Source organism: Panthera uncia (genome assembly GCF_023721935.1).
Source record: "Panthera uncia isolate 11264 chromosome C1 unlocalized genomic scaffold, Puncia_PCG_1.0 HiC_scaffold_3, whole genome shotgun sequence".
Classification (NCBI taxonomy): Eukaryota; Metazoa; Chordata; class Mammalia; order Carnivora; family Felidae; genus Panthera; species Panthera uncia.
Genome location: NW_026057584.1, coordinates 57,248,767 through 57,320,855, shown reverse-complemented (window position 1 = coordinate 57,320,855; position 72,089 = coordinate 57,248,767). Strand labels below are relative to the sequence as shown.

General features: G+C 42.6%; 1 long non-coding RNA gene across 1 annotated transcript; it reads right to left on the bottom strand.

Annotated features, from left to right (window-relative positions):
- Positions 1–32,046: 32,046 nt before the first annotated feature.
- On the bottom strand, positions 32,047–49,924 carry LOC125911838 (uncharacterized). Its single transcript, XR_007454479.1, has 2 exons — positions 49,816–49,924; positions 32,047–32,381 (listed from the first exon to the last, which is right to left on the bottom strand). It is a non-coding gene; the product is annotated as an uncharacterized LOC125911838 (long non-coding RNA).
- Between the last annotated feature and the right edge of the window lie 22,165 nt (positions 49,925–72,089).

Sequence of the window (72,089 nt, the reverse complement as noted above, 5' to 3'; positions counted from 1 at the left end):
CCCACCTCATCTCCTCGCCTCTTTATCCAAGGTTGAAGAATAAATGAGCAATTGAAACACATGAGACCTCCAGAAGAAATCGGCTAAATATGTATGCAAAAACGAGGGCCCGCTTTGTGTTGTTGCTAAGACATATATTATGGTCTCTCTCTCTCCTAGGTCGGGATGGTGCAGGAAAGCCTTTGCCTTATTTGCTTTTATTGCAGTGAATGTGGGTTGTAATTGTCACATCAGTGCTAGGAAGTGAGAGCTCAGGGCAGACCGGCAAGCAAAATGAAACTTCAAAATAATTTCCAGGGTAGGGGGAGAGGGAGAAAGGGGAGGCGGGATGGAGAAGGAAAACCTGGGAAATGAAAAAAAACCCCTCAAAACTATATAATGCTTTCCATGTTATCTGTGTTCTCAAGCAGAATTCCAGATATTTTTCCATTGTTTTTTTTATTACTCTTTCACATAAGAGAGAGGAGGGAAGACTGACAGCCAGAGAGGAAATGAGCTAATACAGATGTGCCCCACAGATGTGTGGATGAATGAGAGAGAGTGGTCTGAAAATGTAAATGTCTTCTGTTGGATCCAGGACCGCATGCCTGGGGAATCAGTGACATTTGTTTATTTCTCTCCCTAACTAGGAGCTTGCATGCCAACAGGGCATGCATGGAGACCATTTGACTTTATGTAATTCAGTCTGCGATCCCTGATTGGAGGATTCAAAGTTGTGTGAAAAGGTGGCGCAGAGGGGAGTGGAGGTGAGAATACAGAGAGTGAGTTTTCTGGGAGTCACCGGCGTGGGGTGGCGGTACTGAAAAATGATCCGATGAGCGAATCAAAAGAGTGCCAACCCGAACAGGGAGGTGTCGAATTTAACTTGCCCTTAGCCTGGGTTTTTGGTCTTTTGTTTGGTACACTAGCGATTTACGATACAATTTTGTCTTTTAAAATTAGGTAAATTGGTACTCACCAGAGTCTCAATGTAATTATGCTTTTCAAACTTTCTGAAGCTGAAGAACTCTTTTATGTGGGTCTTCTTCCTGGAATGCAAACACTGGATAAGATCTAATAGCTCAGGAGCAGGCAGGAATGAATCGCGTCCTAGGAACTCATTTGTCTTAGAAGAACCCCCCCCCCCCCCCCCCCCAGTGATTCCTCTGCAAGTCACTGTTTTTTCTGAGTTTCAAATACACAGATATATTAACCCTGCCTTAATAAAGGCAGGCCCTTTCAATTATTCAATTATTCAGCCAACAAATATTTATTGAGTGTTTACTATGTACTTCTTACCAAGCCAGGTACAGAAGAAACAAGGTAAAATAAGACAAGCATGGTCTCTGCTCACTGTTGGGAAATCTAATACATGCAAAGAAATAAAACAACAACAACAACAACAACCAACAACAACAACAACCCAACAAAATCAAACACAAATATATTGATCAAGAGCACTGAAGGCAAAGAATAATTAGCATTACTCAAGTAATTTATGACCCTAATGGACATTGAGCCCACATGCCGCAAGCCTGAAGTCATTCAGTTAATGGTGTCTTTCTGAGCTCTCATTCTGTAGAAAACACTGTGTCAGATACTGTGAATAATTGTCAAGAATGTCCAAGATATTCAGCTCTCAAACGTTATAATGTTATCTTTCTCCCCCAAGAACCCAAGATGGAACATATACGGCAGAAGATTTGTAATCAATTAAAGAGATGTAATATACGTAACATATACAGAGACCTCATTTCCTCATTTTATATTATACATGTTTTGCCGCACTGTTGGTTGTAAGGCGTATCATTTGAAATGCACGATTTAAAGGAATCCTGCTGTGATGCCTTTTTTCTAAGAGGAGGAGAATCTTTTTAGTGTGGATACATTCCTGTAACTACTTTGTTCTCCAAGTCTGAATTTTGGTCAGTGGGGTTTCCTGAATAGGACTGAATGGACAGATGTGTGTGCAGACGTGTATCAAGTCTCTTAGTGAGTCCGAGTAACCAAACAGGCAGGCAATGCAAATTGACCCTGTCAGGGAGTTTTTTAGGCAGAACCGACTCTGCAGCCGGTGGTCAGCGAGGGTCACTTTCTCCTGGACTTTGCATATTCCCCATGCTACCAACAAGCCCCACACCAAGGACAAGTCATTCTGAGTTAGCGGCAGGGAGTAAGCAGGAATGGAGAGAAGGAAATCAATATCATCATCAGTGTTGTTTAACATTTCTTTGTTAAGCTTTGCAGCCTAACAAATATTTTACAACTCTTTTGTTCCCTAGTCTGGTTAACCAAGAAACAAATCCGGAAGGCGAGGAGCTCTGTTCTCAAGCTTCTGGGAGGGAACTTACTGTTCTCCTTAACCAATTAAAGGCCATTAAAATCATGTGGTTTTCCCATAAGGCTCTAATTTAAATAGATAGAAGCCAGGATGTTCCTACTGGAGGCACTCCTTATTTCTTTCATTTATGTAGGGATGGCACAAATATCATCCCCGTGGGGAGAGATACAGCTGGATGGAAGAATGGTGTGTGTTGAAATGGAAAAGAAGGTTGTTTGCAAGGCGGGAGCCTCCTCTGCCCCGTGGCCTTTCCCCACTGCCTCTTTCCATCCAGGGCAGCACTCAGTAGGGCCAAGAGTCAGTCGTCTGACGGGCTGGTGGCCCCCAGTCATTCTTCCTAGTATATATAATATGAATGGACAGAAGGGTTTCTCATGGGACACTGGTCTCCAAAGAAGCAAACACAGCTTGTTTAATAGATAGGTATAGCTTAGCGGTAAATTGCAAAAAAGCATAAAATTAATCTTTCTTAAGGCAGAGCCCCTGAAGTTAAACAGATAGGGCAGCTACCGTGTACCTCGGTAAACTGAGACCCAGTTTCAGATCTTCGTAAAAGTGCCTACATGACTTTTGGATGAACCTCTTCTGAAGACGGTTCAGAAGCTTGCATTTAATTCTCGATGTGTAAATCTGTCTTAACAGTTCCCTGGGAAAGGGCTGTCAGTGTTTCTCTGGTGGCGGCCCTCAGACTCTTCTCCAGTTCGGGTTTGCCAGGAGAGGAGGGCATACGAGGAGTCTCAGGCTCTAGAAACCAAACCCCACTCTCCCCGCGTTTGTTAGGATTCGATGCTTCTGCTGACGACCAGCCAGGCTAATTTGAGAGTTATTGTGGGCAGGAACCGAAGAAATTACCAAGCCCTAGTTCCACAGTAAAATGAGTCAAGGAGAGGAAAGAAAGGCAACTGTATAGTAAATTACAGCAAGCAGCGTATAGTTTTTGAGGCCTGACACACTGTTTGAATATCTGCTTTGCCATTTAACTTTGTGACTCTGGGTAAACCTCTTTAACCTCCTGGAGCCTTATTTTCATGGGATTGCTGTGAAATTTTATTGAAACACGCATATATAAAGCGCTGAAAGCAGGAGCGGGCACAAGAGTCGCTGTTCTAGACATACTGATTTCCCCATCCTTTTACTTTCTTTTCGGTTTTCTGCCGAATTCAGACACTCATGCTGTTTTAACCTTTTAACCTAAAATGTCTACCGACAAGACAGAACTCTAATTAGCGAGGGGAAAATAAGACCAAAGCTGAGGCGATCACGTTCAATGTTATTTGGGTACAGGGTGTGCTACAGTAAGTCCATGGGGTTCGTGCATTCTCCATTTGCTTCTTGCCCAGGTGTAGAAAACGAAATTATCATTTGGAAGCATTAATGGATAATGGAAAACACCGTTGTCGTTGCAAAGCTTCTCTCGCAGTAAGTCCTGTCAACGTGTAGGAGTTTTACTTCACAACACGACCACGCTTAACACGCGCTAATCGTGAAAAACCACCAATACCCCTATGATTGAAAGCATTGTACATTCTTTATTTCCAAATCGATTTGAGCCAAGCTAAATCCTAGACCCACAGTGTGAAACAAAAATAATGTGTGGCAAGCAACAGTTTTTCCTAAGCTCCAATAACTCAAATATTTTCATTAAAATACACAGCACCCTAGACTCACTTGATGCCTGGAAAGTGCATTTATTTTTTCCTCTTTATTTTTAAACAAAGCAAGGAGCTCAAAACATCAGAAATAATGAAAGCAGCATATTTTTATTGCTCTGTTCTTACAAGAACTGATTTTTAATGAAATTTAGTTTAAAACAAAAAAATCTCGTTCCCTTGTTGAACCTTTTTGCGTGGCGCATTCCAGCCTGGGGCTATCTTTTATTGGCCAAGTTATAAACCCCAGAAAAGGGGTTTTATAGTGGAAATGCTGACAGAACCCGCATAGTGCTACTGGGTGCCTCTCTAATTAGTCTGAAATCCTGAAAGCTGAATTCCATAATATGTGGCCTGTACTGTAGCAAGATTACAGTGTGGGCCAAACCCCCAAGCTTAACTGGGCGTTTCATGCACAATCAGGGCTTCGTATAGACGACGGTGGAGCCTTTTACAGTTGTAAAATGCCAGTACTTGTAAGCAAGAGGAATCTTTATTGGTCCTCTTACTGATTTAAATGTTAAATAGGGCTGTTTGGATATTTTTTTGATGATGGAGGAGTCCCCCGCATGCCTTCCGTACTTTGCAGACAGTGAGGTTCTAACTAGGCCCGGACAGTCGAATTTCTAGGGATTCGTTGTAGCGCTTATTTAAACGTCTTCCATAAAGCCAACTTTGACTTGTGTTCAAGCGTTTGGGGCCAGTGTTGACAGGGAAACATCAGGCCGGGGCCCTCAGGTGAGTAAACAACAGAACACATGAAGCTTTACACGCACCTACAGGTCTCCCATTTTGGCTTGCCGCCCTCTCTCCCTTGCCCCCACCCTGACTTGCCTCGTCTGGGCCCCCCGTTTGCCTGGAACGATGACAGGCGCTCCCACTCTCTGGGTACAGGTCTGATGAACCTATTTCTCCTGCAGCTGCAGAACCTAGCGGAAAGATTCCCTCAGCTATGGTGCTCTGGCCTGGCCTGACGCTGGGGAGGCTTTCCCCGTGAAGGAAAAACAAAAGCATCAGCTTCAGTCGACAAGGGAGGGGACGTTAGACAGGCCACAGCTTGTGAAATAGGCCTCCCCCTTCCTCAAGCGGGACCTTGATTTCCCTCTTATTTCTCCTTCATCTTTCGGTTGGTTGGGTTCCTTCCACCGTGGATTTCAGTTTCCTGACGTGCTCTGCCATGTTCAAGAGGTTAGGGGACACACACTGAATAAGGCCCCTCAGCTCTCAGTGATTGTCCGAGGGGTGCAAGTAAGAGACTTTGATGACAAAGGAAAGGGCTGTGATAGCAAAATGTCTGAAAGACTAGAGGTTCTCAGAAGTAACATCCTGAACTGCCACCCAGGTGCCTTTTGGCTCAAGGCTTTAGCTGTGAGGCATAGCGCCGGTCACATGGAAAACTTAGAGAACATTTATTGAGACTGTGACAACCGGACTGTCTTTCTCCTAGTACTCCATCCCTTGGCACAGTATTTTTGATCCAGAAATCACTCCTTAGCAATTTTCAGGGCGTATAGTATAAGAAGACAGCAAATATCTGTGATAGAAATGACCTCCTTAAAGTGACCATAAAAGCAATAGCAAACACTTTTTTTTCTTTTTTGTCCTTTTTTTGGTTAGGTGAGGTGCATGGGGATGTTAGTATGTTTACACTCAGCTAACACAGTTTCAATATGATTTTAAAAATCAATTATGTATTAATTATAAATATATAACTAAATTACGTAATACTTGCATACATATATAAATCGGACGTGTCATAGGAGAAAAACATTTCAGAGAAAAGTCATAAATTTGATCAGCAAAAAATGACGTTGGCCTTTTTCTCTCCTTTTTTCCTTCTGTGAGAGAGTGACTTCCAGTATGACCCAACGATTAGTCTTCTTAAGATTTCCATGAATATAATTTGGCAAACTATTCATCTTGGATTTCTCCAGGTCCATTGTGATGACAAATATTTTGCTAATTGTTACACCATGGGTTAAACCATGTCTACTGCTTTGGGGTTGAGAAAATACATGATCATTCTGCCTGCAGTCCAGCAAGCTGGTCACAAAGTAGATGATCACCTCCTGGGGTGTGGGGATGTTGGAATGTTGTGTGGAGGGGAGAGAGAGAAAGAACCTCAAAGCAAGCCCTTGAGATTATTTATGCAACCATATTTGCCCGATTGAAAAGGCATTCTAATAAAGAAAACCTTGAGATAAATGACAGAGGACCAGTCACCTGTCTAGGATTCAGCCGATTAGACGTACGGCAAAGTGCTGAGGCTCCCGGAAAGACACTGGAGCATGGGCACACCAGTGGACTCATTCTCCGGGAGCAAACTGCAGGTGGAAACAGTTTACTGAAAAAGAGGGCAGACAAAACTTGACAGGCTGATTTTCTTAAAGTTTGCATGAAAGATAAAAATCAAAAATAGTCAAGGCACATTTGAAAAAGATTAGAAGGGAGAATTCATCCTAGAAGGCATCAAAGCTTCTTACAGAGTTACAGTAATTAAGACATTGGGGTATTGATTAAAAGACAGACAAATAGGCCAATGAAACAGAACAGAAAGCCCCAAAATAGACATATGGGCATTTAGCAGTTGGCAGAGATAGAATGAGATTTCAGTGGCATGACAATTTAAAAAACGTTGCTTGGACAAATAGATATATAAGAGAAATGTAAATTTCTTATCTCATACTATATACAAAAATACATGTAAGATGTGTGATAAGGAAAAAAAAATTAAACTTTTTGGATTAAATGTGGAAAATATCTATGTAAAATGGGATAGAGAAGGATTTGTTAAATAAAAAGTATAAACCATGATGGAGGAGATTGATGAATTAGACTACATTAACTGTAAACTTAGAAATGAGCTGTGGAATAGATATTTGCAATACATTTAACTGATATAAGATTTGACTATGTATGTGTGTGTGTGTGTGTGTGTGTGTGTGTACATGTATAAGCATTTATTTTAAGTGCTGGCCCTGTAAATCAGCCAACCCTCTGGAGAGAATCTGGCAATATCTACAACAGTTAAAGTCAAGCATATTCTGTAGCCCAGCAATTCCTCGTCTAACTTAATACAGTAAAGAACTTTTGTTTGTGTATACAGGGAGTCACGTGTAAGACTATTCAGCACATTATGACGTGGCAAAGAATTGGAAACAAGATAAATGTCTATCAGTTATACATGAAATAGAAAAATAAATTGTAAAATCATTAAATGGAATAACATTGCATAGTGGTTAAAATGAATGAATTAGATAGCTCTGCATGTATATCTATGGGTACATCTCAAAAACATATGGTTGATTAAAAAAGAAATTTGCGAAGAATATGTACAATATATACACACTTTGAAACTATTAATAACAATTGGAAAAATTCACTAGGTATTTCTATTTATGGGTGTGTGTGTGTGTATATATATATATATATATATATATATATATATATTAGTATAATGATAAAGTTATGAGGGCTGTATTACATCTTTCACATAGTGGTTTCCTCTAGGCAGCAAACAGGGAGAATAGTTAAATCTATATAGCTTTATAAGTTTTATAAGATTTTCTATTTGTATTTTGAATCTTATCCTCTTAATATTTTCATTTTATGTATAAGTTACATAACGTACACTGTTATTCATGTAGTAAAACACAAATATTCTTAATATTTAGGTAATCATGTTATGCAGTCATATGCAATAATCTCACACAAAATGTTTTCGAAGTACCTCTTCCAATTACATGGAAACAACTCTCTATACTAGTAAATCATTTTCTTCCATATCATTTATTTAACTACTACCCTTTTTTGTTAGATTTTTTTGTGATATTTTAAATAACGTGTTTCTTTCTGATGATAAAAATAATACATATTCACTATAGAAAATACAAAAACTAGAAAGACATTTTAAATTGCTCATCATCCCATCACTCAAAGAAAATCAAGACTAATATGTTTGTGTGTGTTCTCCCATTCTTGTGTGTTTGTACATTTGGAGTATACAAACTATAATTCTAACTTTGGAAATACTGTTAAAAACTAGCATGTACAGTTTTGCCTTTTTTTTTAAACTTAGCAGTTTATCATCAGCATTTCTCCATATCATTAAGTATTCTTTAAAAACTTAACATTTAATGGTTGTACAGTTTCCATCAAGTAGATTGACCATAAGTTGTTTAACCAGGCCTATACTGTTGGGCACTGATGATATTTCCAATTGGTTACTATCATAAATAGCACTGTAATAAACATTCTCATATAGAAATTGTGGTGAGCCTTGGTGATTATGTCCTCATAATAGAATTTGGGTCCAAGGATAAGAATTTTTTTAAGGCTCTAAATACACATTGCCAAATTGTTTCCCAGAAAGAATCAGACGATGTTTTTACCCTTACACATAAATGATACGGGGATATATAAAAGACATTAAAAGTTTTATTCTCATATAATCTGTGGGCGTATATTAATTCATGGAATGAATGTGTCCCTGTATTTGATAGCAGAATCTATGCTAGTGATTTAATTTGCCTTGAAATCCATGAATAAAAGTAGATGTTATAAGAATAAAATGTTTTCTTAATTGATACATTGGTTATCTAACATGATAAATGTCCTTTTAAGGCACACTGGAAACTAAAAGAGAAAAAAGTGACCGTTACTTTTGTGGGTAAAAAAAATGAATAAATCTGGAAATGCTATAAATTTATATGTAAATTATTAAGGGTGCCTCAAAAAATAGAAAATATACTTGGAAGAGGAAAAGATTCAATGCTTTTTAAATAATATGTACCATAATTGGAGCTTATTTATAAAACATTTTCATTATTAAAACCAAAACATATGGTTGTTTTTCATGAGAGTTGGCAAGTGTTTTTATTGCTTTATAAAAAATTATTGAATTATGCTCTATAAATCTAATCGGCATATAGATTTTTAATGGTATATATTCTCTTTCATTAACTTAGAGCTGTTTTCCATAAATACCAAATACTGGTTAAAGCTCAGACTGAGGGCGTACAAGGTTAAATCTAGGTGTTTAAAATTTAGATAAATCAAATTTTGAAATATAATTTTAGAACATGTTCTAGATCCTTTAGGATTTTTATGGCAGGCTAATTTGGGTGATTTCTAAAGGAATGCTTTATTCCAACTTCCACTTTGAATATAAATACCCACAGAAAAACAAAGACTTGGGGATGTTAAGTAGTTTTTAATTTCAGAAGTCAATAAAGGTCAGAGCTCTCTGGCCACAAAAATGAGTTGTTTCCTGTGTTCATTCTTTTTAACATCCACACAGACGTAAAATCTCGCAGATATTTTTTGCCAGTCTCAACCCAAGAAGGAAGAATCTCATGGACATAAAGACAAAAACTGTCACGACTGCCCCTTAGAACGTGAAAACGAACCAAAGTGAAATGGTTAAATTTTGTTCAAGTTTGGAATTCAGTTCCCAAACTGAATTCAACTCAGGAGGTGCAGTCTATGAAAATAGTCTTTGTCTGTGTGTGTCACTTTCTGCCTTTCCGGAATGGGTTCTGAACTCCTCCACAGATCAATGCAGCCACCCACTGGGTGACTGAGGCATGGGGGCTCATAGGCAGGAGGGGAGGGATTAGACAGTGGATGGGGAGGGAAGCATGGTTCTTCTCCTTGGAGCTCCTAATCCCAGCTGCCAGGTCCTATCAGTGTGTGTCACAAATGTTCCAGGGGTAAAATAAGGATATTGTAATTACTGAGTTTAAATCATGATGACTTTTACGGTTGAGAGAGAGAGAGAGAGAGAGAGAGAGAGAGAGAGAAGTTAAAAGAACACATTTTATCGGTCTCTGTGTTGCTTTAGAACTGGGAAGTTAGGTTATTTTCAGTTGCAGTCGTTCTTGAAACAGAAAAGCTGTATTGGTTTGCGTATATGGTCAATTGTCTAAAAGAACAGACTGTGGGGTTAACCAAATATAAGAACTAAATTTCATTGTTCATTATAGACGCCAACAAGTTGTTCCTAGACATTTTATTCTATTGTAGTACATTCACTGTACCTCTGTGTGCACATGTGGAAACTAATTTAAATATGCATATTTAGTGGCAATAAAATATGCCCTTTATGCATATGTGTAAAAGTATTAGACTATATGCTTCCATGCTTTCCCTTTGGTTCCTTATTGTCTGTGAAATTAGACAATATTTGTTCTCTACGCATAAAACTCATTGTCAGTATCTACAGTTTCTAAATGCTCATTTTCTTCTTTAAAAGTTACCATAATATCTAAAACATATATGGAGTTTTAAAAATGCTATGTCGAAAATTACAACGGGGAAGTTCCTTTTTGTGGAAAACAACAACAACAACAAGTTTTAGGCAGACCCAAAAATGAATTCTTAGCTGTTGAATCCAAACTCCCAATATACCAAACAATAGTAAGAGTAGGTGGAGAAGTCCAGATTTCTTTTTTTCCAGAAACAAACTATAATTTGGTTTCTTTAGGATGATGATTAACTCATTAATCAGTATATACTGATTGCTTATAATGTGCCCAATATGTACAAGTAAGACAAAGGGCTATGAGCCACGGTTTTGTGCATAAAAGGAGTGCTAATTGATTGGGGGACCTTAGAGACCAGGGGAAAATGAGACCAAAAGATGACAGCCTTCTTTCGAATCCGATAATGCCATAGGGACTTGTTCAGCTAATGATGTCTTCTCAGGCCACTTGGGCCCATTGTATTGATCATTAAGTGAACTAGCTCAAACAGTTAGGCATGCAGAAGACACAGCTAATACGTCCTCAACAGAGTCGCTGTGACTTGAGTGCTAGCAAGGAGTGGGGAGGCAATAGCCCGATGGTCAAGGGCTTTGGCACTGGAGTTAGACTAGAAACAAGTCCACGCGCTTCACTGCTGTCCTAGCCATATACCTTGGGTAAGTGACCTAAACACCCTGAACCACAGATTCCCCATCTGTAAGTTGAGGTGTCTCCCTCATAGTGTTGCCGTAAGGACTAGAGGAGAGGTGCATGAGAACGCCTAGGACGTAAATATCACATTTCCCTGAGTCTAAGATCTTATTGGTTGGACAATGCACCCTTGGGGGAATAGCAGCTTTGGAGACAAAAGAAGCAACATTAAGTACAGACATGAAAATGAAACCTGCAAATAGCATACACTTTCGTACTTCCCTCTTATTCATACTCTTAAGTTTACAACTTAGCTCTCTCCATATTGAGATAAAAAGCCTCTTAAATCGCTTTTGCTAATCACTAGTTTTGTGTATATAGCAAGACAGTGACACGTGGCTTTCTAGAGTTGACACTTGTGACCTTGATCTTGTTAGCACCTTTAGGACTAAAAATACAATTTTTGATGGCTATGGAAGAAAACCATGTTTTCACCTGCATGTCCTGTTTGGTTAAACATGCAGCGTTTTCTGCTTAGCTAAAAGAAGTTTTAAGTAGCTTTTCTTGAAAGTCAGATGGAATCTCCTGACAGATTGGTATCTGGTGCTTGAGACACCCTTAGGATACTTGAATGGGCCACAGCAGCCTCTCTTAGTTTTGGTCATTCTTAAAGGCAACTGTTAGATTTGGCAAGTTTGATCCCCTCTAGTCATATTGCCAAGCACAAGACAAGCATTCTTCTGTGTCCCCAATAACTTTTACTGCATCACAATGTCATCTCTTAAAAAGATATTTTCAGGACAGTTCAAGACGTTTGAATACAGTTCATCCACTTGTGATGCTATCAATGTAAATCACTTAATTGAGATGATAATCAGGTAACCAAATACTTCCTAAGCAAGCCTGATTGCACACACACCCCTGCAAGGAAACTACTTGCCCAGAAGCCAGGAGTTTTCTTCTGACATCAACTATAAGATTCCCCCCTCCTCCCCCAAAATGCTAAAATGTTCCTCTTAAAGGGAAGGAAGTGGGTAGAGATCAGGCAGAGAAGGAAAAGGCCTTCTAGGAAGAAGAGGCAGCATATACAAAAACAGAGAAGGGGATGTTGGAACAGTTCAACATGGGGGGAGCATAGGATGTTGCTGGGAAATCACAATGGATCAGAAGCTCGAACACATTTGTTAAGACAGTGGCTTGCCACTCATGGTAATTTGGGATGCAGAAGTCTGAGAATCCATAAAAAGTTTCCCAGCAAAAAAGTGACACGGGAAGCAGTTATGGTCCTTGTCAAAGTCATGGTCACAGATGGGGACTCTGGGCCAGAGAGCCTCAGATAGCTTGTCCCCATGGCCAAGAAGCTACCAAGGCTATTGTGACAAGTCTCTGTCTCCTCCCACTCATCTATGATTAAGTTTGGCAGGGAAGATTTAGAAATAGGCCAAGTAACTCAGAATCAGAGAACGAAAAGTAAGCCAGTAGGCCTTAGGCGAGGGATAAAGAAACATTTAGAGAGGTAGAATTGCAGCATTTAAGACAGTATTAAAGCATTTAGGTGTTAAATTTTCTCCTATTCCTTGTCACTGTCAGGTAGTATAAGTGTAGTTAACTAAAACATCTTGCACTGTAAAAAAACACCTAGATGAAGATTCACATGGAGCACAGATATGCCCTTCCTCAGATCTCACCCTTGGTGTAAGCAAAATGGTGGCACTCATGCTAACCTAGTCCAGCCACCCCAGTCCAGTATGGTGTGCTTGGTGCAGCCACAGAGCCTGGCTAGAAGGAGACATGTCCACTGAACTTGCCTTGTGGTTGTAACCTTGTTTCAATGGTATAAACGTCTTACCTTCCAACATTCCCAACATTCCAATTCCAGTTCTCATCACAGAAGAGAATTTGTAGCCTGATATGTACAGTTACATGCCATGTGAGGAGTTAACCTATAGAATCCGGGCAGGTCTCAGTGATGAGCAAAGTTTTAAAACCCAAGATGGAAAAGAAAAGAACATTAACGCAACTGGTTTTCAAGATGACACTGGCTTTGCTCACTTATCCAAGGAACCCTGGATTCCATGTCAGGAACATTTTCTGTTCCCCGCCGGAGACAATGACTTTGGAATGAAGACGTTTTTTGTATATGTGAATTCATAAGGTCACCCAGAGTACCAATAAGAACAAATACATTTACAGCATGCTGGGATTTTCCCTGAATTTTACAACCTTTGGATATAGCAGAGCTCTATCTTAGTGTAGTGTTGGGTCAGAAAACATATTTAATATTTAAGCAAATACATAAGTGTAATGAAGCATTGACATACATATCTTCTGAAATTTATTCATAACATGAAACCACGATGACTTCTATTTTCACTCTTTGCTAAGCCATCTGTTCTTTATTCTAGAAATATAAACCAGTGACACAATCATAAATATAGAGGCTTTATGGAGACGGAGACCTCAAAGCCAAGAAACGAAAGGGGGTAACACCTCTTCAACATTGCTGAAGAAGCAATGATGAAATTGTGATTTGCTATTTGAAGCGGAGACAATGGAATGACAAACAAAAGAGGTTAAAGAATAAAACAAGAGACTGTAGAACACCAGAATCTTCACAAAAAAACACGTTCAGCGCATATAGATATAGCCATATAGTTCCTGAAGGCATCATATTAGAGAATGTTTATGGAAGTGCTCAGAAACAATAAAGCATTATACTAATATGTGATTATTTATATCACTATTACAGTTTAAAATAAGAAAGAGAAAATATTTCGTAGCTGATGTGCTGTGTATGAGGCATGTTCCACTCACATGTCACTTAGGATCTAACTTAGACTGATCCTTCAGTGCTCCACGGAACCTTTTCAATCTTCTTATTTGTTTTCATGGTTTATGGATTTCTAATTATTACGACTTCTATCATCTATCCCTGAGAAAGACAAAGGCCTAAAATTCCGACGTGACATGAGGCGCATTTTCAAGATGAAAAAAGAAAAAGCAACAGGAATATAGGAGAGAAAAACAGTGCTGGGAACAGAAAACTAAAATTCAGAGTAATTTATCCTTCAATGAATTCAATCAGCACATTTCTATTGGGCTACACGTCAGACATTGTTAGGACCTAGGAATCCAGAAATGAAAAGACAGGAAGTTAAATGTTTACTGTTGTCTTGAGTTCCTTGAAGGAAAGGGATACTTATGTGAAGCGGATAGAATTGACTACGACCACCTTCGAGTAACTTGAGTAATATGTTTTCTGGTAGAAGGGATTCTTACAGCTTCATGAGTGACTTCGAGATAGCCAGAGGTAATGTTGTCACACGAGACGTGATACGTTGGGTCACCGGTCAAATGGTTGATCAGGTGTCAGTAGCAGTACGTAGGTATAATTTTATAGGCTTTTTTCTCCATCATGTCAAAAAATACACAGTATTGAGAAATGCACAGCATCATTTATTTTGAAAAATGGACAACTCCTACCCTAGTCAATGAACTGAAGGAGTGGCATCAGGAATTTAATGGTGGCTTACTGGAGGACGAGGTGATATGACAGAAGTCATTCATTTATGAGAGTCACAGAACAAATGGGGAGTGGAAAGCTGTTGTCACTGGTCTAGGGTTGTGAAACATACTTAATACAGCCAAGCTGCGTTGATAACAGTTAAGGAACACTCACCTGGAAATTGATTTATAAATTTGGGAAAGAAGATTTTACTCAGCCAAGTTGTGAATATCAAATGTTGTCAAATTCCTGTCTGGGTAGCTGAGTTTCAGAAAGGCAACTATAAGGGGCAAAGAGCCTTGTATAGAGGGAGTACATGGTCGTCTAGGAGATGGTTGATGGATTGGCATCCACAATGACATAGAATGGCATTCATTACCTTGCTGGATTTACGTGGCCCAGAGGCTGATTCTCAGTTTCACAAGTATAAAAACTTGATTTTTACTGGCACACCAAGAATGGATTTAATCTCTCAGGACTAAGCTCATGGTAACCAAGCTCATGAGACTGATGTATAAAACCACAACTTCTAATTTTCCATCTAATTGATGGTGGAAATGTATTTGTTCTTGGGATGAATCTATTCCAAGTCTGGAAAAAAGACTTAGTTTTTCCCTCTAGGCAATCACATTGTAGTCAGAGGGTGACTTGGTAAATGTTGAATCAAACCAAAGAATGTTCAAAGAGTTAAAAGTTCAATTATGTCAGATTAACATACCTTGATGCATAAACTCACAACAGAAATGGCCTTGCCCAAAAGTTCTGAGAATCCAAAGTCCTTGGACTGATGTTCTCCTGCCATGGCCAGTGCCATTTAATTGCTATTTCTGAGATATTTCATTTTCTTTGCTTCCACTGTTTACCAAACTTCTCTGATTGACGAACAGTCAGGTGGTGGAGAGTTGCAAGAGAATCAGATATTATGTTCTAGAGGAACAACTTACTGTGCCCTGGAAAACACCTGAAGAACTATTATGTCAGTTGGAAATGACTTTGTTAGCACTACCCAATTCCCTTGAGTCACTCTGCCCCCATAGGTCATGCAGCAACCGGCGAATGGATTAGATAGTGGCGATCGGGAATTGATATCAAGACCTGTACTGGTGTTAATGAAGAACCCTGACTGTGTGCCCGATGCGATCATGCCTTAGGCTCCAGTTAGAAAAAGAAAGGAAAGAAGAGGAAAGGAAGGGAAGGGAAGAAAACTTAAAGCACAAGCTGAAATTGCGAGGGGAAAAGATCATGTAATAAACAGAGAGTCTGTAACCGTTAATTAAAGGTCAGGAGTCTCAGCAGGAAAAGTGTCTTCCAAAGGGATGTTCTTTCAGTTTTGGCCAAGCGTCTCTTCAACTCTTTCCTTAGCCTGCTCCACCTCTGCCCAGGAGTCCAAAACCCCAAACCTGGTGGTAAATATTGGGCCTCCTCCATGCGACTCACTGTACTAACTGAAAGCGGATTTGTGAAAATGGCTTTCTGCAACGAGAACGATGAACAGTGAGGAAGAATGCAAGGTGAAGGTGCTGTCTTTTTGAAAAGGCTTTTAGGCTAAACCGCTAAGAGTTCCAGGAAGGAAGTTTTCCTTTTGGAAAGTCCTCCTTCGTGCGTGTTCACCCTGAAGCCCTTAAATACGTCTTCCAGGCACCACAAAGATGTTAGCTAGCAAATTACACCTAATGAATGCTGGCACAGCAGCACAGCATCGGAAGAATTGACTCCAGGAATCCGAGAGTGAGCCAAATTAGCCCGAATGCTAAGCAGGCCCTATTGTTATTATGTCTATGAAGCACTGGGGTTTGAAATTTCCCTTCCAGACGTATATTTTATGGCAGGATCTCCCCAACAGAGCCCAGCTTTGTTCTTTCTTGAACTGTCTTTCTTCCAAAGCACGAATACGGGCAATGCTGCCCCAGAGAATGACACCGACAGTCGAGCAAATAGAGGTGACGGAATTGAAGCTGGAGGTCAGGAGGAATTACTGAATGAATGTGTATGGCCAGGCAGTGATTTACTCTTAATTGTATATAATCTCATTGTGATAGGAGGTGGGAGAGGGAGGAAAATACTCATATGCATTTATTATTTGTTAATCTTCTTTCTTCCCTCCTCCTTCCCTCCCTTGCTTCCCTCCCTCCCTCCTTCCTTCCTTCCTTCCTTCCTTCCTTCCTTCCTTTCCTCCCTCCCTCCCTCCCTCCCTCTCTTTCTTACTTTGGTACTGGACAGGATCTTGTAGAAGTATTAAACTCAATTTCAAGTCCTCAGTAAAAATAAGTTGTGGAAAATTCAAAGAAAGTTTATAAGAGACTTGTTGAAAAAGTGTCTTCCTAGGCGTATAGAAGGCCTCTGCTTTCCAAATTCTCTGCTGGCATCAGCAAAGCCCGTATTCTCTGAGAGCAAGTTTTGAGTCATTTGCAACTCTGTTTTCTTTAGCCCCTAATTTTAGTTCCATCTCTAGTTCCTACTGAAACCCCCATGTCTTTGATTTGGCCCTGTCTGTTCACTTTCCCCATCCTAATTATCCCGTCTAGAAATTACAGTGGTAATCGGGTTGGTCGTGGTAACTTCCTCTGGTCTGTAGATCATCTCTGCTCACCCCAACCTCAACCTTAAACATCATTTTTAATACAGAATTTTCTAAGATAGCTCTTCTTTGTGTCTTTGGTAAATTAAGTATTTACTATTTCACCATCTTCAAAATTAATTAATAGGTAGTATTTCTAGTCAACACAGATGTTCTTCGGGCCCCAAATAAGATGCACTTCTGGAATGGGGAGGTAAGATCATGAGGAATCCTGATAAACAGAACGAAGAAGTCACATAACAAAATGTGTTTAGCGGCCTTTGGAAATCATCCTGAAGCAACTCACCTTGCAAGGAGAATTGCAAGTATATTACTGATGAGACTGGAGTATCTCCCCCAAATACCCCAATCTAAAATAGAATAAAGATAAAATAAGGTACAAGCGTATAGTATAACATGAAAAAACACAGTGACAGATTGGTAACTTGGAAGACAGGCATTGAATGAGAAGGTGGTAAGTGACTGTCCCAGATGCTCTGATTATATATGGCTGGTACATGTGCTTGGTCTGACACATTCTCATCTAGAGCCTAGGATAGGGTAATGTTTTACCACAGGGTAGAAATAGCCCTCGAGGACATTCAGTTCCCTTTGCTTTCATCCTGAGTATGCCACGTGACTTTATGACTAACAAAGTCATAAGAGACTCATTATGAACTGGGAACCAATTTATTGATTTTTTTGGTTGGAGCTACACGGCTGTTGACCCCGGGGCAGGGGAAACACCTACATTGTGCACGGGCCACTTGCACTCAAAGGGTTAGGGTGAGGGTTAAGGTTAGCACTAGCATGAATGGAGCACGTGTAGACTCATCAACCTTAGATTAAATAAGAAAATTACATTTAAGAACCTGAAACTAAAAATGCTAACCTCAAGACAAACTCTTTGCTCAAGAAGATCACATACCTCTAAGTCAAGCAATCTTTCTGTACAAAATCCTTAAGGACCCCCCCCGATGCTGGTTCTGAACATACACGTTCATAAAAATGACCTGAGGAGCTAATTAAAAATGCAGACTCTTGGCCCCACCTCTAAGGATTCTGGGATTCACTTTACTTTGAGAGACACCGCTTGACAGAAATCCTGAACTCTAGCTACAACTGTTTGGTATTTTTCGGTCTACAAATCACTCACTTCTGAGGACATAGCTTTGGATGCGGCTGTATGTGAACTTGCCCTACCTTAGGAGTGGCAGATGTGTGGCAGGAATACGGCAGCCCTCTCCTGGGCTCCGTGGCAGACACCCTCTTAGTTTATTCCAACGCTTTTTCCTACCGAGTCCTGGTATAGTCTTGGAATCCTTCGCAATACCTGTTCCCAGAGACTACAACCAATTGGTAGGATTTGGCATGGAGTCAAATGAATTTTCTTTCCTTGTTCTCCATCAGTGAATCTCAGACCTGGATGCTCTGAGAAAGAAACCTCATGTTCTAACCTCGGCACGCTACAGATGCATGGCATACTGCCTGACACAGAGTAGGTGATGGGTATTTCTTCCCTCTGTCTTCACATGTTAGGGGAGGCTCATGATCTCCCGATCCTTGTCCTTCAACTGGGTAGATATCTTAGTAAGACACTATGAATTCCTTCTAGTGTCCCTCTATCTGTGTGGTCATCCCCAGGGTGACCGAGAAGAGGGCCCTTTAATCAATCACCCATTCTGTTTGAGAGGATCGTCTCCAGGCCAGCAAGTTACCTTTGTTTAGGGAACATAGTCACCGCAGACTTTAAACCTATTAATAGGATATGCAAGGTAATGTCAGAACGGGAACTTAACTAAGGGCCGGGGCTCTGAAAAAGCCCACAGTCCTCAGCTATGGATCTTCCACCCAGCTTTCTCTTTGAACCCTGGGAAAGTTCCTTGGTGGGTACATGTTCTCCCTTTCATACCGATAATCCACTAGGAGAGAGGATGATTTAGAACCACTGGTAGAGGATGATTTGGTTTTTCAGTATAGAGACCGTCTGCGATTGGAAATGTTAGAATTTAATAAATAATTTAAATCGCAAGCATGTTATTATTTTAGAAAAGCACAACTTCATGAAGGCCAGTGAGATTTTTTAAAGCTATTCATATAGCAGGAAGCTGGAATTTGCTAAATAAACCACACACCTCATTTCACGTGTCAGACAACATTTGCAAATGTGGCAGAAAGTGGCTCATGCCTGATGGCTTTAGGGGTTCTGATTAATTGGTGGATGTGCATTATGGTGGAAATATTGCAAATGTCCTGCTGCTGTGGTGTTGGTTATGCCCTTGACCTTATGCGTCTCCTTCCCCTCTGTCTGCAGTGAGTTTCGCTCTGCGTCTCCACTGTCTGCTGTATCTGTGTCTTAATGGATCAAGCGATTTGTAGGACTTTGGGATGTCTCGCCAGTCACTCAAGTGCCTGACACAGTGCTGGGACACAAAAGGTAAACGTGGCAAATATTTCATGAATTATTCACTGATTTTTAGAGGCTTTCATGGCTTAAGAGCTAAACAGTGGCCTCATACATCCAAGCCAGAGTGACAGAGATTTCATGATGACTTATGATCAAAAGGCAACATTTTCCATCCATTGGTATGACATACTTTTATATACATAACACACACGCGCGCCCCAACGTTATTTTCATGTAGCCAAGTAAAAATAAAATTTCCTCTAAAAAGACCAGATAGAGGCTGTGTTCTCAGCGGTTTTGTATACCATCTACAAATACTTTATACGCACAATGGCCAGAATTCCACTCGGGAGTAGGAGTATTCTTTCCTAGCTCAGTTGGGTCTGATTGGGTTCATTTATTTTGGAAGTTCACCTGGCCAATCTTTTTCTTAAAAAACAAAAACATCAAACGATCCACCAAGATAATTTATTAGAATCTCATCAATTCTTAGTCCTTCTGACACGAGGTCTCATCTGTTCTCAGCCTCACGATGAATTTAAGAGAAATTGAAAATGAGTGGAATATGTGTGTCATTCAAAAACGTGTAGGATCAATGAATCTTGATGTTCTAGAACTGCTGGTGACCCCAGCAGTCGGCTAATCCAACTCCCTCATTTCGTAAATGGGGGAACTGAAGATCACTTTAAGAAAACTATCGGATGCCCCAAAGCTCGTTGGTGTCACAGTCTGAACTACAGGATCTCTTCACCCTCAGTCCCTTAACATAATTGGAAATAAATACTAGAATTTATTATTTGTCATCATTATTGGTTAAATGTTTCCACATCCTTAGGAAGCAGAGGTGAAACCAAAGTGGCTCTCCCAAACTTAGTGGATTCAACCTGGGAATTTCTTGATTCCCAGAATTTTTAAAACCTCAGTTCAATGAGATCGTGTGCAAAGCATCCAGGACAACATTTGGCAAATAATAGGTGCTCAATAAAGATTTGTTTTACTCCTCTTTCTGCCTCAGATCCAGTTCAGACATTTGGCATCTATTCTTTTCAGTAGTTGTACATTTAAAACATTGTTTTTGGAACTGTAGCTATAGCCCTTCTTCCCCTCTGCTATTGTTTTGAAGACCGTTTGTATTAGACAAAAACAGGTAGGGGGTGGAAGATGAAGGTCTTAGACTATAAGGTTTTGAGCAAGATTCTCTGAGACCCTGTGGCACAGGGCGTTAGTGGCTCTTGTAGTTGAGAGACTGGGTTATAATTTGTGTTGAAGCTACATGGGTTTTCAGCAGCAGGTTTTGTACATAACAGGGAGTTTCTGGATCTTGTTAGCTCAGGGCAAAAAGTCATGCTTTGGAGCAGTTACCCCAGCAGGAGGAGAAAAGATGATGGTTGGTAATTACATCAGTTTTGCACTGTTGAGCAGATGTTCTTGCAGATAGATTTTGGCTGGCATTTTCAGACTATCACTGGTGATTCTCATGATAGTGTCAGAGCTTCTACAAGTGGAGGGGACTGCGGGTCTGTAAAACATTGTGGGAAGGAGGGTGAGGGAACCAGACAGCAGTCTGGAAGTTAAAAAGCAACTCCTAAAAAGGGCTTTAGTGAGATTTACTTGGAGATGATAGTTTTGTGGGCTTGGATAATCAGATCTAATACGTATCTGGTAACTTATTTTGTGGTTTAACTTTGAGAATAATTTAGCAGTCCCTCGGTGTTTTTTTTAAAAAGCAGATTATTATTATTATTTTTTTAAGTTAAGGACAATTTAGAAAACGGATGAGGGAGCTGAACTCTGATTAGGACATAAAATTAATGAGGAAGATCAAAACACGTAGTGGGTCACAGAAAAGAATGGCCCAAGGGTGTTAACAAGAAATGCTTCCCATTTGGCTTTCTAGAAATTCTGGCCAACTTCAGGTCAGGTTGAAATCAACATGGTCAGCAATGAGACACCACTGGATAGCAAAGTGCCCTAAGGAAGAACATGTTTTTCCCCCTGGGCTTAAAAATCTTTTTAAATTTAGGGGTGCCTGGGTGGCTCAGTCAGTTGAGCGTCCGACTTCAGCTCAGGTCATGATCTCATGGTTTCTGAGTTTGAGCCCCGCACCGGGCTCTGTGCTGACGGCTCAGAGCCTGGAGCCTGCCTCTGATTCTGTGTCTCATTCTCTCTGCCCCTCCCCCATTTGTACCGTGTCTGTCTCTCAAAAATCAATAAATCAATAAATCAATAAATCTTTCCAAAGATTTTTATTCTGTTCATTTTTTTTTAATACTGATTTAAGTTCCTTCTCTCTGTGCTTTGGGATATATAAGTACATTCTTAGCACTAGATTTTGAATCTTTGTTCGTTGATGTCATTTTCTCTATATGCAGTGATAAGAATTTTTTTAGCTTACTGACAGGCAACATTAACCGAAAAGATGTACTCTAATGCATCACTAATTACATTGGAATCCATACCATTTCATTTTCCCAGGCCACAGAAAGACTTTAAACACTGCCAATGTGTTGTCATGGGCCCTTCTGGGTAAATGACTCAAATAGGAAGGAAAGACAGAAGGAAGGAAGGGAGGAAGGAAGGAAGGAAGGACGGAAGGACAGAAGGATGGAAGGATGGAAGGAAGGAAGGAAAATATGGCACTAGTGGAGGTGTGGAAAGTAGGTGGATAGGAGGGCCTGGTAAACATTTCTTGTATCCTAGCGCTTATTAGCCACTAGAATGGGTTAATCAATGGATAAATGAAATGACATAATGTTCTAGAAAAGTCATTCCCGAGCACTTGGTTACCTGTTAACAGCATCGTAAAGCCAGTCACCTCTTACACAGAGGTAGTATGTGCCTTTTAGGAAACAGATGCTCTATTGTTTTGCGAAGCAAATATTTAGTCTCAGAATTGATTGGTAACGGCAGAAGGGGAACCACTTTGCCCGCTTCTATGGCTCTCAAGAGAGGAGCCAGCGCTCCTTCCTTCCATTCTTGATTTGCCATCAACTTACATTTGGCTTTTGTGAGTTGTCAGTTGCTTTCATCTTGCTAATCATTCGGTGATGTTTATTTTTCTTCTTTTACAGAATCTCTATTTTGACTTCTGTACAAAATGGGATCAGAGGTAGTAACTGTAATGTAACGGGATGTTTTCAATTAACAAAATATCAGAGGCACATTTTCGCATACTAAACATTCTTCTGCAGTGATATAGAGTGTTCCATTGTAGAGACAAAACATGGTTGCTGGGCATTCAAGTTTTTTTTTCAGTATTTTGCCATAGACTCTGCTGTCATGAGCATTTTTCTTTTTGGCTAAATCTTTGCCGCATCCATGATTCTTTTCTCAAAATAATTTATATAAAAGTAGACTTACTGAGTACAAGGGTGGGATGAACTGTAAATGGCAAACTTCAAGCACAGTGACAAATGGTGGGAGAGATATTTGGGAAATGTCAGGATTTTCTGGTGTTCTCTCCCCTCCCCTCCAAAAGTGCCACCTAGGCCAGAGATAATTCGAGGCAAAATAGTAAAGTGGGAGGTAAAGATTTTTTCTCCCATTGCTTTCAGACTCCTTCTATGTTCTCTTTCCTTTCTTCAAACACCCACTTTCTCCTTTTCCAAAGCAGTGGATTTTAAGTTATAAAATTATGAAACTTATTCTAGGAAAGTCCATTTATGTTCAGATCTAAATGACTGAGATGCCATTACTTACAATTACCTTAGGGATAAAACCTCTGTTTTGGTAAATCAGAAGAATGAACATCCAAGTATGGGGTTGGAACGTCCACTAGAGAGGTTAACAAAAACCCCTTCTGAATGTCTTGGAATCATACCTCACAGGCAGACGTTCACTCCTAGCCAGGAGGCCATGCCTTGTATATGAGATTATGGATCTGTTTAGTGTTTAGCCTTAATGACTATCTCCATGTGTAGGTCATAAGACCTATACTCCACTCATACAGTAAAGGGATCTCACTTAATTCTGGTTACTAAGAGCTTACAGGAGAATTATTCTTGTTAATAATCATGGCGTCTGAAATTGAGCTTTAAAGTCAACCAAGGAGGGCTGTTAATAGGAAAAGGCTACTTGAAGTAAATTTACATAAAATGAAGAATCAAATTTCATAGTATTTGTTGCCAAATATAGGAAACTCTGGCTTAAAAAAGAAACCAAAAATTATCAAAGCAAATGTGTTTTCTCTAATGTCTGACTGCCTTCAGATCGTACTTGCAACTACGTGCCCATTCTAAAAACAAAGGACCAATCGAGAGTTGATTTTTGGTATAATTCTTCTGATGACACAGTGACAACATGACTCAGTGTCTTTTATGGCATGTTTGACCTTTTCAGTGTAAATGTGGAGTCAGTGCATTTACAAAAAATAGTCTAGGGTATCCTCCAATTTTCCACAGGCCTTTTTTCATTCTTGGATACTTAAGTCGTCTTTTGACTGCCTGTTGCGTTGTCAATTCTTAGCTGGTCCAACTTGGCCAAGTCCTCCCTTGTCAGTGGCCTTGCTTTGTGATGTGAGTGGTTCCAGGCTTGTGGTGACAGGGCACTTAGTTTTGACGAAGTCAATTCATTAGCGAATATGTTCATGTTCTGGTGACTTTTGCTTTCCTACTCAACCTTACCACGGTAGGGATTCAGGCAATTAATGCTTGGTTAACAAGCGACACCCTGTTCTCAATTTCTTGTCAGACGTTCAGTGTCAGGATATGTGTGTTAAGAAGCAAAGGGTCATTCATTCCATTCTACAGATACGTACACTGAGGTAAGGGCGACCCCAGGTTCAGTCAGAAAGGTATAATCTGGAATGGTGTAGGTTCTCTCTGAATGTTGTGCTCACCCACAACCCCACTCCACTCCTCTACATTATGAAGCCTTATTTCAAAGTGGTGTTGCTGGCAGGTGGGAATTCGACCATTAAGAAAAATACTGGCTTCGCCCTGGCCTATCCCATAATAAACCGAATGACAGAAAAACAAATGTCACTTATTAGAACATTGAGGTTTACTGTTCAAGTGATTAACTAAGAATCATTTGTATGATTAAATGCTGGAAAATAATTTGCTTTCCCTATGAACCTATAGCTTAGATCTCATTACACAGAAGTGCTGCATATTAGTTGAAGCAAATTAACATTCAAACACTTTCTGGAGTTGCTGCTAATCACAGGCTGTTAATTACTGTCATTACATTAGGCTGCGGCAGAGACTACCCAAAGAATCATTCTCATGATCTCGGTATTTGAAAGTGATCTTCACCAATAAAAACACATGTCAGACATACAGAAATTGCAAATTGCAGAAATTGCTGACGGGGCCGAAAATTCCGCTGACTAGAAGTACCCATGCAGTGATGGATGCATTCTTGACACAGTTTCAGTGTTTGGACTTAGGAAATAATGAGTATCAATGTCCTAGCAAGGGAATATGCAAAGATGAAGGAGCCCTTTTGTATCCTTAATTAAGGAAAGTAGTAGCACAACTTGTTCACAGATAAGTGACTGTACATAATAATCATGTATTTATGTAAGGGACCGCTATGCTATATTACTGTAGTGGCAATTAGATTTTCACAAAGTCGTTTTAATAAAAGGCATACTTACATAATAAATAAACAAAACGGCTCATTTTCATAATAAATAAACAAAACCTCTCTAATTATACACTGGCTTAAAATAAAATGTTCTGCAATGCTAAGTTAAACATATAGACTCCAGCTGCCTGCCACAATGTGCCCCAAATATTTTTCCACCCCGCCGTCTCAGTCGCCCCGGGGAACTCTGCTAAACAGGGAAAGGGTATTTGTGCATTTTGCCTGTTCTGCGCGAGGGAGGAATCCTTTGAGAATTTAGAGGTCGAAGCTTCTGGTATCTGCTGACCTGACTTCCTTTATTGCCCAGAAAGTCTGCTGTCCACCCTGTGGCTGCCAATAATTGGGATCGGCCACGTGCCAGGATGGCAAGAACCCAGGTGACCGCCACACACATGGGCTTTGCGGGCAGTCCTATTCATTAGCAACGCTACATCAAGGAAGCCTAGGCTGCGGGTCTTTGCGGATCCATCTGTAGGGCTCCTGATTCTGGCTTTTCGTTCAACAAATGTGTATCAAACGCCTTCTTTGTAGAAAACATTGTCCCGGGTGTTGTGGGAACACAAAGATGAATCAGAAACGGCTCTTGCCTTTGAAGAACCTAACAGCTTACGAAACAATCATCTTATCAGTGTAAGCCTCTGGTCCCAAGGGGCAGAATGGGAGCTCTTTGGGTGGATCTGGACAATCTGCCTCTGATCCTGTGACTGTGGAACCCCTCAGAGGACTTGGCCTACCACCTGTGAGTGTGGTTTCATCAGGACCAAAGGGATCCGTGTCCCTGAGTTCATAGGTAAGACACCGTCTCCTAAGGACTAATTAAGACACATTCGCGGCTATACATTCCTTCCTTCCTTCCTTCCTTCCTTCCTTCCTTCCTTCCTTCCTTCCAGATTTGTTCCGGGTCTGCTATGGGTGTGTGTCAACTTCTGGGGATTTGAAAATGAACATGATATAAGTGATTCTGCACAGAACTTGCCATCTGGTGGGGAATATAGATAAGTGGACAGGCACTGTCACTTTCGGGTAGAAATACATGGGGCATGCGATGAGAGCACGAAAGAAGCACTCACAGACATGAAGCGGCAGACTGACCGGGATTGAAGAAGAAAAACTACCACTGGACAGTGGGAGTTTTGGCACAGGGGGTGGGGAGGGGGATATTCCAGCACGGTGTGTTGCAGGAGTTCAACGAAGTTCGAAATGACTCCTTTATAGAAGGCAAGGAAATGGGAGCAATGACCCTGATACTGGAGAAGTAAGGCTTGTAAACAATAGGAATGAATTTAAGAATTTAGGATTTATCTCAAGTGTTTCCTAAGGGAAACCACTGATGTTTTAACATAGGGAATGGCATGGTCAAGCTTTAAAAATATCACTTAAGAGGCACCTGGGTGGCTCAGTCGGTTGAGCACCTGACTCTTGATTTCAACTTGGGTCATGATCCCAGGGTCCTGGGATCGAGCCCTATGTCTGGGCTCCATGCTGAGCATGGCGCCTGCTTGAGATTCTCTTTCTCCCTCTGCCCTCTCCCCTGCTCACGTGTGTGCTGTATCTCTCTCCGAAATAAATAAAATGAAAAACAAAGTCAAAAAATCAAAAAAGATAGCACTTTAGATTTGCCCAGAAAATGAATTGGAAAGAGAGTGCAGTTAGGACGTTATCGCAGCATCTACATGGCGTGGCTGAGGTGCTCTGGGATGGGGTGGCGGGAGGTTAGCGACGAGTTTGTTTCGGCTGTTGATTGTGAAGTCTACTTGAAGGACTTCCAGATGGAAACGTCCAGGAAAGAGTTGGCTGTGAAAGCCTGAGGCTCAGGAGAAAGAGCCAGTATGAAGCCTAGTCCTTGCCGGTGTCCTTTGCGTTTCTTTGCTTTTAGTTGCTTGGTTTCCCTACATTTCACCAACAGAGGCGGAGATTAAAGTCAGTGTTTTACTCAACAGTGTTTCTCTCCCAGCATGTGTACTTACCTTTTAATTATCTTGCTTTATGTATTATTAAATATAGGAAATTGTGCTCAGATATCATGAGCTTAATTTACACTGACAAAAGCAAAAGACTTTACAAATTAAAGATGCTATGCTTCCCTTTACTGCCTTTAAAGTTTCCATCTATTAAAAATGAGAAGTGCTTGTGTTCTTTTCTGGAAGAGGTCTCTGTGATCTATCCAACCTTGAGGCAAGTTCTGGACATGGTGTCGAAAGGGAATATGATAATACAGACACAGATCAGCTTTGGGTGGATTTACAATACGCACTCCCTCTCTGACAGGAATAGGAGCATGTTTAGCTGTAAGAAAGCACGAGAAGAGGCTCAGAAACCTAGGCTTGTTTGGGTGTCAGTCTACAGCTGGTCCACCAGTGTTCTTGCCATTTCTTTCTCCATTAAGGTTGGAGTATTCAACTCCATGCCAAACCAGTGATGGGAATTTTTTTTTTTTTTTTTTTTTCCCCAGTGATGGGAATTTTTAGCTTTCCTGGGGAAAGCTGGGAGAGTTAAGCGGGGAGGTGGGGTCACCAAGATCTGCCTGCCAGCAAAATAAGAAGGGGTTACTCCCCTCAGAGCCATCGTAGGAATACGTGGGACTCGAGAAACCACATGGCACGAATAAATTCACCCGTTAACACAGATACTATTTCAAGATTGGAAGCATTGTCTCCCTCTCACCAGCTCACCAAAGAGGAACCGCGATGCCATTTGTCTGCCCATTCAAGAGATCAAGGCTCCCTTGGCTGGACTCCACTTTGTGGTATTTCCCAGAGCGACAGACAGCAACGGCATATGTTCTCATCTGACAGGAGAATCTCAGTCCACCTTATAGTATTGCAGTACTGTCCTCACTCTTTCCCTTGTCACTAACTACCGTCAACACATACGGCGGCCACTGGCCAGAGGTAAGCCAACAACCTGCTGAAGCATCGCCCTGATCAACACAGAGTCATGAGGTATCTCCTTTGGCCACTCTGCGTGTGAGCCTCTTCCCAACCCCAGCATTTTTCCGACCGGAGGTGAACTCTGGCTTAAATGAATATGAAAATCAGCAGTATTCAACTGGACTCAGATGATGGCTGGCTGAAGTCTCTAGGAGTTATCTGTGGGAGACAGAGCTCAGCGATGGGGTCCGTAGAGGTTTGGAGCATGAGGGCGTATGGAAGGGTACCATCCCCAGGATGTGGCATGTTTTTCTAAGCACAAGGACATTCTTTACATAACAATTACCAATATCAGCAAATTTGACATGAAATACAATACTCTAACTTACAGTCTTACAGAAGTTTTGCCAGTTATCTTTTGCCCTACCCTGGGTTCCAATCTAGGATCACCAATTGCCTTTAGTTGCCACTTCTAACCTTGTTTTGTTTTCTTTTGTTTTTTTGTTTTTTTTTTTTCATCTGCCAGCAGTGCCTCAGTCTTCTTTGTCTTTCACAGCCTTGAATTGTTGAAATGTACAGGCCAGCTGCTTTGCACAATGTCCCGGAATTTGGATCTATCTGATGTGCCCTCGTGATGAGATCCAGGTGATGCATTTCGGGCAGGTGTACCACAGGAGTCATGGCGGGCCCTTCCCAGTGAATCATACCAAGAATCACAAGATGCCACTTTCTCCCAGTATCAGTGATGTAAACTTCAGTTCTTTTGTTCAGGTGGTGCCTACCAGGTTTCCCCTTGTAAAACGGCTAATTTTCCCTTTGTAATTCCTACACGGTTTGCAGAGAGTTACTTTGAGACTCTTTAAAAGTCTTGCACTTCGTCATAATTTTACTCATTACTCTTAGCATTTATTGATAATTCTTGCTCAAACCTATTATTACTATGAGGGTTACAAATGGTGATTTTTAACTCAATTCTTCTACATTTATAAGTTTGCATTCTACTGTAAAGATGAGCTTTTCCTTCTGCCTCATTTACTTTTTATTCATTCATTTATTCAAATCAATATGAACTCTAGACTCTCATACATGCCATTATTTATTATTCATTATTTATTTTGATGCTCAAATTGCCCTAGATTTGGCCATTTGGAACCCCTTCAAATTGGCTCCCGTATCTTTTGTGACATGTCTGCATTATATTTCAATCACCCCCAAATTATTCTAGACTTATATGTCTTGTATTTTCTTTATTCCATTTTCCCAAGGCGATCGAATTTGCTTTAGTGGAAAATGTTACTTAGTAAGCAAGACCTGAGCATATATAATATTGTTAAAATAAATAAACAATAAAGAATAATAGAACTAAGCAGTTTTTCTTACCTAAACATGGTGTATTTGTTGGAGGAATTATGGGAAATGATGGCAACAGCCATAAATACCTGCCTCCAGATGGAGTCAGCCGGGCAGTGGGGAGCTTTGGTGTGGATGGAGGGTGAAAAGTTGAAAGTCTGAATGTCTTGTTACCTCTTTATCTTTTGAGGATTCCAAGAAAGAAAAAAAAATTCAGTAATTTCCACACCAACTCTCTTTTCTTCTTTCCTAGCTACTGAAGTTGCTAAACTTACTAAAAGCTAAACTTAGCTTCACAATGGCATAGAAAAGTACGTTCCATACAAATGAGCAACAAACAGAAGAAAATATGCATAAGCCAATATACGTAAGGCAAACCTCTGCATTTATTAATTCCTTTTATATTTGAAGAAACTGAGGTTCATGGAGATTGTATAATTTGCTCGAGACCAGATAGCTAATCTCAGAAGGGGGTTGCACCCCGTTTTGCCAATTTTGAGTTCCCTTATTATGCTGCTTTGCCCAATTTGTCTTTGACATTTAATTAAGTATTATCATACTTAATAATACATGCCCAAGGGCCCTCCAGATTGGAACTGGTTTGGGGAGGGGCTTTATTGTTTAGCTGTTAGCTCTATAGTCTTTAAAATAATAGCAATAACTAATATTTCTAGAAAATTTCCTATATATGTGTGTGTTATCTTATTAAGCCTCCAACAACTCTATGAAATGAATATCATCATCAACATCATCATCATCACCATCGTCATCCCATTTACAACCAAGGGAACCAAGGCTTAATGCAAGTTAAATAACTTGTTTGCAGAAAAAGCTGGTCAGTGGAGGAACTCAGATTTGAACCTGGGTAGTGTGGCTCAAAGCCTACATCATTTAACCATTGTGCTCTATCAGAACCCATTAAAGGTGTACAAGTAGTCCCAGTGGTCCAATTGTTCTGCAAAGCACGCCAACGGGCTATTCCTACGCTTGTAGCAACATGCCTCCAGTGCTGAAATAAGCCATTTCCCTTTCATGTATAGTTAACTCTCAACTAACCAGGTAAATTAAGAAAGCAACAGCAAGATAGCTCACAAGTCGTGGATACTGTTTTGGAGTGCTGGGGCTATTCTCTCCAGTAGATGCTGCCTTCTAAATCTGTCCCTGACAAGAACATTCACTTGTATTAAGGGGAAATAGTTGTAAACTTGTTGGTTGAATGTGACATAGCAAATCGCTATGAAAATATTATTCCAGATAAACTACCCAGTAGACAGTGTACTGATAGACAATCCAGATCGCTACGTTAAAAAATCCAGCAAAAACCAAGTTCTCTGACCATGACAAGCAGTAGTCAGGAAACAGGCTCACGTGATGGTTACAAATACGGCCTCTGGAGTTAGGCCATCCATGTCTGATTCCTGGCTTTGCCAGTTGCTAGATGTGTGACTTTGAACAAATTACTTAAACTGTCCTTGTCTCAGCATATTTTTCCTGCTTTTTAATTTTTTTTAAATTTTAAACGTTTATTTATTTTGAGAGAGAGAGAGCGCGCGCGCACGAGCACACGAGCAGGGGAGGGGTAGAGAAAGAGGGAGAGAGAATGCCAAGCAGGCTCCACGCCATCATCAACACAGAGCCAGACATGGGGCTCGAACCCACGAACTGCGAGATCATGACCTGAGCTGAAATCAAGAGGCAGACACTTAACCTACTGAGCCAACCAGGCGTCCCCAGCATATTTTTCTTTCTGTAACACTGTCCACGCATCTACTTTCTTCCCTCTACCCTCTACCTGGAGAGAGGACTACTGATCCAAAGAATTGCTTAGAAAAACTGTACATTCATTGTAATTCTCACTGCTATAATCAACACATCCAATAATGCATAGTGGCTCAAATATTACACATGCTTGGGTTTTTGTCCCTGTAAAGCCCCAATGGGTGTTCCTAGCTGGTGGTTATTTAGAGATTTAGGCTCCTCCAACTTGTGGCTTCACCATCTCAGTCTTGACTTCCAAGGTCACTGGGCTTGTGTGCACCAAGTAAAAGGGGGAAGAGCATGCAGAATGCATCTGAGAACTTTTTCCAAGCCAGGTGTGGAAATGGCTTGCACCACTTGTACTCATATTCCACGGGCTGGATCTGAGCCACATGGCTGTACTGAAGTACACATAAAATCAGAAGATGTGCTCCAGCTGTGTGCCCAGGAAGAAGAGAACATGGGTCTGGTGAAGAGCTAGTCCACCTCTGATAAACATCGGTAGCAAAATTAAGTTTAGAACAAAAACGTCAGGCTTGCAATTTGTGTTGTTTTAACAGTCATTAACATAGATCTGCGCTTCTTTTGTTCTGACCCCAGCCCTCCAGGATGTACCCGATCGGTTCACCTGATCTGAGTCTTGAATTGCTAAAATGGAATTTTCCTATGGACATTTTAGTCAAGCAAATGATACTGTATAAACTCTGCAAACATTTGATCTAATACCAGTGATGGCATAGGTGGTAAAGATTGGCACAATAACATAGTATTGCCATTACCAGAGGCCACTGTGAAAATTCCACCGCACAAACAGCCCACTGAGAGAAGTTAAATTTTGTATACTCCAGTGAGCATAAAATACATGGTTGCATTTGACTCTAATATGTGTTAATTATGAAAATCAGCTCCAAGCAAAGCAAGCCATAATAATTAAAACCCATCTTTTCATCTCAAAAAAGCCTCCCTCCCTAAAGTATTTATGTATTCTAATGAAACGAAAATAGTTATGGCAAAGCCTAAATAATAAGCTCTATTAAAGTAGTATATACACACACTCCATAATATGTAATTATGTTGCACTTAAATAGCAACCAACACTGAACAAATCCATTCAGTGAACAGCAACAAAATAGATAACAGATTGTGAATGTTGCTACTTCCTTTATTGTTTCTTTCTAGTTGCTGGTATATGTAAGTTGTGAAAGAAAATACCACTTTGGCACGATCCTCACCCTCCTTTAGGCACTTAAAATTTTCATCCGCTGAGATACTGGCTCTAGGACATCAGATAGGATTGACTTCACATGTAATTCCAACCAGTGGTAGTGGCTGCTTGGAACATTGCATAAAATTGTGTGACTCTGTCCAAACTCACTGGGGAGAGTGCTGTGATCAATTAGTGATGTCTGCCCAGGCATAGCAATAGGGAATAGTGATATTCTTGTCCAATGTTTCCAAGCATGGTTACATATTTATAAATAGACTGGAGATAAAAGAAAAAAAGAATAAGAAAAGGTCAATTTAGGTCCTTATATTGGATCTACAGTTTATCCTTTCAATTTTAAGAACCAGTAGGGTAAAGCGGACAAATCCCAGAGCCCAAAGCAAGAAGTAGTGCATAGAGTTACTTAAGCTGCTTTTTTTTTTTTTTTTTTTGGTTTGGTGTTTGTCTGTTAGTTTTGTTTCCCCAGGCCATCACAATGTAGCTGAGTCATAATGTAGCAATTTCTAATAACTTTGAGCCCCATATCTCAAATCTCTGGGTTCTATAAGTAAATACACAAAGAAACCCTATGTGGCCTATGACTGTTAAATATCAAGGAAAAAAATTAAGATATTTCCCTTTTTCAAGACAGAGCAGCGTAAAGGAATTTGCATATAAAAACCCCAAATACACTTAGGATCTAGAAAAAATGTTAAAAACTGCAAGTTTCTCTCCTACTTACATGGAAGATCATAGTGGAACTTCCTTTGGAATCAAAGCATTTCTGGGGCAGAACCAGACGTGATTTTAGTTCTGCAGGGATTCAGAGCAGACCACCCTCCCTTATCACTCAGAAGAAAGAAGGCATGCATTTGCTTACTTGTTTGTTTTTTTATTGTGCTTGCTGTATTCGTTGTGGGGCAACTTGAGTTTAATCCTAAACGACTCACTTCTTCTTGCACGTCTAACCTCCCACTTTCCCCCCCCGCCCCCCGCCCCAATGAATCATCTTTGCCTTGAAGTAAGCTCTTTGCTACATGCAGTGTAACAAATTGCATTTATTTGGACGATCCCATGTTTCTAAAGGTCCGCACATCCCCTGGCTCCAAGATCTCCCTTTCCACAATGGAAGGTTTCCTTGACACGCAGACTCTAACACGCAGACTCTAACACTGATCTCCCGCTGACCTTAAACCTTAAGCCGTAGAAAGTTAATTTTCATTAATTTTCTTAGCATTTTTATTTTACCATGTAAACATATCCCCAGAGGCTTTATTTCTGAAAGGAGAAATTACTCCCTCCTTCCCTCCCACTTGAATATACCTTTTAAATTATATTTAAATGAACTGGAATAGATTTAGAACACAGATACGGAATGGTTTCTACACAATTGACTGAAAAAGGGAGATTTTATTGTCACATATTCTTTTTTTTTTTTAATTTTTTTTAACGTTCATTTATTTTTGAGACAGAGAGAGACAGAGCATGAACAGGGGAGGATCAGAGAGAGAGGGAGACACAGAATCTGAAACAGGCTCCAGGCTCTGAGCGGTCAACACAGAGCCTGACGCGGGGCTCGAACTCACGGACCGTGAGATCATGACCTGAGCCGAAGTCGGACACTTAACCGACTGAGCCACCCAGGCGCCCCTATTGTCACATATTCTTAAGTCCTGCTATTCTCTATGTTTACAACCTCATAGTGATCTACAAAACTCAAGTTCTAATTTTTCTCCATTTCACACCGCAGCTGAGTCATTCTCTTCCTATTGTAGAGGGAAGGACTTGTACTAGGTCTTTCATTTTCAACCTAAGAACGGGTATAAATGAGTCTGAAACTTTGTCTTTTCCACATAGGTAAATATAAATGTTGATGCTATGAGGGAAAGTTATCGATGATAATTATAAACTCGTTGGTAGATTTAAATGTTCTGTAAAGTTTTAACTTTATCCATCACCAAAATATCAGCCTTTTCCCCACAGCAGGACTACGATTGGCTTGTTTGCTGCTGCCGCTGTCAGTCACTCAGAGACAAAACGATAACTAAAAATTCTTAGACCCCTACTGAAAATTTGAGAGCCAGTGCCAAGACAACATGGAGGAGATAGGACTTGTCACAGATCAGCGTAGAAGGGGTATTCCACAGCACCTTGGTCAATCAAGCACTGGGCAGAAAGTTCTCCTTGAGTGTCCTGTTTTGATTCTATAGAGTGTGTATTAATATATTAATATATAATGTATTTTAGGATATTAACATTATACATTATATATTTGAATATTACATATTAGTATGTCAGTAATTATCTGTACTAGAATATTATATTCACATATTTAATATTTGATACTTTAAGTATATATGTTTTTTACTTCTCTTCCCTATTGAATACAGCTCCGATTGTGTTCCCAAATGAAATCTGCTTTGGAATAATTGATTTTATTTAATGGCCTGTTATTTGCCAGTTTGTTTTTTATTGATAATTTGATTGGCTACAGGAGTAGGGACCTCTGTGGGGCAGGAGGTATAACCACCCGCAGAAGTGCTGGAGAGAGACCAATTGGAAGAGCCAAGGGTGAGCTCGAGATCAACCAGCAAATGGTCAACAGCAAAACAGATGGGAGCCCTTTATCATCTCCGGGCACTTTCCAAACATAGAAATCAATAATAATTAAAGCAGATTATGAAAAGGCAATACTGGATAGTTAAATCTTTGGGCTTGATTGAAACTGAGCTCCATGCTTGCACGTGGAAATTTCCTCCACGGAGAGGGTTCAAGGCTTGTCAGAGAGAATAAAATAAAGCTGTAGATTGGGTTAAGGCTCGGAAGCACAGCTAATACTTCCTCGTCATCATAAATTATATACACACATATACGTGCATATATGTATACGTACGTGTCTATGTGTGTGTATATTTCTGGTATATGAGGATTGTGCAGTTGCACAATTACAACGTGTATACACATTCCAGAAATCAGCATCACAAGGGGAACTTTGTACTGTTTTCTGGGCTGTTGGTAAGCCCTTTCCTGTCCACCCCTAATGTGATAGTTTTTGTTGGGCTCGTGGCTAACTCTGGAGCTAGAACTCAAAGCGAATTCCCAACCTCACAGAAAGTCTCAAGGAGGCTAAAAACCAAAAACACTAAACAACTAGACAAAAAATGAGTTACTTATCTGGGCCAATGCCTGCAACAGGGTTTAAGCAGCATAATAAAAACGCATTACCGTCCTAGTATCTTGGCACAGTGTAAGGAATTTTCCCCCAAAGATCATGCAAATCCCGATTTCCTGACGCTATGTAACTTCCATATCTGCAGGAAAGCCAGTCTTTCAGTGAAGGCAGTCAAGGGGGAAGGAAATAAAAAGTGAATCAGTCTCTGGGCTATCGGGGTTTGGAGAGCAAAGGGGCAGACATTGCTCATCGAGAGGGGCTGAGCGGCTGGAGAAGACTGCAGCGGTCAAAAAGGTGAAAGGTCCATCACATTCCACGTAGCCATTTTGCCAGGCAGCAGTAGGGACTCCGAAGGCCACGCAAGTGAAGGGCAGAATGACTGCCGCTTCCAGGAGAGGCAGAGTGTCTACACATAGCTGTGGCCACGGGCAAAGCAATGGGGAGAGATTTGGAAGATTTGAGGGGAGGGGAGATTCTGGAAGAAGGGAAAGCCTCACTAAACAGCGAGATAGCAAGCAGGGTTCACCCACGGCACCGATGGATTTCGGTTCACGTGGCCCCACTCAGCCTACCGACACTCCTCTTCTCCAGCACTGCTTGCCAGCCTGTGGCCTCCAGCCCATTCTCTCCTCTGCTCCCGATTTTCTGTCTTCTCAGTTTATCCCATACACTGCTGAGCACATGACCTTTCTGCAAAGTCTGCCCAAGCAGAGTTTGTCTTCCGTGTCTCCTCTGTGCTTCCCTGGCTCCTAGAGCCTTTATCTCTCTGCACTGCCATGGTCTCTGTATGCATCTGCTCTACCCACCTCTAAGTGGCTTTCAGAAAGACAGGGGTGGCCTCAAACACAAGTCTGTAAGCCCAGGGCTTCATGCACTCACTGCTGAGTCCATCCTCCCATGGTCATTTCCATTTCAGGAAATGGCTGATCCGACCTTCCAGTTATTCGGGTCAAGAACCCAGTAGTCATTCTCGATTCCTTCCTTTCCCTCTTGAACTCTTCTGTGCCCTGGCCCAGAGTTCAAGATCTGGACCTGCATTATCTAAACCAATGGTTCTCAACTCTGTATGTCAGAAACAAGTGAGAAATCAAAAGCATTTAAAAAAATGACCGGCGCTCTAGCCCCACACCAGACCAGTTAAATATGGGGCAGGGTTTAATGTCCAAGCATGGGCATTAAAAGACAAGAGAAAAACCAAGTGGAAGCTTCTTAAAGCTGATGCCAATGTGCAGTCAGGATTGAGGAACCTGGACTCAGCTGCTGTATTAAGGATGCGAAAATCCCCAGCCCTCAACCTACACCTTGACCCAAGATGAAAAATCTGGGATAAGAACTCGGGTTTTCTCTTTTCTTACAGTCTCTCTATTTAACCACTCTGCACACTCATCTCAGTCTGACCCAAGTGAGGCTTCTAATATCTACCCCTAGTGACCCCCTGCTTTCCAAATGGTTTGCCTTCCTCATTCATTTAGCCTCGGCCATTGCTCCTGAACCCCGAGGACCCTTTTAGTGTACTTCTCGGTGTGCATGAAAATAATGTAATGTCAGCACCTATGATTTGTAGCTAATGGTGCACAAAATGATTAAGCTATTTCAGTAGAACCCACTACGGTCTTATAAATACTAGGAAGCTTCAAGTTGGTTACTTTAGATTTGATATCCTTTTAGAGGCTGCTTCCGGGCTTCCCCCGCAAAAGCTCTTGGGATAACCTGTTGGCTGTGGACTTTGGGGAGGCTGAAAAGCTATCTTGCACCCTTGCTCTTGGGATGCCATCCTCTGAGGTTAGTGAGAGAGGCCCTCCTCGGAGCCGCTGCAGCCTTGGCTTTCAGAAGCGGCATGGTCTGCATGACCCCAATTCCTTTCCTAGATGGAGTTGTTTTAGTTTTCACAATTGCTGCTGGCATTGAAAGAAGGTGAAGCGAGAATGTGGAACTGATCTACAAATAACCGTAGCTTTGTTCCCAGGTTCCCAAGGACACATGAATATCAAAATAAAGCCAATGCCGGGGGGGGGGGGGGGCGGTTCAACCCAAGTTCATCCTTCTAAAGGGACATGGGTGGCTTATCGGTCCACTTGGCCTCCACCTAGTTCCTCTGCTCTCACCAGGTGGCCTCACGCTTGCACTTCCCAGGCTACCGAATGCTTATTCCTTCCAGCCCAGGCCCAGCTCTGCTCCTTCCCTTTTCTCCCTGGGAGGTTCATTTGCTCTGAAGCCTGTAATCTGTAAATAACCTGTGCTGGGTGAACTATGGAAGCTGAACATAAAGGACGTGTTTAAAATGTTCCAAGATGTGTGAGCTTAGTCTGTGCCACTATGGTTCACTTTGGGTCCCAGCAGCAAAAAACCCTGGTGAAGTATGGCAGGATGACTGACAGGAAATGAACATATTAGCAGAACCTCACGATTTATCTTCCTCAGGGTAACACAGGCAGTATCTTATTTAGATGCTCCCTTAAGACCTGCTATAGCGTCCTATGCCTAAGCCTCCCACAGCGGGCATTCAGGATTGGGGACCACCAGTTTACCAGTTTAAATCAGGTGTTTAGGTGAAAGTGAGCTATTTGGAGCTAAGGAGGGGCCAGAGTTAACCACTGTGTGCTATTTTCTCCTGATGTCAGTGTGAACCCCAGTTGCCCCTGAACCAACACATGTGCACAAGCCTGCTTCATCCTGGCCCACTTCACTCATGCCTGCCGCACCCCCCCCGCCCCCGCCCCCCAGCCCCCCCTCCACACTAGACATCTGCTCCTTGAGCACATAAGAGCACGGACTAGGGCTTTCTTGTGGAGATCTCAACCCAATATGTAATGTCTGATCAATGATTACCAGGAATGTAAGGGAGCAGGACGACATAAATAGAAGAATTATCAACCCATTGAAACGGACCCAGAATTGACCTAGATGTTAGAATTCGCATAATAAAACATTAAAACAGTCATAACTGCCTTTCAGACATTTGAAAAGTAAGTAGAGGCAGGGTAGATACACAAAGGATGCAAACTGAACTTCTAGAGAGGAAATGTCTGAAATGGAAAATATGTTGGAAGCAATTAACAGCAGATTAGAGATTGTTGAAGAAAAGAGGAGCGAACTTGAAGGCATAGCTATAAAAACTAGCCCGAGTGAAACTTGCAGAACAAAGAGAATCCAGAAAAATTAAAAGAGCAACGGTGAGCTGTGGGACGACTTCAAGCTACTAAAAGTGGAGTGCCCAAGGGAGAGAAGAAAGGAGGAGAGAAAGAAAAAGAAAAATATTTGAAGAAAACGTGGCTAGAAAATTTCCAGATTTGATGAAAAAAGACTCACACAGCTAGGAAGCTCAAAGAACAACAAGCACAAGAAACATGAAGAAAACCACACCAAGTCACACCACAATAAAATTGCTCGAAATTAGTGATAAAGAGAAAATCTTCAAAGCAGCCAGAAAGTCTTTTTTTTTTTTTTTTTAATTTTTTAACGTTTTATTTATTTTTGAGACAGGGAGAGACAGAGCATGAACAGGGGAGGGTCAGAAAGAGGGAGACACAGAATCCGAAACAGGCTCCAGGCTCTGCGCTGTCAGCACAGAGCCTGACGCGGGGCTCGAACTCACAGACCGCGAGATCATGACCTGAGCCGAAGTCGGCCGCTTAACCGACTGAGCCACCCAGGCGCCCCAGCCAGAAAGTCTTAAAAACACTTTATGGATAGAGGAATAAATACAAGACTTAGAGTAGCTTTCTTGTCAGAAATAATGCAAACAGGAAGACAGCAGTGCAGTGTTTTTAAATTTCTGAAACACACACACACTCACACACATGTGCACGCACGCGCACACACACACACACACACACACGTCAGCAAAAACTAAACCCAGTGAAAAATCTTTTAAAAAATGAAAGTAAAATGAGGAACTTTTAGACATACCAAAGCTGAACTATTTCATCACCAGCAGACCAATTAAGAAATGTTAAAGAGACTCCTTTAGGCAGAGAGAAAACGATGCCAGGTGGAAGTATCGACCTAGATGAAGCAATGGAGAGTGCCAGAAAGGATGTCTACACGGATAAATAGGTAAGATGCTTTCCTTATTAGTTAAATCTCTTTCAAAGACAATTGACCGTTTAAGAAAGAGATAATACAATACACTGTGCAGTTTATAACAAATGCATAAATAAAACACATGGCAAAAACGGCATAAAGATTGGGAGGGTGAATCTTGAAAACTTTACTGTAGTGTATGATTCTACTCTCGTGAGTTGTCCAGAATAGGCAAATCTACAGAGACAGAAAGGAGATTAGTGGTTGCCTAGGGTCGGCAGGGATGCAGGGATCGGATAATGGCTAAGGGGTATAGGCTTCTCTTAGGGATAATAAAAATGGTCTTAATTTGAGTATGGTGATGGGTATACAACTCTATGAATACACTAAAAGCCATTGAGCTGTGCACTTCAAATGAGTGACGTGTATAGTATGTGAATTATATCTCGATGAAGCTGTTTCAAAAATATTTAAGAAATAATAGCAATTCTATGTAAGAAATGAAAACCCCATGAGGTCATTATCTCTCACAAGCATAGATGAAAAAATTCTGAACAAAATGTTAGCAAATCAATTCAATAATATACAAAAGGATAATACATCATGATCGGGTTTATCCCAGGAATGCAGGGTTGGTTTAACATTAGAAAACCAATCACCATATAAGAAACAAAAACAAAACAAAAACAAAACTCACATGACCATCTTAATAGACATAAAAAAAATCATCTGACAAAATCCAACTTTCATTTCACACAAGAACTTTAAGCAAACTAGTAAGGGAAGGGAACTTCCATAACCTGATAAAAAGGCATGTACAAAAAACCTACAGCAAACATATATTTACTGGTAAAGACTTAATCCTCTCCCCTTAAGGTCAAAAACAAGACTGGAATATCTTTGTTTGCCCCTTGTATTCAATATTGTAGTCAAAGTTTTAGTGCAGTCAGTCAAGGCAAAGAGATAAAAGGCATCCCAACTGAAAAAATAAGAAATAAAATTACCCTCATTTACAAGCCATGTAATTGTTTACAAAGAAAATCTGGTAGAATCTACAAAAAGCTGTTAGAACTAATAACTGAACTTGGCAATATTGCAAGATATAAGATCAACATATAAAAATTAGTAGTATTTTATATACTAACAACAAAGATTCAGAACTCTAAATATAAAGCAATAACAATAATTTAATTCATTGATGTTAAAAATCAGTAAAATTTTTGGGTGCCTGTGCCTCAGTTGGTTGAGCAACCAACTCTTGGTTTCAGCTCAGGTCATGATCTCACGGTTTGTGAGTTCAAGCCCCACATCGGGCTCTGTGCTGACAGTGAGGAGCCTGCCTGAGAGTCTCTCTCCCTCTCTCTGCCCCTCCTCTGTGCATGCTCTCTCTCTCAAAATAAGTAAATAAACTTTTTCAGAAAACATTTTAAAAATCAGTAACATTTTAAATGGATACAATTTATAACTGGTATATTTAGGGATAAATATGAAAAGATGCAAGATCTGTACACTGAAAACTACAAAATATTACTGAGAGAAAACAAAGAAGACCTAAATAACCGAAGGAAGTTACCTTGCTCGTGGGTTGGAAGGCTCAATATTGTTATAATGTTACTTCTTTCCAAATCGGTCCATATATTCAACAGAACCCCAATAAAAATATCAGCTTGCTTTCTTATAGATAGTGGCAAAAAGAGTCTAACATTTGTATGGGGCTAGAAATGACCTAGAATAGGCAAAGTACATTTGAAAAAGGAACAGAGTTGGAGGGCTAGTGGTGTCAGTTATCAAGACCTACAGTTATAGGGTTACAGGAATCAGACAGGGTGGTATTGACGTAAAGTAGACAAATGGATCAATGGAACAGGACAGAGAGTCCGAAATAGACCTAGTGGTATATAGAGAACAGATTTTTGACAACTGGGCAGAATACTTGAACAAACACCTCACTGAAGAAGATATATGGATGGCAAATAAGCACATGAAAAGATGCTCAATATCATCACTAGTCATTAGGGGAATGAAAATTAAAACCCCAGAGAGATATTGCTATACATCTATTAAAATGGCTAAAATGAAAACCACTGACCATATCAGGTGTTGGTCAGGATGTGGAGGGACTGGAACGTTCGTACACTGTTGGCAGGAGTGTAAACAGATAGGACAGCTTTGGAAAACACTTTGGCGTGTACTCCAGTCATTGTATTCCTAGGCGTTTATCCAGTAGAAAGAACGGATATGTCCATACCAAGTCATGTGTGAATGTTTGTAGCAGTTTCATCTGTACTTGCCAAAACCTGAAAACAGGCCAAATGACCATCAGCAGGTGACTTGGATAAATAAACCATGGTATATACCTACCATGGAATGTTCCTTGATAATAAAAGGGAGCGAGTTACTGATAAACGCAAAAACATGGATGAATCTCAACATCATACTTTGTGAAAGAAGCCAGATACACAAAAAAAGAATACACAATGAATGCACCTATTCATATGAAACTCTAGAAAATGGAAACCAATCTATGGCGACAGAAAACATTGCAGTGGTTTCCTGGGAAGGAGGAGCAGGGAGGTTGGGAGGAAAGGCTTACACAAGGGCATTAGGAAATTTGGGGGCCATAGATATGGCCTCGATGATTAAGATGGCTTCACAGGTGCGTACATAAGTCAAACTCAAATTGTATACTTTAAATGGTGCAGTTTTCTGTGTCTCAGTTATAGCTGCTTTAAAAAAGTGATAACAAAGTTGGTAGAATAAGGAAAGACTGAAAAGAAATGCATCTCTTATCCTGATTTTCATGATAGGCGTCGGGGTTTTCCTGGATCCCAGCTGTGCAACATCACAGGGGACCCTGGTCCCCATGCCCTCCTGTAGCTCCTACCTGTGCTGCTCCATTCCTGCTCCCTCTGCACTTACATGTCTGACATTTAAAGAATTTTATAAGGAACTGTGAATGAACAGCCCATTAAGTGACTCATAAAAGTGATTTGTATAAGAATAGCTTCTCCTGTAACCGGAAGGTGGGGAGTGGCGAACTGATAAGTTTCTCGCTCCTGGTCTCAGCTGGGAAGGTCTTGGCCCTTTTGGGGGTAGCCTAAGGAAAGCCAGGAAGTATCATGTCAATTTAACCCAAACTAGGTCATGTTTACACCCTTTTATGGTAAATTCACGATCAGGTGGTCAACTGTTACAGACTTGCAAAGAAAGTTCTAGTTGCCCCGAGTGCCCCGCCTACCATGTGTGAATGTCAGACATTCTCCTAGTGGCAGTCTTTTTAAAAAATACATCGTAAGCACTGACACTGCATCCGATCCAAATGGGAATGCTGTGTTCTCATTTCGGAGCGTTTTCCATACCATACCATTCCATTGCCTTGTAGCCAAGTCTGTTGGCCTTCAGAGAAGGCCAACCCACTGTGCTCCACAAATAGCCAGCCACCTTTGCTGAGGAGCCTCTAACGCGAAAGACACGAAAGCAACGTTAACTTACAAAATAAAGAACTACTTAACAGCGTGGAACGGTGCATAAAAAAGGATGGACTGGTTTGAAAGTAGAGTTAATTACGGAACACCAATGGCGACCAATATATGCCAGGCTTTCTTGAACGTACGTTTTATTTTTAGCTAAGAACAAACCCCAAGTGTCCTCATGATATGCATACTATTTCTCCTAAGCATCTAATCTGCATTTTCTTTTTTCCTCTTTTTTTTTTTTTTTAAACTAACACGAGAATGTCACAACTGTTCCTATTCTGCACCAGGCTCTGCTTTCGCAGCAGAAACAGGTTTTATGCCGGAGCAAGTATTGATGTCTGTGAGAGCGTGCTGCCTGCTGCAGTGTTTACCTTCGCTGGGGCTGCCTGGCTATTGTCGAGCCAGTTGAAATGATTCATGGGTCTGACAGATGTCTGGTACAGCTGGATGTGTCCTTGATTATCCCAAAAGTCTGGACAGCACTGTCATTCACCATTGCCCAAATTATCTTTGTATTGACTGTGGAACCCTCTGTGACAGTACTGTAATGGCTAATTACCCAAGATACCTTTGGTACTCACTTCCTAATGGTTTCGTGGAAGAAGAAAAAGACCGTAGGAAAATGAGAAAAAACACACCGAGAAAATAACATCCTGTTCTTTGCAAAGCACGCGGACTCTGGCGGGACACAGAATATATATTTATTTGCTATCATGCAGTTTATGCTAATGAAATCCAGGGCCACAATAGTGAAAGCATAGATTTCTCAGGAAACACATAAGGAGGAAATACAATGTAAAGAACCTTGACAGTGATAAATTATGGACAATAGAAGGAGCTATTAGCTGTGAGAGAATTGTATGTATAACATACTTGAAAAAGGAATGACGAGTGGCCATTTGCCTACCTCATATGTTGCAGGGGGAAAAAAGAACATGTTCTGTTTAGCAAATAACCTCCCCAGAAATAGAGAAGAGGGAGGGAGAAAGGAGGGGATCCTTAGCAAAGCTGCCCGAAGGAACAAGAATTGAAAGCTGAGGTTTCATTTTTTTCCCCATAATGCCATAAATTAGCACATTTTGACAAACATAGCTCCCACAAAGCAGATATATATTAGGGGGAAAAAGATAAGGGAATAGAGGGTGCAAAATCCCATTTTGACTTTTAGTGGAGATGATGAGATCCCAGGAGGGCAGACAAAGCAGACTGGGAACAGCTTTTCACACAAAGAATACAGTAATTTGCCACGTCCTGTCCAGGCTGTGTTTGAATGTCACTCCTGTCTTAATTACCAGACTAACAAAGCTATTCTGTTATTCTGGAATCTCTGCCACGGTCCCTGCAATGCGAGACAGCGGTCGGGAAGCATTGCTCATGGATCATTACTAAGAGAGCAGGCGAGGCAGGAGCCTTCCGAGGCAGTGGGAATAGTGGGGCCACCAGGGGGTAGGGAACAGTACTCTTCACGGAGGACTGAACTCTTGCTCTTGGGTTTTGGAGTGCGTAGGTGGGCACAGCTGGATGCGTCAGCTTGTGCCGAAGTCTGGGACCAAGTCTGGGACCGTAGTGCTTCTACTCCACGTGCCCTTTGGGTGAGATGAAGTGTCCCACTTCTCCCCTCCCTGTCAACCTCATGCCAGGTACCCATAACACCTAAGACGTAATCCACCTGACCGCGAAGCCTTGGTTACTGAAATTCTAACTCAACCAAACTGTCCTTTTAACTGAAGATAAAGAAGAAAGCCCTTCTCGTTTCAACCCGTTGCTGAAGGCAGTACGTAAACGTCATGGCACCCTTCTGGGTATTCCTTGGGCTAGTCTTCCGTGTTTCAGAGACACCTCAATCATTCTCACCAAGGACCACGGGGGTGGTTTAGGTGAGGAAGGTGCAGAAGTTTGCGCTGTATGTGCCCTGAGCTCTGGGCTGATGAACATCCTGGGTGGTGATTGTTTAGACACAGCCTAACAATTCTGTACCCTGTTGGCACCCATCACATCTTCCTCCTTGAAAAGAACTTAGAGTGAGACAATTTAGCGCATTGTAGGCTGGTTAGTTGAAGTGTTTTGTGCTTAAAAAGAAGCTTGCTGCATTTTGAAAACATCCAGATGATGTATTTATGTTTCTTTTTTCATTAGGATTGGGGAATGATACAATGATGACACGTTATAGAAAAAGAGAGGGAAGTGAAACATAAATCTTTGGTTCTACGCTCATCCCCAGGGAATAGTTCTCTGTCTTTTATATTCACTAAAGTTATTATTTTTAAAAAAAATTTTAACGTTTATTCATTTTTTTGATAGAGACACAGCGTGAATGAGGGGGGGGGGGGCAGAGAGAGAGGGAGACACAGAATCCGAAGCAGGTTCCAGGCTCTGAGCTGTCAGCACAGGGTCCCAAGCGGGGCTTGAACTCACAAACCGCGAGATCACGACCTGAGCCGAAGTCGGACGCTTAACCAACTGAGCCCCGCAGGTGCCCCTATATTCACTAAAATTATTAAACACAGACAATTTCCTGATCACATTTGATCTATAATCATTAGGACTTTACTTGGAGAAGCTGGACATTGACCCAAAAGTATTCTACAAAGTATCAGAATGATTATTTTGTCAATCTTTAGTAAGTAAAGCTTACTAAAAAAGTAAATCGTTCTTATTTCTTCTCTGTACTTTTTAAAAGAGTCTAAGAAAGGGAAGATTTCAAGGCTACAAAACCTGGCTTGTCTTTCATATAAAGGTGCCATCCGTCCTAGGACAAGGCATGACAAATGTAGCTAGAATGGCAAATTCTAGTATAGTGTGGAGCTTGTGTGGAAGTTACTTCTCAAAAGGAAATAATGGTTTCAGGCTTCTAAAACCCCTGCTTATATGAATAGGATTTAGGGAAGAAATGAAAGGAAGGTCTGAAAATAAAGCAGGTAGCCAAAGCTTGGAGAGAGGCCTATCTCATTATAAGCAGATAATAGAACTTCTCTGTTACGTTGGGCTTTGAATTATTTCATAACTATATTAAAAACATGTCATGTAGTCACCTAACTGTTTCTGTTTCCGTCTCTCCTTACAGATGTGATACACAACTTAAAGTTAAAAGGATAATCTCTTAAAATGCCTTCGGTTGTAATGACTTCTCTGAAAGATGGAAAACTCAAAAGCGAAACCAGAAAAAGGCAGAAAAAACATACTGATGCATTGTTATGAAATAAAAGTACTGTCTTATGAATAAAACTGTAAAAATGTATATTTATAATGGTCAGCCTAGAACTAATTATTGTGGATGGAAGGCACACATGTTGTATTCACTAACTCACTCAGTGACAGTGAGAGGCCAAAATGCTAGAGGGGGAGAAAAACCGTCATAAAAGAAAGAAAATAAAAGAGAGAGAGAGAAGAAAAAGGCAGCTCTGTGTGCTGACTTAAGAATTTGCCATTGAAGATCTGAAAGCATTTCCTGGTGCGATTATTAATCAGTTATGTTACAAATAAAAACCCGTGTCACGGAAACATCTAGGAGGAGATGCAAACTCAGATACTTACAGGGGCCAGGTGCCAGGCAGGAACGTAATGGGCTGGCTGGTGGAGGTGTGACAAACGAGTGTGCCCAAACTAATGAGAGTATTTCCACCAAGTATCGCCATGTGGGAACGTAAGCCTAATTTTGCCGGATCTCTTACCTTTTCAGGAAAACCTGAATATCCAAATGTTTCGAGGTTATGAGCCCCTGTGGCCCCACAAGCTCCTAGTCTGCACGAGCTAGCCAAGTTCAGGGGAGGGAGCTGGGTTGGGAGACGCTTATTGTATCCAGTGGATTATTATTATTATTCAATAGATAGTGAGAACCACAGAGAACAGACGCTGTTTGATATTAAGTCCTACATGGTTGATTGCAACAGGGTGCTTACAGGCAGATACTTTAATTCAGTTAGTAGCACTTGTCGCATCTTATGCCATCTAATTCACATGGTCACAGAGATGAAGGTCTTTCTACACTGCCCACTTTATAGGTTCCTCCTGTCACAGTGGTCTTTGCCTAGGCTCTCCTTCCCGATCTTCGTCATCTAGAAGACCCAACTCATTCTTTTTAAAAAAATGTTTAACAATGTTTATTTATATTTGAGGGGGGGAGGAGGGAGAGAGAGACAGTGGGCGAGCAGGGGAGGGGCAGAGAGAGAGAGAGAGAGACAGAAAGACAGAATCTGAAGCAGGATCCAGGCTCTGAGCTTTCATCACAGGTGTGGGGCTTGAACTCACGAGCCGTGAGATCATGACCTGAGCCAAAGCCGGATGCTTACCCGACCGAGCCACCCAGGCGCCCCAGCCCCAGCTCATTCTTCAGGGCTCTGAGGAAACTTTCGTCATGTCTTTAGCTGGGCTGGGGCCTTGTGTCATTACCCCTGGACCTCTCCTCTGCTGCCCTATGACATATATGAATATGTAATTTTTATTGTTGGTATTCCCTCCTAGACTCGAGGCATCGTGAGGACAGGGAACGACGTCTTTACTCTCAGCACCTGCTTCAACGTCCGGTTGTATTTATGGTTTGCAGAAAGAGAGACATTTCAATGAGTCATGTAAAAATTTACATAGGTGCCCAAAGATTATTCTTGTCATTCAGAATCTTCTCTGCAGAGCCTAAATGAAAACTATATTTTATCTACTGTCAGGTGGACTTGTTACATATTTCTGAGAGTTCTTCTGAATCTCCTCTGTTCAGCTGGAGACTCCTTAATCTTTCTGGAGTTCCTGTTTCTCTTTTTCTGATATGTATACATCATGGAGGTTTCCTTAAAATGTCCTTTTAGAACACATGCTCTGCTTTGTCCAGATGACAGGAAGGAAGAAAAATACTAATTGCGGTAAATTGTAAAAATAGCCACAAATTATTTCCCTCTCTGTATCCATGCTCTTAGATGGTCCCCTCACACAAGACTTGGCTATGTGGCTTGTTTTGGCCAATGTGACAACTCAAATACGATGCAAGCAGAGACTTAGGCACTTGGAAATATTCTCGCTCGCTGTTCTTGGAAACCCTGTGACCGCCATCATGTAAATAGGCTGGGCTACTGAGGATATGTAGGCCAATTATCTTCATTACTGCAGCCAGTAGCCTGTAGACAGATAGGTCAGTGAGGCCATTAGACTAACCAGTCTCCAGGCGACCTGCTGTCCGACTGCAGTTTGTATGAGTAAACCCAGGCAAGCCCCGCCTCTGTTGCTGGACCACAGAATTGTGAGTTAATAAATAACTGTTGTTTTAAGCTACAAAGTTTTGGGGTGGTTTGTTATGTAGCAACAACTAACCGATACACCATTTTTCAGCGTTGTGGCGCTGTTTCCACAAGACTAGACTGGAAAATCTGGATCTCAATTCTCCCTCCCCCTCCCCACTCCACCTATGCACGATTACTGTTAGCTTCAAAACTGCAGAAGCCATTCAACGTGGGAGAGCAGCTGATAGAGATAGGGAATGCGAGCGAAAGGGACAGAGTTCAATGCTGTTCTCCCAATAGCCCCTCTCCAGGGCTCATTAACACCAGAATGTGAGCAGCCAGCCGATCTGACAGTGTGGAAAGAAGAGGAAGAAGAGAGTGGGTGGTAGTGAGAGTCAAGCCACCTGCCGCTAAAATCTTACACAGAGAAAATAAAAGGACCTAGTGTTCTGGCATTGGATCACAATGTCCTTATTATATTTAAAAAATCCAGTTAAAATTTCTAGCCCCTGAAGGCTAAAGAATAAAGCCAAGCAAATATGGGGACTATGCAGTGTATCGTTTTAATGTAGAGAAAACATACCCATTAGATGTGGAAGCCTGCCTTTGTTTGAGGCCCTTAAGCCTTTCTTAGCATTTTTAGGAAAACTCGTTGAAAGTAAACATTTGTTACTTTCTAAAATGCTGCTCTGGAATTTTTGTTTTTGTGCTGAATCTTGACATAGTAATTTAGCAAAGCAAGAACCACACAAAATGTAGCATGTTGTTGCAGAGTTAGGGTAGAAGAGGGTGAGTGTTTACTGAGTGCTCGCTATTTGCCAGGACTTTAGCTCATGTAATCTTTGCAACCACCCTATGGAGATTCTGTTTTATCTTTTATTAAAGAGATGAGGTTCCAAGAGGTTAAGTAACTTGGCCAAGGGCGCACAGTAGTTGGTAAGGTTATAAATTATAGACACAGACGTCAGTTGGAATCCACTGGCCATGTTACCTCAGCAATAATATGGTACTTAATCATTAGCAATAATAATAATGATGATTTTTATCAAGCCCTTAATTATAGAACGTTTTTCATTAAAAAATAATAGCTGAAAATTATTGAGAGTTTATATGTCAGCAATGTTCTAAGCACATTACGCATAATAAATAGTTTAATCCTCACAAAAACCCTACGAGGTAGGTGTATATATTGTCTCCGTTTTCGAGATAATGAAACCGAGGCACAAAGAGCTCAATTTGCCGGAAGTTGCATAATAAGCAAGGGATGACGTGGATACGGAATTTAGATCTGTCAAAGCCCAACACTTTCTATTAAACCATGCATCTTCACTTTTATATTTTCCCCCAAATAACTGTGATAGATTTTCAGCTCATTGCTATAACATCTGCTGGGACGCTGGGTCTCCAAAAGAAAGGGTGAGCGGTCACTACTTAGAAAGTCTCAAAGAAAGCCAGCCCCCTGGAATATACCCTCAATGAGATTACCCGCCCCCCCCCTCCCCCAAATCTTGTTCCAAGAATCGAATCCCTCTCCTGGAGCATAGTGTCTGACAAGTGGTAGGAGCTCAATTCATATGTGCTGCATGGATTCAGTTCTCCTCTACAAGTAGTCGTAGAGGGGACAGAGGACGTAATGCTAGACAGCCCTTTGGGCTTTTGGTAGACAGATACTATATTCGTGTCCTGGGACTTCTGTAACAAAGTACCGCGGTCTGGGTGGTTTAAAACATCAGAAATGTATCCTCCCCTGGTTCTGGAGGCTTAGAAATCTTGAAATCAAGGGTCTGGCAGGGCCATGCGCTCTCCGAAAGCTTTAGGGAAGGAACCTTCCATACTTTCTCCTTTGCCTCTTCCACAAACCAAAGAATGCCATACAATGTGGCTTATGGCGCCATAATTCCAACCTCTGCCCCTGGCTGTATTCCCTGTGTGTGTGTGTCCGTGTCTGAATTTCCCTCTTTTTAGAAGCACACCAGTCATATTGGGTTCAGGGCCAACCTTGAATCCAGTATGACCTCACATACTGTGAGGTCACAAGTATAACTTGCTCACATCTGCAAAGACCCTGTTTCCAAATAAAGTCACATTCACAGGTTCCAGGTGAGTGAATTTGGAGGAGAGGGAATAATTCAACCCAGTATGGTTTATAAATGTAAAATATGTTGATGCTTGCAGGGCTAAACATAAGAAGAGGCAGGACCAAGCATACCTGGTCAAGGCTGGGAATGGCCTCACCCACCCCCAACAAACAACAGCCCCAAACTCCTTTCGGCATAGGTTTGATTTTTTTTTAATGTTTATTCATTTATTATGAGAGAGAGAGAGAGAGAGAGAGAGAGAGAATCTCAAGAAGGCTCCACACCCAGCCCAGAGATCGACATGGGGCTCAATCCCACGACCCTGGGATTGTGACCTGAGCTGAAACGAAGAGTCAGGCACTTACCCGACTGAGCCTCCCAGGAGCCCGTAGGCTTGATTTTTAATTTCAAACACCCATGAAAGCAACACATGGCAGACTCTATCGGCTAACTGATATCTAACCGCAAATAAATCTCTCTGAGAGCCAATCTGGGTGACAGAGAAAGAAAAAAAAAAAAAAAAAGCCCAGAAACTAAGGTAAGGAAGTAGGGAAATGCCACTGGACAAGCAGAAGAGGGGCAGAGCTCCCAGATACAGAAAGTCTGAGTGGATCCATGCAAAGAGGAAAGAGACAATAGCCTCCGAACAAAAGGCAGCTGAAAGAAGAGAGCTTTCTGTTGGTCACTGGCAGAGGCATCTGATTAGAGGCACCAAGGCTAATCACTTTCCAGGAGGGGGGGTAGAGGGAAGACTCTGAAATGTTACAGAAAAAGCAAGGAAGCCACTTGGAATGAGTACCTTAGAATTCAGGACCTAAGGCAGGATGATAGGAGTCTTCACAAAATGTGTGCGTTTCCCGAGAAAAGATACCACGTGTTATGTGTTTTCCTATTTCTTTCCACTCATGCCTGGCACCCATCGGAGGGTCTGCGTCCCTAGCAGACCTGTACTTACTTGGGAAGGCAAAAAGGGAATGTGAAATAATCCTTCTCTGAAGCTCTGCCAGTCAGCATGAAGAATGTCTACATAGTGAGTGTACCTGGGCCAGTGCCATGGCCCCGGGGGCCAGGTGGGAGGAAAGAGGGCTCGCCTGGCCCCCAGGGGAGGCTGCGAGGGGCAACTTGGGTTTTGGTTGCCCCAAAATGGCTTGGTTGACCCAAACTTGGCTGGTGGTTCTCGGCCAGTCTCTCCAGGGGGTCACAAAAAGAACATGGGGAGGAGTTGGACTAGCTGTGTGGCCTTGGGTAAGTTACTCGCCCTGAGTTTTCACTAAAACAACTAAGTGAAATATTCATGTAGCACCCACCATTCTGGGCGCACAGGATAAGCTCAAAAATTGTTGTCCTGCTTTCCCTGATCATTGAATTCCTTCTTCAGATGAACCCGTTCTGTGATCTAAGTTTCCTTAGCTGAGTTCAGAAATGTTAATCTTAATCATAACTTCATTTGCTTTGTAAGAACCCCCTAGTCATCTGGGGCCTGAAGTTTCATTAGGATTTTAATGCCAGGACCTAAATTGAGTTCCTGGCAGAGGTGGAGTGAAACATGCACGCGTTCTACACCTGACTGAATGGAATGCTGCTAGGGTTTAAATTTTGATAAATGCATAGCTTTCTATGTGCTTCCCAGTTCAATTTTGCTCTGTTGTGTATTGTAGGATTTATTTTAAACGCTCCATTTTAAAGGAAAGTTTCTCTTTTGCTACAGGGGAATGGGGCAGGGCTCTGGGTGTAGGCTGTGAGGCAATCCCCTAGGTAAATTTGGTGATACTGTTAATGAAGAGTTTTAAAAAAATGCTAATTAAGCTCTTTATTTAAGCACTCCAAACTTTCCTCAGAATGGTTACCATCCCAATGATTCAAAGTTGCAAAGGTATTGTAAACTTCTCTGGGGGGTATTCTTTTCAATAATGCAAATGATCTCTCCAGCTCTTGTAACATCATTTAAAAATGAATTTTGATTACTTCTGAGCTTGTAAAAAACCGGAATCATAAATGTGCTCATTTCCCACAATGAAGGGGGACAGGGAAAGAGAAAAGCAAAAGAATACATCACATTTCTAAGTAAGCAGTCACAAAAGACCTTTAAATAACTCAACTTCCTACCATATTTTATTATCTTCTCTCAGTTTTACAGCATTATCTACCATAGAAATGCAGGGAGATTTGTAAAACACTATAGCATTTAAGTCATTACATTTTATAGCTAATTTCTAATGTGGATTTGATTTTTTATGAGCAGAAAAAGAATCTAATTTGCATTAGTGACAGTAACTAGAGAAATTTAACACCTGGCCCTGGTTGTAGTAGAAATTGAATATTAGGTACTTGGGTGCTAAAAACCCATTCAGATCTTCAAGGGGGATTTTTCATTTATTTATGTGCTGCTCTCATGTTTACCATTATAAAACTGTTCATATTATGATGGCAAAAAAATCTCAGTGCCTACAAAAATTCTGGATATGCATTTTTCATCCTCTGTAGGAGAACAGAATTATTTCCCCATTAGCAAGAACACACCCTGAAAAAAGCACCACCATTCCCCTCATCTAAAAAATACCACAGCAGCCTGCGTGAGAAGCGCTTTGATTCCTCCTGGCCTTTCCCATCTCCCCCCCCCTCCCCCCAGCTCTGCTCCCCCAAGCTGCCCTCTGTTTTCTCTTCCTCACTTCTCCTCCCAAGCCCCCTCCATGTCGCTGTTGCCCAGGGAGAAGCTTGGGTGCAGTGTATCCAAGCAAAATTAAACCTCTGCTAAGAAGATCACATTGTTGTTACATGAGCAATCCATATGTTTATAAAGTGTAGAAAATTAGGAACTGCAAAAGAGGCGAAGCTGGTGTTAAATGATATGGGAAGTGACACTTTACATAGCCAGTTACAATTAACACATTGATGGCATTTTGCTGGCTCCTTGCAGTGATAATGCTGTTGTCAAATGTGTTTAGTGCACCAAATCTCCTGGAGCCTTCAGCCAGGCAGCGAGCTTTTGACAGATTGAAGGTTCGGAGATAGGCTATCATGACAGATGGAAACTGGCACCGATGTTCAGCTTTCGCCGATCACAGGGGACCTGCCCCCCTTATTCTGCAGGGCTCGGCTCTGCAACCTTCCCCCTTCTGATGAAAGCAGGGGATGGCATTGTTAAATAGTGCATCTGTGTGAGTTAGACTCCTCTGATGAAAGCATAAGGCAGACGCGCCGTGAAGCAAAAGACAGCCTCTGCTCTAACTGCATTTTAGATAGACTTGAGGAAGACCCCAGGGAGCTGGGAGAAAACTTTGGTAAATTTCAGACAAAAATGGAAAAAGGACCACCTATTAATCTCTTCTCTTCAAACGGTATTAAAAATGCACCTCTGATGGTAAAATCCCAATTAATGACTGTCATAAATGGTTCCCCAAGCTAGCAATCTTTATGGAGTTGGGTTGGATGCGCATTTCTTCTCTTATGGTCCTTTTCTTGTTACTAATCAATTAATTCCCAACCAATCCAAGGAAATCTGTAAGGAGGTGCCCAGGGGCAGTTGTGAATAGTCAACTTGTCGGAAACTAATTCAATTACTCCAAGTCACTCTTCTTGAGATCGGGCTGGGTTCTTGAATCTAGGTTTTAAAATCCAGGGTAGGGGCGGACAGAGCTTTACACAGCTGGGTATAAACGGGCAGATAATATAGTTAATTAACCTTTCACCCTCTCCCACCAACCCCCTTTTAAAGAAAAGCATTCGTCATTTTATTTCCAACGCCCATCTACTTTAAAGGCTTTCCCTCCAGCTCCTGCAGTTCTTTCTTCCTCTTGCTGACAAATTCCTCTTTAATTTTCCTAAACTGGCTGAAGAGCCCTCTTTCTTTCAGTCTTAATCTTCGATTCTGCTCTTGCCCGTACAGGTTGGGAGCAGCAAGCACTGCAGCCCATTTGAGGTATGATAATCAGCTGATTAGCTAGTGGAGTCGTTTTCCCTGAGGCTCTTTTGTGTGAAAAATCCTCACGCTCAATTGACGTGTGGACATCATAAAGCTGATGAAATGCAATTGTAATGAACAAGAGGGAGCAGCATCTGCAGCCATCTAAATGAAGGACCCTTCCCTCGCGCCATGCTAATTCAGAAAATCTGCTCTTAACGTGTACTCCCCGCGGATTCCAAATCGAGGCACATCTCCATGAATGCATATTCAAGAAGTGAATTAGCCTCCGTGGCAAGTGAGTGCCTAGCCTGGCCAGACTGATTCTAATTTCAAGACAGATTATACCGTATCAACTGTGGTAATGATCTGACAGTTCATTTGTGACGAGAGTCCTACAGTCAGGTTTACTGCACAGACAGACACAGGTGCATAGACAGAGCCAGCAAAACCTCTCAGACAAGACCAAAGGTTACTTTCCTGTCAAATTATTTCAGCCAAAATAGCCCGATGAAGGAGAAAAGAGGTAATACATTGAAAAAACCCACTCTCTTGCCCTCATATTTAAACCCCGGTTGTAACGGTGGCCAGTGGATGTTCCCTGCCCTATTATAGGGTCATGTCATTAAATCAGGAAGAGAGAGGTGAGATTTTCCTCCCACACCCCTTTTCAGAAAACTACGTTACTTGCTAAGAAATTTCCAAGCGAATGAAACTTGGCATACAAGTTTTTTTTTTTTTTTTCCTAAATTGAATTTCACATGAATCAGTTTGTAGGAAGAAAAACTCTGCAGTATTAGGGAGAGAGGCTGTTCATTTCCACTGCTGGCTCTGTGACAGTTGCTAATATAATATGACAGGTTTGTTCATCACGATTTTGGCTCACCTTTGGGTTTTCTGTGCTATTCTTTCTATTAATACATGTTAATTAATGATGGTAAGGAGTGCCTGCCTTTACATCGACAAGCTCAAAGCACTTTTCAGACATTGATTTATCTTTGAGAGTTGGAAAGGGGGCAGGCATTAGCATGTTATTTTTACAGAGGTGGAAACGGAAGGGCGGTGACGAAGTGACTCGTACAAGGTCACACTGCAAGCCGGTCCCGGAGCTCTGCCTTGAACTCCTTCTCACCCCTCTCCACAGCCTCAGACACAGAAAATACTCCAGGGAGAGGTGTTGCTAATCCAACATTAAGGAGACTCCTTCATAAGCATTGCTAATAAACACGGCACATGCCTTAAAAGCAAATGAACAAGACAAGCTTAATCAGGACTGTTGTTACCACCGGGCAAGCTACCCGGCGTCCGCACGGTTCACACAGAGGTCCTTGTCAAGGAGCCACGTTTCTGAGATTACAAGGACCACTCCTTGGTCTCTTTATGCTTCTATTTGGCGCTCACGTGGACCTTGATCTGTAGCCTTTCAATTCAGTGTAACTCAATAACAGTGCTGCACGTGCCTGTAGACACGAGCGTAGATTATTTTGCGTCCTCCGGTACGTTTGGAGGCAAAATTTGGGGAGGCTGATGAGAGCCGTCATTGTCCAGCCCTGTGCTCCAGGGCTCAGGAGTTAACCAGCGGATCACTGGCTGTCCACCGTGGGCAAAGCAGTATAGCGGGCCCTTCAGGGAGCCGAGCGGAGCGACAGAAGTCCGTACCCAAAGGCCACAGCGCCTAACACTCAGCTACAGGAAAGACAGAGTTGCATGGAAGCAAACAAACCAAAAAGCACAAACCTCGTTCTGACTGTGTCGAGACACGTATGCAGACACCAATTAATTCACCAACTAGCTGTTTTCCAAAAGCTGCTTGCAAATCAGTTGTTTCAAACTCACGACCCATTTTCCCACTGGAAGCTGACTTTTAACTGGCGGTTAGGCGCCCGGGCCAGCTGTTAAAGCCCCGTGTCACTTATAACATAGCTGATTGCATTATTAATAATAGTACACATGCAAATATGGCTGAAAAAGTGCACTGCACGAAAGGTCACAGTTGGGCTCTGAGATCAGGTGGCTTAATTCAACTATCAACCCTGCTAGTTGCCATCCTGGGGCCCTCCACAAGCTACCTAAGCCTCCATTTTCTCAACTGTGAAAGGGGCTGCCGACAGTACTTACTTCACAAAATTGTGTTAGAAGGATTAAATGGGATAAGACAGAGAGTAAAATACCCGACCAGATATATAGTTAGTGCCCAATAAGTGCCAGGTAGGAATAATGGAATCATTGACATCATTTTGAGCTCATGTTTCTCAAGTTCATGGCTAACATTCCTCACGCCCCATTCCAACGATATGGAGAGTTGCACGTATGTGCATTTCTTTGTTCAAGAAGGGATCTTTCTCATTTGTTTAAGAGAAGGTATTATATGGGGCACCTGGATAGCTCGGTCGGTTAAGTGTCCAACTCTTGATTTTGGCTCAGGTCGTGATCCCACAGTTTGTGGGATCGAGCCTCAGGTCAGGCTGTGCGCTGACAGGACGGAGCCTGCTTGGGATTCTCTCTCTCTCCTCTCTCTCTCTCTGCACCTCCCCCACTTGTGTGCACATGCATGTGTTCTCACTCTCAAAAATAAATAAATAAACATTTAAAAAAAGAGAGAGAGGGGCGCCTGGGTGGCTCGGTCGGTTAAGTGTCCGGCTTCGGCTCAGGTCACGATCTCACGGTCCGTGGGTTCGAGCCCCGCGTCGGGCTCTGTGCTGACAGCTCAGAGCCTGGAGCCTGCTTCAGATCCTGTGTCTCCCTCTCTCTGTGACCCTCCCCCGTTCATGCTCTGTCTCTCTCTGTCTCAAAAGTAAATACACGTTAAAAAAAAAAAATTTAAAAAAAGAGAGAGAGAGAGAATGTATTATAACCTAAAGGTTAAGAGTCAGATTCAGAATCCAGGATGAGTTCAGGTTTTGCCCCTGCTATTTACTCAACTGAGTGACCTTGGGCACGTTACCTAATCTCTTCATTCCTCATCTGTAAAATGGGGATATTGTTAGGATATACGTCACGGGGCTGTTGTAAGGATTAAGTAATTTAGCATATGCAAAGTGCCATGCTTATGAGCATAATACAATGTGGCTATAATGAGGATACCATCCTGTTGTTGGCAATGACAAATGATCCGGAAACCGTGGCCCAGTTGGAGATTAATGACTGTCTTCGGGTGACTGTTAGTAAGTAATGATTTGGGACTCCAGGTTGGTCTTCTAATCCCTCGTCTCATGCTCTCTCCAGATCACAGTTTTCCCTTCACCACGTACCTACGAGGCACCCCCGGAGTGTTAGCTAACATTTATTGAGTACCCAGTGGGTGCACAGCACTGGGCTGATTCCTATAGAGTTCCCTTAGAAAAAGCAAGTTATGCTCTAGACTCTAAACCAAGGGTTGGCAAACTGTGGGCCAAATCAGACTGCTACCCGTTTTCGTATGGCCTGTGACCTAAGACGGGCTTTTGTGTTTTTAAACGGTCGAAAGCCGTTCAAAAGAAGAATAGTGTTTTGTGACACATGAAAATTACGTGAAATTTGCGTCAGTCTCTGTAAATGAAGTTTTACTGTAACAGAGTCATACATATTGTCTGTTGGTGCTTTTGCCCTAGAGCAGCAGCAATGACTAATTGTATCAAAGACCATGTGGCCACCAAGCCTAAATTATTTACTACCTGACCCTTTATGATAAAGTTTGCCTCCCCCTGTCTGGTCCCAAGATCGATTCTGTCCGGCTGTTGCTGAGAGGGGTTAGGAGGTCCGATGATCTAACTCAAGGCATATACACCAAGCCTCGCACTGGCTGAGATGAGATTATAATTGCCTTCCATGGCCTAAATGAGGTTTTAAACGTTATGTTCTGCAGTGCATTGGAGGCAGAGCCCCGGGGTGGTGGAACTCATAGACCCAGGAACCAGGCTGCCTGGATCCAAATCCGGTTCGACGACTTGCCAGTTGTGTGACCTTAGTCAAACTACTGAATTTTTCTTGTGTCACTGCTTCCTTACCTACACAGTGGGATCGTGTTAAGGATTATACGAGTTTTGACACCGAAACCACTTTGAAGAGTACTTTGCGTGTTGCCGGCACTATGCACATATCAGCCATTATTATTTTTGAAATCTCACGGTTCAGAGGACGAGAGAAGGATGCCTCCCTCAGAGCAGTGGGCGATGTGTCTCCTCCGGCTCCCTGTCCCCACTGTCTCTCTGGGCCAGCACCCACTCATTCGTTAGGCCAGTGCAAATGGCAGCATTTTTCCTGCTATACTTGCCTTGAGTTGTTTACTTCTTCCTGTTTTCGTAGAACATTGTACCTCCCTCCTTTAAGGCTTATGCTGAATTAAAAAAAAAAAAAAATTGTGTACATTTTTGTGCATGCTAGATGGTGAGCTCCCGGAAGGAAAAGTTTCTCATCTTTGTCTCACAGTGCCCGGTACGTGGAATATAGGAAATGTAGGAGTATCAGTAAATATTTGCTGAATTAGAGAAGGAATAATAGGCCAGAAAACTGCAAGGTTGAGGTGCCTCTAAGTTTTGTTTTATTTTGTTGGTTTGTTTACCGTGTGAAAGCCTTCAAAGGGTGGCAATTACTTTACCCCTTCAAGGTGCAAGCTCGTGATGCAATTCAATGAGAAATTTTGAGGCTTAAAATCAAAGGCACAAGGATGCCTCTATTCACTAAATTTAGAGATCACAGGACAGAAATTTGGGGTTTTGGAGAAGCTTTGTACGCGTGGGCTAAGACACCCTAAGTGACTATTTGATCTTAGGCAGGGTACTCACTGACTTTGGACTGTCAACTATCACTGGACAACAGGGAAAATGCACAACAGATCATCACGAAGTCGTCTTCCCCTCCCCAAACTGTGATGTCTGCCTCTCCCAGAAGATATACCCAATTCTGCTCATCTGTGAGCGGGGCTTCTAGATAATGCTGATAGGTAAGCTCCTTAACTTTACTGACCTGAGCTTGGCAAATAAAGAGTGATGTGATCACTGAAGTAGACACATAAGGATAAGAGGCAAAACATGAACATACAAAGGAGGCTGGGGCTGCACCATGACAGGCTTCAGGTGCCGTGCTGGGGGATCTGGGCTTGAAGGACAGTGGACAATAGGAGGCTATGGCTGGCGTTAAGAAGTGGAGAGATGCTTTGTGTTTTAGCTTAAGAACTCGGGCCACAGTGTGGAAACTGGGTTGGAAAGGAGAAGGAGAGCCAACGTACAACAGTGCTCGAGGAGGGATGGGCTAAGAGGGGTGTTGGAGAGGTTGGATTTTGGATTTGGGAAGGTAGAGAAAGCTGTGTACCTGCGCAGACAAAGTGCCATTTGTGTGACAGGCAGCAGGAGAGATAATGCTGATGGTCAGCTTTGATTTCTTGGGACATATTCTTAATTAAGAAAAAGTCCTGGATTTATATATGTGTGCACTCACATTGGAGCCAATCTAGGGTAGTGGCTGAGAGCTCAGGCTCCACATTTCACTGTAAATTCTTAATTAGCTCTGAGATCTTGGGTAGCTCATTTTACCTCTTTAAGCCTTAATTTCCTTGGCTGTTCCTCCCAAGGTCATGGTGAGGATTAATGGCACGACACATGTGAGGGTACATATCCTGGGGCTTCGTAAGCAGCAAGGAGTAGATTAGCATTGGCTATTATCACCAGAGAGCTTTGGGTTTGCTCCAGCGGCCATCTCCTCAAACCTTCCGACTACATTTTCATTCCAGAAAGATACATTTAGAAGACTCAGGCTTAGACTCTTTGGCCAGAGCTGGATCTTTAAAAAAGCTAGATGACGAAAATAAAAGTTAAAAGCCACTATTATAATAAGAGTTTAATCCTTAGAAACCCAGAAACAATTAAATGAAGCTATTTGGTTAAGTTAAATGCAGTTCTTTGAAATGAGCTTAAATGCACGGCTCACTACTCAAAGGTTCCAGAGAACTCCACTTGCCTGCTTGAGAAGCCGCAAACAAGGTCAGTATTGATAGCTCACGCTTCAGTGAGTGTATCAATTTAAAGCTTCATCAGTGATTCTCACTCATCTGCAGCCCTGCGTGGCTGTTGTCTTGTAAGAACGGGGTGACTTACGAACCTATTAAGTAACTTCTTCACTTGTGCTCTAATGAGCTTATTGTTTCCCTGGAAGAACACAAACACCTGAGAACAAGCCACAAATAAGAGGGCACAGACTTCCGGGCGCCTTACCGAGAGGCAGTGTGTGTTTTGATTCTCTGTCCTTCCCAGTTGCTTTGCCAGCCTCGCCCGGTCGGTAGGAGTTTTGTAACAGGTCCTGAGAAGGGCTGTCGGGGTCCCGCTGTCCCCTTCAAAGGGCTTGGATCACAGCTGACTCATCTACCGTGTAGGGCACACGTGTGGAATTTGAATATTGGACACTTGCTTATCTACTGTTCCCCCTGCCGCTGGCAGAAAGCCCACCCACAAGGAGGGCATCCTGGGCACGTCAGCCAAGATGTTCTCCTCCGCAGCCCTTCTCATGTAGGAAGGCTCTGGCCCTGTTTCTCTGCTACCATAATTCAAATTGAGTGTCCCGGGTCCTCTCTACACAGTATCATTGGTGAGAGATGAAGGATTGAAAAATCAGACCCTTAGGGTTTGGGCCCAGCACTCTCCACGGAGGGACAGTGGGTAAAGAAAATATTATATATGTTGATACGTGGCACTCCTTGTTTAGGGAACAAACCTGATCAGGTTTGAGGGCCGGGGGTTGGAAGACGACAGAGAGCAGCGAGCTAAACGGTTCTATTTCGGAAATGCAGAGGAAGCTGGGGGGCGGAAAAGGGCAAAGCGGAGAGCAGATAGGAAGGGGTAGAGAGCCAGACACGGGAGGAGCCTGGCGCCTACTCAGAAAGAGGGTCGTTGAGAAGCCTTTTGAGGGTATCGGAGGATTTTTAGGAATATCTAATGCTCAACTTCAAGTGTCCTCCCTAGCTCACGTTTCCAACGTTTCAGAAGTTACTTGCCTGAGTTCAATAACTAAGGCAATGGGCGGGAGTACCCAGAGTCTGGGGAAGGGGAGAAAAAGCAGATGGAAGAGAAGAGCCCAAAAAGACAAGGAGTGAGGGCCGTCAAGAGGACCCAAAAGTGGCCATGGGAACATAAACCCTTGGGAATTTTCAGAAATCATGGGAAGGATCGAGACCTTCCAGAGGATGTGGGACAGAAAGCTAGAAGGACTTTCATTTAGTGTACAGAGTAGCCTCAGCTGAGACACGGGTCCATACACTGCAGGGAACGACAGCCATCTGTCCCTAACGTCCTCCAACTCGTTGATTCTCTGTGTAGGTTTTCACATATCTCGTCTTCAGTGAGTTTTCTTTGTGAAGATCGACCCCTCCGTGGGCCTTGAAAGAGAAACCGGGTCAAACAGAACACTGGGAAAGTAGGAATTCGAACAGTCAGGGCTTCTTACGCTTATTGGAACTCATTTCCTGCTTTGTATCCTCCATATGGCATTATAGGGGTGGGAATGGGAATTGCCCCTGGGGGGTAATGAGACCCCTCCCCATTACTGGAGGGCTTACGCAGCGCCTGAGTGACCAGTTGACCCAGAGCTGTGCAGGGGATTCACGTCTCAGGTAGAAGCTGGACAGATAGGCCTTCAGGCCCTTTAAACACTGAGCTTCCACCAGGGGGAGGACTTAAAACTTTCAGAGGAGTTTGAAATATTCCAAATGTCTGTGGCCGTTTCTAAAGAATGTATATTTAGCCCTTTCTACGGCTCCAGGTTAATCTGTTCCAGCTTATGCTAATTATGTTCTCATTATTTGGAGGAAGGAAAGGAGACTTGGACCCTCTCCAAGGGGTGGGGGTGGCAAGCAGCTCATGCTATACGCTGGCAAAAGGGAACATTTGGCATGCTGGGGGGGACGCTCTGAGTGCCCACGAGACTGGGGAGCTGCAAGGGACCTTTTGGTCCATGCGCAGATCCCATGGCAATGTGGGCGATTCTGAAGGCACATTACACCTGTTTGCAGAGGTTTAGAAGGCGGTGGCTGGGGCTGAACCACAGCCATCAACCCCCGTAGGGTTTCTTCTGTGGAATCTCAGGAACTCTGGAGCCTGAGGAGCTAGGAGGAGGGAGACAGGAGAGTGTGGCTTCATCAGTAGGAGCCGTCATAGTGTCTCTTGATAACCTACTATTCTCTCTTCTGTTGAAAAGTCGCTGCACGGGGCGCCTGGGTGGCTCAGTCGGTTAAGCGTCCGACTTCGGCTCAGGTCACGATCTCGCGGTTCGTGGGTTCGAGCCCGGCGTCGGGCTCTGTGCTGACAGCTCAGAGCCTGGAGCCCGTTTCGGATTCTGTGTTTCCTTCTCTCTCTGACCCTCCCCCGTTCATGCTCTGTCTCTCTCTCAAAAATAAATACATGTTAAAAAAAAAAAAAAAAGTCGCTGCAGGCAGGTACGAGGTGGGGAATCACAGCTCGCTCACATTGCAACCGAGCCGGGCAGAGAAAACGCACGTTTACAATTTGGCCCTTCAACTGGTTTCTTTTCTCCGCGAGGCCCCGCTCATAGTGTCAGGGCGAAAGACGTTTTTCACTCAGTCCAATTTAAGGCTTAGTCTGATCCAATAATTTGCACGTAAGTCGTTCTATCTGCTTCTTCCCTAATGTGGCTTCTCGGTGAGTATACGTGACTTCAGGGCACCGGGGAAGAGAGGCGCTCAGTGTCACGTGGTGGCTGGGGGCGGCGCCCCATCCACTGGCTGGGCCGCAGATTCTGCGTGAATCTTGTTGGCATTTGCAGTTACAGCCCTTGGGGGTGTGGCCCGTCATGTGGGCACGCTCCCGGTCCCGGTCTGGGTAGGAGTATGGAGGTACCCCTGCCTTCCGACTCTGCCTCTCCTGGGCCTAACTTGCTTCAGGACTCTCTGCAGCCTGGTGCCAGCTCTTGGTCAGGCCCAGGGACGGTTGCCGGATTTAGTCAATAAAAATACAGGGCATCTACTTAAACCCGAATTTCAGATAAACAGCGAGTAATTCTTTTAGCATAGAGTATGTCCCAAGTAGGACACGTAATATTATTTGTTGTCTATCTGATGTTCAGATAGAACTGGACATCGTGCATTTTTATCCAGCTACCCTTCTCCCGGGTCCAGTATCCTCGGCCACAAGGACTGTGGCTCCTGATGAGGGAGTCCTTTTGGCCGACGCACCAGCTACACCTTCAGGAACCTTCTGTGTCCTTCGTAAGGCAGAGGCTACTGCCGAGATACGTCTTGTGCCCAAAGGAGTCAGGGATTCCCTGGGGGAGCTGAACCCAGGCCTTTCCGGCTAAATAACTACTCTAGGCTGTCATTTCTCCCCGAGGTGGTCACCCAGCCTGATGCCAGGGAAGTCTGTGAGCACCATGGGTGTGGGTCAGCCCTTGGTGTGACTGCCCTCCCCACCCCTCCCCTGCCCTCCCCATCTCTCTCCTTCTCTTCACCAAATTCCCCAGACAAGAAGCAAGGAGTTTCTCTTTTATTTCCCCCATGTCATATCCTTCCTACCATAGTGTAGCATTCGTGCCTCATGCCTGGCTGCCATAGCAGAGAGAACATTTTCTTTGTGCTAAAGGAGGGCTCAGTGACTTCCATTCTCCAGTCTTGGTTCCGGTTTTGTTCCAAGCAGAAACGAAGGAAACGTAGAAAGCACCCACTCGAGGTCACAACCTGGCTTGCATGGTTGTCCTTTTGCCACATGGAGTATCTGATATTTTTGCTCTTTTTTCCTGCATTCCTTCCGTATCAATCCTGTTCCCCGCCCTGGGTAAAAGGACACCACTCGCCGATTGCAGAGATCATGAGCTCCGGAAAGCTCCAGAAAAAGAGCGCAGTATCTCCTCACTGTATTCACTTCCTAAGGTACTGGCCGACACAGATGCCTCTCCCTTGAGCTGGGCACCCGCCTCCTCCCGCTACCGAGAGGCTTCTTGTCGTATGAACTTCCGTTACGAGAGAAGTTGACTTTGTCTCCTGAAATCTTCAGGAGATGAATTAATTTCTGGGCAAGAAAATATTTAAGTTTTGCATTGGATTATGAAATTTCCCAAAGACCCAGAAAGGTAAATGAAATAAAATAGTAGCGTGCAGGAACTGCCAGCTAGATAAGATTCTTTAGACAGGATCTTATAAACTTCAAGTTTATAAAGACAGCAATCAATTTTAAAAGAGATGAGAAAATTATCTGCCGCCTTTTGCTCTCCGTCAAAACATTTTCTCTGTATTTTCTGCCAGTATTTTAGGCTGCAAGCTCTGCCTCTCTGAAGTAGATAATCTAGCTCCAAGGATGAAATTACATTATTGGATAGGACACAATTGGGAGATGTAAAGAAGGGCAATTGTGTACACAGGATGAATTCCGTTTTTGACTTCCTGAAATGCCGTTGGTAGGTTGAGCACTGGGGAGAAGAATATGCACTTCTGTTAGTTGGAAAATAAAATCATTGCTGGCCCCAGGTAATCTGTGTCTCCGCTGGCCTCCCCGGCTTCCTTCTGCTCTAAGTGGACCCGTTGCTCCAATCCGTGTGATGACACGGAGCGGACTCGGTAAGACTGCTCACACAACCCATCAGTCCTGTATTCTCAAGTCCGTGCTTGGAAGCGGCCCGTGCCTCGCACTTTTTCTTCTTTAGTTCAGAAAATCTTTCAGGTTGGAGGGCAAAGGGAGAGGATCCGGGGCAATCTCCGCATACACTGGCTTCACAAAGAGGTGGAGCGATCCGGCCTTCCGCCAGCGGGGGGCAGAGCTGTGTCCGGACCTGGGCAGCCCGCGCTCTCTCGCATCACCTGCGGCACCACACCGCCTCCCTTCTGCTGATTAACAACAACAACCCACCCTACGTTCTGGGATCAAGAATGTCGTAAAGTTTAAATTGGCCTATCTTGTAATTAACTACATTTTAAGGGTTTGGAGGTGGGCTAAGCACCCCGCTTCAGCATATTAACCGTTTCACAGGGAGGAAGGGGAATTGAAACAGAAGACAAAAAGGGGAAACATGTTCTTTATTTGGGGGCAATGAAAACGGTTTCAGTGCTATTGGATTATAATGGCCCAATTTTTATCTAGAATCTGTGCCTCTGGAAACAAAACCCTTAAAAATGAGTCAAAATTATTTTCATGGACTTTTTAGGTGAACCTCAATAACGGGTATAGAAAAGTTACCTACTCATGGCTATTTTTATATGCACTGGGTTTTCTTTTCATAGTCTTTTCTGAGAAATACTTTCTGCATCACCGTTTGTTTCAGTAGAAGGAAGATCCAAACACTCTGTGTCCAGATTTAAACCCCTCCATTATCTGATTGTATTTCTAAGAACATGGATTACTTCTGTTTTGCCTCCTGCTTCCAAATTGGACCACCTAACACAGCCTCACTGCTGTTGGTTTGGGCTTTTGTTTATGATTTACTGATTTTCAAAGCTTGACCCCTTTTTACAAAAGCGGCTCAAATGCTACTTGCTTCGTGAAGCTTTACCCCAGCTCAATTTCTACTCCGCCCTCTGCAAAACGGACCTTTACATCCTCAGTGTCCCCATGGAATGTTCTTTGTAGTCCTAATATACTTAATAAAGAGCCAGCATGTGGAAAAGTTGCCACTTTGTCAAATGCACTTCACTTCATTATTTCACTTAATTATAGCTCGTGTAACATTCTGCATTCTTCCTTGCCTTGGCATTTAGCGCTTTCATTGGAATGTAAGAACCTTAGCCGTGAACTTTAATTTCATATTTTGTTTTTGTGTGCTCCACTGTATTATGTTTTGCTCACGGTAAGTATCCCAAATGATATTTATTGGCACTGAATTGATAGCGTGGTCCACGCTGACCAGAATGGATTAAATTCCTAAATGTCAATAGATTGTTCCTTGTCCTCAGATGAAGGCTCTGGTCGTGACCCAGCAGGCACCACTTGCCTCAAATTCCACCTCCGACTTTGAAGTCTGGCAGCCACCTCGGAGCATTAATAGGCAAAGCTGTGACTTGCTGGGTAATAACACACTGCCTTGGAATAATCATTTTCAAATGAATCAACAACAGCAGCTATTTGCCTGATCTAATTAGCATCACCTTTTTTTGAACAAGCGGAAAAAGGTTGGCATATTCTGTATGATGCAACATGCAGCAAATTATATAGACAAGGCAACATCACAGGGTCAGGCACTCACCTCCGTGGCTGAAGGCTTTCTGGCAGTCTCCCCCCACCCCCCTTCCTACACTAACTCAATAAATGGCTTGTATCGTTTCAAGGATGAGAACCAGAAGGAAATCCTTAATTTGAAATGTAGTCCAAATATGCTTTCTGTATTTAAGGAGACTTGCTTCACAGGGGCATTGCGAGAACAAAGGTGAAATTCTCTTCACGGTCAAGAATATTCGGGAAGCAATTTAACCTGAATGAGAAGTCAGACCCGCTTATTTAGCTGTCAGGAATGTCGAGACAGAACAGTGTTACCCTCTTGTCCATCCTAAGAGTTAAGAGGGGAGGTTTTTGTTTCCAAAGTCTGGGCTGGAGACACCCCCGGGGGAGGGGCTCGAAGGGACGACGGACAGAAGGGATGGCTCCATCTCTATGCAGAATGAGAACCTGAAGGAGGATGTGTGCACGGGAGCACAGTCTGCTAATGGCTAAACATAGTGCTCTCCATCACTTGGAAGTCGCAGTGGGACCTTGGATTGAGGAAAGCTGACAAAGGTTTTGGGGAGGGAACTCCAAGGCAGTGATATGCTACAGCCAGCTTGTCCAGGCACATCTCTCCCCAAGATGTCGTCAAGGTAGACTCAGAACTGTCCTTTTCCCATGTCTTCGGGACCGTGTAAGCCCGCCCCCCAGACTCCTGGGAGACCGTAAGATGAGGAAGGGCCCTCCGTGCTGACCAAAGCTGAATGCTCTATCCACCCTGGTGGGCTTGAAGCCAGACATAATTTGGTTTCAAAAACCCAAACGTGGGCTTAGGAGGCAGACTCCTTGCATTCATAAACCTGGACCTGCCACTCGCTAGGTGGGCCAAGTGCCTAGCTGCCTCATCTTTCACCCGGGAAAACTGTAGTATCTGTGAAGTCGCTGTGAGGGACAAGGAGCTAACACACATGAAGCCTTTAGAGCAGGGCTTGGCATAGATTAAGTACCATCCAAGTGTTCCTTCTCACCGTTGCTGCTGGCGGGGGGGGGGGGGGGGGTGCTGAAGCATATTTGTATATGCTGCATTGATCATTCTATTCCAGTCTTTCCATGCTGTTGATTTCAGGTGGTTCATTCGTAGAGGGTAAGTGTGTCTATATCTCTTTCTCTGTGCCTTCCCGGTACCTCTGTGCCCTCACAACACTTCCTATTACAGCCAGTGGTGAATGTGTCCATTTCATAAGTCCTCATCGCTGTACCCCCCCCCCCCCCCCCCCCACCCCCGGTTCCTGACACGTAGGATAGGCACGCCACAAACAGGTTTTAGGTTGAATTGAATTTAGATCTGTTGCATGGCGTTTGGCAGAGTATTCAGGCTTCAATCAGGACTTTCTGATGAGGCTGACAGTAAACAAAACAAAGCCAGCCAACAAGCCAATTATCTGTTGAAGGGTTTGACACACTACGGCTCCTTGGTCAAAAGGAAACTTCCTTCCGAGGGCCGGAAGGAAGTTACTGCCAGAAGGTCACATGGATCTTCAGAGGCAGAATTGGCTCCCTGCTCCCTTCTCCACGTTGGAGAACAGCTCGTGCTTTTCTCTGTAGAGGGAGCAACCCAAGCCCAGAAGACCTTGGTCAAAGCAAGAACTCAGAGGAACCCCGGGTTGCCTGTGGAACCAGATTTTGGGGGCAGGGGACAGCTGTCTCACAGTAAGAAGAGATTTCAGCGGGGACTGAATTTGTTAACTAGAGCAGCCGATGACCTTTTCTCTCCTCCTGTGGTTCGGGGAAAGCCCCAAGCCGAAAGACACGTTTCTTCAATTCAGACCCTTCCTATGAACTTCGTGCCTTAACAGTTAACCAAGGAGCTTTGACACAGCGAAGTCCTCTTTGCTTACCAAATAAAACCAAAATGCGTTTGGAAAGACAAAGGCTACATGGCAGGGGTTGGTTTTCTGAATTAATATTCCAGGATTAAGAGGAACAGTGATTGGACAGAAGATCCTGTGCTTGATTTTTTTTTTAAAAAAAATTGTTTTTTAACACTTATTTATTATCAAGAGACACAGAGCATGAGCAGGGGAGGGGGAGAGAGAGGGAGACACGGAATCCCAAGTAGGCTCCAGGCTCTGAGCTGTCAGCACAGAGCCCAACGTGGGGCTGGAACTCATGGACAGTGAGATCATGACCTGAGCTGAAGTCGGTCGCCTAACCAACTGAGCCGCCCAGGCGCCCCATCCTGTGCTTGATTTTTACGTATGTCACCTTGTTTGATATTCACAGAAGGCTTAGGAGATACGCTACCGCTTTTTTTTCAATTTTACAGAGGAAATGAGGACGAAAGAGATGCTAATGGGCTCGTCCGAGGACATACAGCCACAAGCACCCAGGCTTTGACTTCTTTTTTCAGACCCCAAGTGCCCTGGCATCCCCTCCAAATATTACAGTTTCAAAGTCAAAGAGTGAACCAACTTGGGCCACAAAGGAATAGGAGTAAATAAACGTGATGACTGAGGCTGAAATGAATTCACTTAACTCTTAAATAACGGTCCCAGAAAGTAAGGAGTTCAAAATCCACACGTTGATTTTCAAACAGTTGGATTTCTGTCTATCAAGGTTAAAATTATGGCATTTAAAATGCCAGCGTTAAAAGGGAAAAAAGGAAAATGCTGCGTAAAATTAGCAAAAGAAAGAGGACCATTAAAACAGCAGGAAGGAATAAAACCCAGAAAGCATGAAACAAGATGAAATCAGCCAGTTGGCTTGAACTTACAGTTTTGACTGTGGGGAAAGGCCAAGCTCCCCTTCTCCCATTTAACTATCAATCTAGACCAAGGGACAGAGAAAGGTTAGAAGCAAAAGAGCAAGGAATTATCTTAAAACTACAAGTAAAGGTGGCCAAGGACATGGCATCATTAATAGCAAATGCTGTAGAAATCAAAGGAAAAACAAAGCATTAAGCAGAGGGCAGCTTTTAAATGAAGGTTGGAGTCTCCATTGAAGATATAATAGAGGCGAGTCTTATGCACAATACTAGGGAAAGACATTAAAATGCCATCTTCAAAAACCTGACTTATCAAGTAGGCACAAAACAAACTATAATGTAGTTTAGCCCAATCTCCCAAACCACAGATCCTGCTGGGTTAGCAACATTAGTTTAGACCCTTGGCCAACAGATCCTCCTGCCCCGGGGGCCTAAACCCTACAAACAGTTCCAAGGGGTTTCTTTATTTGCTTCCTTCCTTTCCCCTTCTTTGTGACGCCTGTAAACACACCGCACAATTACAAAGTCGCAGCCGCACGCAATATTGGAGCAGAGACACCCTGTTAAATCCGTTCCTGACAGCTGCGAGCCGCTTTTAAATTTCAATTATAAGATCAACAACTGTAACCGCTAGCAGACCGTTACCACCCAGGGTTCAGGGAGTTCTGGGGCTAGAGCAAGCCACCTGGAGAAAGGAGGCCTGGCCGGGAGGGCCTCCTGATCTCCCTACCTGGCCAAAGGATAAACTCGAGAGCAAACGTGCAAGGCCCACACCCCAAGCCACCTTAACGCTTGGGGCTGGAGCCTGTGCGAACAGTCAGACCGGATCCCTGACTGCTGCTTAGGTTTCATTTCACCTTGCTTGAACTTGGAAATCAGCCTCATGCTGGAAGTTAGGAAAGACAAAGACGCGGTATTCCCTGCTAGGTCTCAACTCAAGGAAGTACTCCCAAAATTCTGCTGTAAAGACCAGGCCTTGTTCTTTGCAAACGTGAGCATGATGCTGCCCCCCAGCAAGGGCAGCCGGCAAGGTCCCCCATTGCCCGAGGCTCTGGTTTGCAGTGGGAGGCCGCACGCACACAAAACTGCTGCTGGGCTCCCTGGGCCTTTACCCTTGACCACAGCAAGTGGGGGTATTACCTGGTTCATGCCAGTCTCCACCTGTGTTCATGCCTGCTGGGTCTTAGCCAGACCGAGCTCCCGACAGTTTTTAAGTTCCAGAGCTGAAAAGGCACGCTTCCGCCCTAGAATCTCTCCGCCCATCCCAATCCACACCAGGTTCTTCCGTTTAGGACTTAAATGAGACTGACTCCCATCTCGGGAAGGCTGGCCTGAGTTTTCCGGTGTAAAGTCCAATTAGCAAGTTTTTATTGAGCTTCCGCAGAGATCTGGATTCTTCAGGGTGCTTAGAAGTCATAGATAGAAAATTAATTACCCAGTGGCTCCTGGGTGGCTCCGTCGGTTAAGCGTCCGGCTTCGCTCAGGTCATGATCTCACGGTTTGTGAGTTTAAGCCCCGCGTCAGGCTCTGCGTTGACCGCTCAGAGCCTGGAGCCTGCTTCAGATTCTGTGTCTCCCCCTCTCTCTCTCTCTGCCCCTCCCCTGCTCATGCTCTGTCTCAAAAATAAATAAACATTAAAAAAAATTAAAAAAAAAGAAAATTAATTATCCATTCCCCTATTTTTTGGTCATAGTTATAACGTACAGATGCATACATCCCTTTCAGAAACCATACATTCAAAAGTGTTGCATTCCAAAAGCTTTATACACCCTCCCCCAGAGTGGATTTGGCCATTTGCAAACCTTCCTCAAAGGAACAGCCTGTGACTGCCACATTCACATCAAACCCTGGCCACCCATATTCATCCCCTTGAGAACTCTGAAAAGCCACATTTCACAGATTCGGACTTTTATAAAGAAGTCCTACTAATTAGCCTGGCTCCCTAAGCCTCGGATTTAAAAAGGATCTGGTTTAAGAGGAGTGTAAAGGTACATGAAATGTTTTGAAATTTTCAGTTTTTCAGGCATTCTTCTTGGCTCTACTCAAGCTCTTTGCCTGCAGAAACACCAGGAGACCAACGCTGGTTGCCATGGTTGAGATAAACTGAAGAGATTATAGTTGGGATGGGGGGGTCTTTGAAATAAGCTTGTAGAGAGCACTCCAATGTTAGCCCTCAGATATTTTCTTGCTAAATTCATGTTTATGGCTAAATTTACGTTTATGGTTGCAGTGAGAACTTGCAAGTTCCTGTGTGTGTGTGTGTGTGTGTGTATGTGTCACATCGCAAGATGTATTGTCACACAGCACTCCTCCAATGACCCAGGGAAGCCCTTTACTGTCTTTGTGAGAATATGCCTCGCACATTTTCTATTCCTCCAAGGATTTGCTTTTACAGGACCTAACCTTTGAAAACAGTATCTTTCAGTGCCTAATTCACATTTGCCTGAAAATGCAGTGTAATATTCCACAAAAGATACCCTTACTGAGCTCTGGTCTACATGTCAATATTTTGTTAACTAGACCACATTTTTAAACTTTTTTTTTTAACAGACAGAGGGAAAGAGAGTGTGTGTGTACGCAGGAGAGTGGCAGAGGGAGAGAGAATCTCAAGCAGGTTCCACACCCAGAGTGGAGCCCGACATGGGGTTCAATCCCAAGACCCTGGGATCATGACCCGAGCCGAAATCAAGAGTTGGTTACTTAACCAACTAAGACACCCAGGTGCCCCCCAAAATCTTCACCTGTGTGTGACACACAACAGCTCATCTTAAATATCATCTTATTAAAAAATTGTAGGGGCATCTGGGTGGCCCAGTCAGTGGAGCGTTCAACTCTTGATATTGGCTCAGGTCATGATCTCATGGTTCCTCAGATCGAGACCCACGTCGGGCTCTGAGCTGACAGCATGGAGCCTGCTTGGGGTTCTCTGTCCCTCTCTCTGCCCCTACCCTGCTCACACACTGTCTCTCAAAATAAATACATAAACTTAAAAAAAAACAACAACAACAAAAAACTGTATTTTGGCAATAAAGATTTGAAATTCAAATGTGATAAAAATGGATTGATAAAGATTATCTTTCACAGTAAGCAGGAGTTATTAGATAAATAGCTATTAGTAACACAGGTATAACAATCTGTCATCTACAATTCGAGACTCCAAAACTTTAAAGTTTTGGAAAACTATTTAGCAGCAAAACCTGACCCAAATCAATACAAGGCTACTTACATCTTTATTCTACTTCTTGTGAATATTCATATGTTT